Source organism: Ptychodera flava, chromosome 20 (genome assembly GCF_041260155.1).
Source record: "Ptychodera flava strain L36383 chromosome 20, AS_Pfla_20210202, whole genome shotgun sequence".
Taxonomy (NCBI): domain Eukaryota; kingdom Metazoa; phylum Hemichordata; class Enteropneusta; family Ptychoderidae; genus Ptychodera; species Ptychodera flava.
Window position 1 is genome coordinate 22,058,235 of NC_091947.1, and position 61,826 is coordinate 22,120,060.

Consider the following 61,826-nt stretch of genomic DNA (forward strand, 5'->3'; position numbering starts at 1 on the left):
TATCCAACTAACGCACAATGTGTATCTGTTTTGATTGTGATGTACGTCCACTGTTCGTTTGAATCTGGAATGCTATTTGTTCAAACTCTTTTTTTTTCTGTTGCTTGAGTATGAGACGTTTCAAGTGGTGATGCATTAGGTCAGAGTATAAAAGAGTTAATTTGGGCCCGGTGCATTAGCCGCCCCGGCATCGGCAGTCGGTGCATCGCCAGCGCCAGGGCCCGAAACGACTGTCACCGCGTCAAAAAGCCCGACACGTCGAGCATTTTTCCACCAACTTCATCCTTCGGGATGTTACTAAGACATCATACGTGCAATCAGAGGGCAATTTTTATCACAGAAATGGAGAAAGCTACCAGACAATTAAACCATGCAAATTGCTACTGACGGACTGTTTAAAGTCATCTCCAGCTTGTGATTATACAGGTTCTATCACAAAGTGTGGTATTAAAAACTGCAAAACCTGTAGTATGCTCATCACTACAGAACAGTTCAGTAGTAGTTTGACAGGTAAGACCTATTCTACCAAATGTCTGGAACCTCTGAATTGCACAACAAAAAACGTAATCTATGGAATTGAGTGTTCATTGTGCGGGCTCATTTATGTTGGTGAAACAGGAAACAGCTTACGATCTAGAATGAACGGACATCGCAGTGGAGTGAATCGATCTTTGGATGTGCAACTTTATAAGCATTTTAACCAGGACGATCACTCCACTTTGTCTATGCGTGTCCGTATTCTTGAAAAAATATACCATCCAACCAACAGCCCCACACTTAGTTCACCATTCCGTAGACAGAGAGAATACCACTGGATTAGACAGTTAGGTACCGCAATGCCTTATGGTTGTAATGACAACATCAAAGATATAGGCAATCTCTCAAGTCCTGGTTGTTCAGAAGTGAATGTGATGGGCCTATTTGAGTCTTCTGTCCGTAGAAGACGTAGTCATGGACATAGGCATTACCATCGGCCTAAATTGGATACATCAGCTACATCCAATTGCCATGACAAATTTCATGAACTGCTTCTTTTATTGCAGAAGCCTTTAGGTCTCCATCACATTCGTACTTCATTATTTGCTCTTTCCATCAAGGACTTGAGAAGGTTGCATGTCTATGCATTGGGATTGTCTTTGACAGATCCGAACAAACAACCGTACAGACTGGTTATATTATTGCTGACATTGCACTATACAGACTGTACAAGCCTGTTCGTGCTGAACCTATGACTGATGATCATCGTCATTTCATACATCTTCCATTTACCAACAAAGGAATTGATGCCATTAATATCAGCAATATACTACACAACAAAAAGGTTACATCAACTATACCTGTATACTTTAAGAACCAGTCTGTACCTATTCTGTCATATCAATACACCAGACAATCTCAATAAAATATTCAATTACAATAAGGCATTGCGGCACTTAAAAATTGATGAATTCCTTCAAACACCAGCATCCTGTGACTGCTCTACATCTCCCTTCAAATATACTCCAGTTGGCCATGTCATCACTGGTGATCTGAACTTGGTTGAACATCACCACCTTCGTAAGATATTATCTTGTGGACCCAAGTTCAGAGAACCTCGCAGGATCAACTGGAACCATAATTTTAAGATCATTATGGACTCAGTTGAAGATTATGCCAGGAAATGGGCTAAAAGGGAGGATGTAGAGTTGGACACACTGTCAGAATGGGTCAAATCTGTGAGGAAAATAGTGCGTGGCCGTATTGGTCGACTAAGATCACATGTTTGCAGAAGACCCTATTCTGTATTTAAAGATCCTGATGCTGTTAAGTGTTTGAATGATATCCATGACAAATATGTTGTCGTCCCTGCTGATAAAGCTGCCAATAACATTGTATTTGTCTGTAAGAAGTATTATTTTGAATGTCTTATAGACGAACTTGGTGTAACTAAGACCTCAACCAACTCCACTTACAGACAATCAATGTTCAACAAATCTGAAATTTTGGCAAACCATAAGTCATTCATGGATAATTTTAATATTACAACAAAGGATGACCATAATAAGTTGCCTAGCTTATACTGGATACCAAAGCTCCACAAAACACCTTACAAAGCTAGGTTTATCGCAGGATCTTCAAAATGTTCAACAACAGAGTTATCGAAGATACTGACTTCTGTTCTTTGTACTGTTAAACGGGGACTTCAATCATACTGTGATGTTGTCTTTTCTCGGAGTGGTATAAATCAAATGTGGATATTAAAAAATTCGAAGGAACTCTTGGAAAATTTGAAATCAAGATCTGTTTCAAAAATAACATCTATTAAAACTTTCGATTTTTCCACATTGTATACCACAATGCCACATGATAAATTGAAAGAACGCTTGAAAAACATCATCAACCAAGCATTTTTCTACAAAAACGGTTCACGCCGTTACAAATATGTGGTATTAGGGTATAATTCTACATATTTTGTTAAAAATACAACTAATGCTAAAGTGTTTTATACCGAGAAAGACATTATCAGTATGCTTGATTTCCTCATTGACAACATATTTGTTGAATTTGGAGGACACATTTTCCAACAGTGTATAGGAATTCCCATGGGCACTAACTGTGCTCCCTTACTTGCCGACTTATTTCTGTTCTCATACGAGGCAGAATTTATCCAGAACCTTATCAAGCAGAAAAAGGTCTCTGTAGCTCGTACTTTCAACCTAACATTTAGATACATAGACGATGTTATTTCATTGAATAACTCTGAATTCAGTAAATATCTCGCTATGATTTATCCTCCAGAATTGGAGATTAAAGAACTACAGAAACGGCCTCTTCTGCTTCATATCTGGACATTTTACTTGAATTTGACTCCAATGGTCACCTTTCTACAAGGCTATATGACAAGAGAGATGATTTCAACTTTAGTATAATTAATTTTCCACACCTCATCAGTAATATTCCACTCTCACCTGCTTATGGGGTATACATTTCCAGCTTATACGATATGCAAGAGCATGCAGTTCATATGGTGATTTTGTAGAGAGACATGGCCATCTCTCTTTCAAACTGTTAAATCAAGGTTACACCAGAGCAAGACTTGTCTCTACATTCAAACGCTTTTTTGGCAGGTATCGCAAGCTGGTAGATAAATACAATATCTCTCTTCGACAAATGATCACTGATGGCATCGGTGACATTGGGCCTTAGTTAGTGACCACTACCTATCTGACTTACAGATTGATATATGGCGGGTGCCACATGTGGGGCAGGATGCGCTTACTATTTTCGAAACACCTGACATCACTTCTTGGTCTTTTGGCCAGAGGTCCATATATCTTTCTTTCATGAATTTGACTTTGTTTGTACCGTCTATTTACTGTCTGTTCTGTGCTGTTTTGTGTCTATGTTTACAACTATTGTCTTACAAATTTTGACCTAGTGTTATTGGATTATGGATTGGTATGATTGTGATTATTTTTCCATTACCAAAGTTTAAAACTAGTGCATTCATAATTCGGTCAGTTTGCTTTGTCATTTATTGGCGAACAAGTCAACTAGTTCAATGCAAAGGTGACGATGCGATGCTATACTTCAACTTAACGGGATTGGGAACGGCTTACACTCGGGCCCGCGGACACCAGTTGTATAGGTACGTTTGACGTTGACCTACATGATCCGCAGGAATTACTGCTGAAATCACTATGCATTCAAAACGTAAAAACAAAGACTCTGCCGCCAGCACGTCTGATTCTCTGGATTTACTTACTGGTTTACTAGACTTGGTTCAAGTGTGTGATTTGTGAACGTGTGAGTCGGGTGAACGCTTGGAATGCGATAATTTGTGTTTTGTTTGTATGTGAAACGTGTGAGTAGGATTATGTGAACGCGTTGAGTGGGGTGAACACTATTAGGCGAGCGGCAAATCCACAAAAAGGGCCTTACTTTAGAAGTTTAATGTACCCACCTTACATACGGCCACATCATACGTCATTTTAAAGCTTATTATCTCTACTTTAAGGAAATTGACGATGTGGAGCTGCCAAGTAGGGCCATAACCTCCTAATTTGCATAATTAACAAGGGTACCCAATTTGCATAAATGTGATATAATATTTGACACTTATTGATAACTTCTCTAACGATACGTTTAAACTATCGAGTGATATATCAAATGAAAGGCCTTGCCATGTAGAATACAAAAAACATTATATCAAAGGAAACTTTCACAAACAGAGTCAGAATACAAGGGAAAAGGAGAAAAACTTGAGGTTTTTCTGAAAGGTCAAATATGGGTCATCTTATGTGATGTCATAAATGAAGACCCTTTAAGTACACAATTATGGTTCAAAAGAAACCACCTAGGGAGGTCTAATAGGCATCTAGTGCAAGAAGCGATATACAAAGTTGTATGCAAATGAGAACAAGTGTAGGGAAGTGTAGCGAAGCTAAATTAACACTACAATTGAAAGCTTAATGTGTTAGAAGTGTTGGTTTATATTGTATAAAGCATTCTGTAAAATGTGAACATTCAGTTTCGTTGACGTATTGTCGAAATAAAGCTGAGAATGGCGTACTTGATTGCTTGTCATGGAAGGATATACATGTGTAAAGCGGACCTATGTTTCGCTGACCGTACACGGTCGGCGCGGTGACCGGTACTGTGGATGCAGAATGAAACCCTTGGCCTCGGCGAAAGTTAACTCAACGCGACGCCGTATAGGCTACATCGTACTCAAGCCAAGTCTCACCGTTGTAGGGTAACAGCTCTGATGATAAATTATTTGCTCGAGTTGTTAAGTCCATCCTCCCACGTAAGTACTTCTGTACTGCCAATTAAAATATGTTAGTAGCTGTGCGTGCGTGCCACGAGTCGACTGTGTGTTCAACACACCACCGTCCCTCGTGGGTGGAGGGACGGTGAACACACTTACAGCCCTGCCACGCAGAGGTACGCTCGATCATATTATACTCGAATTGACTGAATTTGATATATTCATTGCACTGATTTCGGTGTATAGTCGATCATATGTGGTGTGACAGTTGTGTCAACATATGGTCATACGCTAGAACCGCCGAGGATCGAAAGAGTGAACGTTGCACGAAACCGCAGGTTATTCACGGCATGGGTATATTACTATTATTAGCTGTGCGTGGCAGGACTGTGTTTTACCGGGGTTATACGGCCTCCCGCCGTATAACGCCGGTAAAACATTGCCCTGCTGCCACGCAGAGCTGGGGTTTTTACCCCTTTCGTCAGCTGAGGTAACCTGATGGATGATTCACTGTATAAGTATCGCCATGCGTACAGGTCTCAGGCGTGGCGGAGGCCGTAACGCAGGGAATACAGACCTGTACGCAGGGCTACGTAGTGTACTTGCTTAGTCACACACGTTCTTTTTTCGTGTTCGTGTCTTAGATTTTTTTCATATGTGGAACACGTACACGCGCATACGTACGGGAGCTGAATTGCATTACATACGCTGGCGATTCAGTGTACTGTACAGAGATGTTTGATTACGATATGGCATCAGCGGCCAGGAGGTATCATACGGATAGAGGTCACACTGTGAGATCATGGAGGTAGAAGGAGAGATTACCTCCATGGTGAGATCAAGCTTGTTCTCACGGGATCGGAAGCAGCTGTGCCGAGCCCGTATGCTTTATGTTCGGACAGTGCATGCACTGACGAAATTTTTGTCAAGTAAAATGGTTTACATGCTGTACAGTATCATGGATCGTAAGCATGAGTGTGTGTTCACAGTTTCCTTACCTACACTCATGGAGCTAGGAACAAATACCATTTCTAGCTCCATGCTAAACTGGTGTATAAAAACTCCGGTGTGTGCATAGTTAATATTTAACTTTGCAAATTATTGCATATTTAACTTTCATGGAGTCACAGATTTGATAATCATTTTCATTCTGAAGGTCTGAAAGTCCGCTCTACAATTATTGTTTACATGTAGCGTTCAGGGAAATCAATCGAACGGGACCTTGTAAACTTCCGGTTCAGGGGAAAGGCTGGCAGGTAAATGAACAGAGGCCACATATAATCCATGTAGTGCATTTGGTGAAATTCCAAAATTTAATTTCTTGTACATAAATGCCCTTATCACAGATATTTTAACAATATTAATTAATGATTAATGTCAGGGTTTTCAGAAGAAATTTGCCCAGGCGGAGAAATGTAAATTATAGGTGGAGATGAAGCCGAGGTTGGGGTGGGGACGTCGTGTCGCGGCGGCGGCAGCATAACATTGGCAAGGTATTTTGAACAGCAATTTATCCAGTTTTGTTGAATGTCAGTGTAAAAAAGTCTGTATTTTAAAAACAAAAACTGTTTGTGGTTTTTTGTGTTAAGTAGAAACAATGTACCATCTTACTCATGTCATTTGTTTTGTTTGTCCTTTCTTCACTGTGTCACTGTCTGATGACATTTTCCATGAGAACACAAACAGTTACAGAGATGGTCAGTGACCTAAGTTATCATCCTATGTGTTGATATTACAGTGTACTAGAATCAACAGGGAAGCAACAGTAACTTTTGTTATATTCAATAAAGAGTACTACAACTACTGGCAGATATTCCATGAATTTGGCGAAAAACTTTTTTGTGATTAATGCCAAACTGAATGTAGTATCGAATTTACATTTCAATTAAAAGAATATGTTGTTCATGTTAAAACATGTCACACTAAAATTATACAGGAGTCATTAGAAAATCCCAGGTAAGTAGTTCCTTTTCTCTTTCAGTTTAAAGGGACAAAGTCAGTTTTGACTTTTTTTGATATCAAGAATACAGGGAATACTTGCATAATAATTACACTCAGTATGCACAATGATGTCAATTCAGAAACTCAAAGTGATGAAAAGTGTGAGATACAACCCCTTTATTTACCAATTCAATGAAACAAAAAAGTTAGCTGCTCTAGCAGTAAAACAACTTGACGTACAGCCTCAGGATTGGCATTGGAGTTTGTTTTTTATTTTTCACCTGCAGTTCACAAAAGGCCTCTAAAAAGTTTGTGAATACACATTTCAGTTAGATGCAACAAAATGACAATAGAAAAGTGTTTGCAGTATCAGTAACAACTATAATGGGCTTCCTACCTCTATGACTGACCTTTTAAGTGCAGTACACTGAAACTTGTGAAAGAAAAATATTCTCTTTTTTCCATAAGCATATGCTGTGTCAAAGAAAATACACAAGTCCTGAAAAAAATATTGTGTTGCTTCCTTTTCCCCCAGCAGTCACGCACTAGTACATGTATCAATAGCAAAAAAGAAAAACATTGCATCGCCACCAAAACAAATGAGGGGAAGTCTCCAGCTGGCTGTGATGTATCTAATCATGGAGGTAGTCTCTACTACCTCCATGATCTAATGAACTACGTGAATAATATTTACATAAATTATAAATTTGCCTACCGTCTGCAAATGCTACAAAATTGGATATTTTTTACCGAGAAAATTAACAGAGTTCACGCGGGGCAAAACACGTTATTTATTACTAGATTCAAAACTTAGTCGATAAAATTGAGACACTTTTTCCAGCATTGAAAGGTTTCATGATCGGGCCATTTACCTACAAATGTACATGAAAGCATGGATCGCGTGCTAAATTTAGAGAAGGCGGCAGATACGGTAGAGCGTGCCCATTCCACTTTCCTTTGAGTTGAAATCACAAGAAATATACGTGAAAAGCCAGCCCTGAGACGTACAATATTTCTCAAAATTTTGTACACCGCCAAATTACCGTTTTCGGGGGTAAAATATCGAATTGCAACCACAACCGCGAGTTCATAACTGACCACTCTCAGGATTTTAGCATTTTAACGTAGATGGTTGATCACGTAATTCTACTTTCTAGAACAGTGCTATAAACAAATCCCTTGCTCTGGCGTCATAGTCGCGTACGCGTACTTAGCGCACGTAATACAACATGTTGGCGATGCATGACTTTGATTTCGCTCTCTGAAGAACACCTCACCAAAATACTAAAGAAATTATATTGATACATTCATCGGACGGCTGCACTCGGCTCATTACATTTACCACATCAAAACGTGATCGCTGACAGCTACACGCTTTATGGCCGGTCGCTATTGTTTTGACTCGTAGCAGAATATTAATGAGGTCAGGGAAATATACCCAATGATATTGCCGCTTACAGAGGACAGGCGTACTTTCACCCAATGATATAAGATATTAGAACAGTACACTGACCTAGTCTGACCTCGCATAAAAAGACCTTGTATGTATACATAGCCAAAGTTGTACACTATGCGTACGGAGCCTGGCCTACTATACGTGTGCACGTTCGTCCGTTTTTGGCTCGTTTGTCGCGCCAAGCCCAAACGTCGTGTACTTTTGTCACTCAGTCGATGGTCATAATTTGTGAAGTATTAACCAAAGTTTGTGCCATTTTATAATATTTTCCCCCAAATTACAGCCGGCGAAAGTGCTGTCACAGACGTACAATTTCGCCGGCTGCCGGCTTCTAATGAAAACACTGAATGTAATTACTAGGGATTTAACAACTGTAATGTAGACACCCTCCCTTGTAAAAGAAATATAAGTCATATTAAAGAGAGGTTTTTCAGAAGCATAATACTTTTTACCCCATAGAAATTGGTTGGATTTTGACGATTTTACGCCATTTTGAACATTTTAAGAGATACCTTATTTATTAGCCACATATGCAGGTGTGTTATATGTCTTACTATTGGCAATATGATGGCACCGCCCACCATACCTGTATGATTACATATAGGATATCATTATAAGGACTATCTCCTATATTTGTGAGCCGATAACTATAAAAATTGGCAGACATGTATAATTCAATGAGCTCTTTCACTTTTTCACAATCATGTGTTTCTATGTCAACCGGTTACCATGGCAACATTTGAAATCTACCAAAAAATGCAACATTTTGAGTGTTTTTTGTCAAAATAAAGTAAGTCAAGGTATACTGATTCTGTAAGACTGACAACCACCTATACCTCAATAATTGAATTGATCATTGGAGTTAAATGTATGTAAATTTGTTTATAATGGCATATTTCCATGGCAACCATTTACAATAGAAAAATAAACAAAGTGAAATTTTACTTTTTCATGGATGTTTTCATTAAGTTTCCCCTTCCCGTTGAATCTTTGATGAATGTCATACCACATACATCATTGATTTATAGCATGCAATTGTGTTTCCATGGTAACCAGTGAAACGTTATTGTTGTTGTTTACCTTTCAAAAAAAATAAATTAAAGACATTAACATATTTTCCCAATGTTTTCATTTCAGCTTTTTTTTATATTTGAATTTAGATTTTTTTTATCTTTTTCTTAATTTCATTTTTTTTTTACATTTTATTTATTTATTTCCATCACCCAACAGGATGAGGTACCAACCACACAGGGCACAACATCATGGATTTAATCTCTGACATATACCATTATGAATCAATCGCATATTATTAAATCTCCCTTTTTTAAGTCTGTCAATAAATTAAATTCCCATGTTTCGTCTGGGTCTAGGTCATATTGAACCTCATATTTTATTTTCAGGGGATCATCAAATAGCTTAGTTATCTTTAAAACTTCTCCATCAAACCACTCTGATGTTGAGTCATCGCCGGATTTACAGTTGTGTTTTATTTTTAGGTTTACTAATTTTTCTGGGTTTTTTTCATAGAATTTCAATTTAGTCTTTTCCTTTGAAACCACTCTTTTCTGTCTTGCTTCCAACAGTCTTGTTCTCAGTTTCACCTTTTCTATTTCCATGGCAGCTTTTCTCTCTTCTGTTGGTTTACATGATGGTATATCCTCATTTTCATTAGTATTAGAAGTAGGATTTAATGATATTATTTCTTTTAGGTTATTGACAAGTTTTTCTGTGGGTAATTTTTTTGACAGATGGCTTTGATAAAATAATTCTTTAGGCCCCTTTGATTGTAATACATGCCTGTGGAAATTCAGTTGAACAGTGACTACTTCTTTTCTTTTACTCTCTTCCAACTTCTCAACTTCTTTGTCAACTTCAGCTGCTGTGGTCCATACTCTGCCAACCAACCTTGCAAGGTCATTTGCAATACTTACTTTTTTTGACTGTTTCTTCATTTCTGTATTTTCCTTTTTCTCTTGTTTTTTCAGTGTGGCTTCCATTTTCATCTTTTTTATTTCTTCTTGCCTTTCTCTGAACTTTTGAATTAGCTTTGGAGCTGTGCCTCTCGCTTCTTTCATTAATTTCTCCTTTTCTTCAGTATTCTTTGATTTCATCCACTCTACAGTTTTGTTATTCATCCACATCGTAAGGGTTTCATAGGTCAGTGTGGTGGCTGCTGGTTTTGAGTGGACAAGCATGTCAAGGACAGCAAAGTCCCTTTCTGATACTGTGTTGGTTGTTGGGACACTCTGTGTTTGTTCAATCAGCTGCTGGTTCGGCTGATAATATTTGCCTCCAGGAAGCTGGTCCTCTGCTTGTCTTTCCAGAATCAGCAAGAGACTGAGCGCCATCATTTCCAGAGCTTCCTGGGTAAGGGCATCACTGTCATGATCCCCACTGTCTTCAAACAATGCCACATACAAATCATCTTTGTGAACAAGCTCTTCATGTTCAGCAAACAACCCCTCCCCCTCCAACATAGAACTGGCATCCTTGGAACATCTGTCAAGTCCTAGTTTCAGCTGCAGGAGCTGGTTGTTGACATCAAGGACACTGTTTGCCTTCTCCAGAATTCTCCACAGGGGACCAGTGATGAGTTTGTCAATGATGCCAAGTGCTCTAACTCCTGCCAGATAGACTTGCTGTGACAGATCTTCTTGCACAGCAAGGAGCAGCTGGTTTGGATTTGGCCATTTACTTAAAAAATCACCCAGATGTCTCCTATGATAGTACAATGCTGCACTATCATAGTATAATATATTAAACCTGTTACCCCTGTAACTTACTAATCGTAGTTTATCCCCCAAACCACTTAAATACGATTGAAAATGAGAGGCAACCCCAGCCTCTTCACTTCCATGGGGGTGAACAGCTTTTACAGCAGTGCGGACTAACCTGGCCGCTCCAGACTCACCAGTTTGCAAGGCATGAGTTTTTACACTCTGTTCACCAATTGCCACCTTCTCAAAAGCTTTCAGTGTTTTATCACATTCAGTGGCAAAATTTACCAACAGATGCATTTTGCAGAAAAAATTGCCCATGGATGTTATGCTCACCTTGCTTGTGTCTGACAGCTCATCCCAATTGTCAATGACTTTTGGCAAACACTCAAGACGAAGGAGCTCCAGTTGTCTGTTGAAACAGGGATTGACAGCACCCTGATCCGACATAGTATTTTTAATACTTGCTGTCAACTGAGCAATCATGGTGTCTTTGTCTTGGCTATTTGGCCCACTGACAGTGCTGGCAAGGTCTTCAACTGTTTCCGTGTATGCCTTCATGACATCAGCAGTTGTACTGCCTGGCATCTCTGCAACACTCAGTGTTAGAGTTTTCCCGGAAATAGTTGAAACCTGGAAACTTTGATAGTGCCTGTGATATTTTGAAGTGCCGTCACCATGAAGACAGTTGCCTTGAACATTACGGGGGTCTATGCCCTCTAACATGACCTGTGCTGCTTGCTTATGTGCAAGAAATCCAGCTTCCACCAGGATACGGGATTTGAGGGCATTACTGGGCAATCTCCCAACATTTTTACCTGCTATGTTTTTTAGGACAGTTCTAATGACCTCGTTCATTTTGTTCATACTAACATTAAGAGCTAAAAGCTCCATTACAGTTTCCCTTATTTCATCAGTATACTTACCATCCTGAAAAGTATTTATTTCATCATCCTCTAACAATGCCACAAGTTTTTCAAGATCATTATTTTCTCTTTGTAATGTTTTGATTTTGCTTTCTAATTCTTGTATTTCATTATCACAAGTTTGATCTCTTGACAATTTCTGCTCTCTGGCCTTTGACACTTTACTTTTCAGGTAGTAGATACTTTTCAGTAGTTTTCGTCTCTCTTCTTTCATTTCACCATTTTGTACCTGCATCTCCTCAAGTCTATTTCCCATGTCATTCAGTTCATATGATTGCTGCTCCAAGGTTCTCTCCATCTTACTTTGTTCTTGCTCACTCTGACGGATCATTTCATCTTGAACTTTAATTTTTTCCCTTTGTTTATTTATCATTTCATCTCTTCTTTTTAGTCTTTTGTTGACGTTTCTTATTTTGTAATGACCACATTTTGCTTTTGCTTGGGAGAGTTCTTCCGATAGTCTATCTAGAGTTTTACTTTTCTGATCAAAATTTTGTTGAAGACTTTCCAGCTCTGTCACCAGAACCTCTTTATCTTCTACACTTTCTCCAGCCATATCCTCAAGTTTCCTAACTGATTCCTGCATCTCATTTATACATGTAAAGTATCTATTTTCTGCTCTGTCGAGTTCACTTAGTAATTTTTCATTTATTTCATTTACATCATCAATCGTTCTCTTTAAATACCTGTTTGTGTGTCTTTCTTCATGGAGTTTTTCTATTAGACATCTTTTTCGTGGTGAAGCCTTTTCACAAGATCTATCTTTATTTGTTGTAAAGACTGGTACTTTAAACACCTCTGACAAGTAACTCTCTTTCTTTTTCTTATCACCTTTTCTATTTAATTGTGCAACTCTTTTGTGTACATTTGTTACTTTATTATACACAGACTCGGGCTTGGAGTCACACCCTTTAAAGCACGGAAATTGCAAACACTTTTCGTATACATTTTTTACAGTCACCATTGACTGCTCATGCAATTCCTGATACAAGATTAATATGTCATTATTTGTAATTTCACTGGCCATTGTGGTGTTTGTATGAATGTATGTATGTGTGTATTTAACTTTTTAAATCTAATCAAATATTTCAATAAACTATCACTCTTTAATCTAATTAAGTGTAATTTTTGTAATAATTGTCTATTTCAAACTTTTAATGCTATTTAAGGTTACTCAATAACTATTTGAAATTCAATCTTATTACCTATCAATTTCTTATACTAACAGTACACTAGTAAGTTGTATCAACTATTTTAAATTCAATCTTGTCACCAATAAATTTCTTATTACTAAAACTTTACTAAGTTGTATCAACTATTTTAAATTCAAACTTATCACCAATAAATTTCTTATTACTAACACCCTTGTAAGTTGTATCAACTATTTTAAATTCAAACTTATCACCAAAAATTTCTTATTAATAACACCCTTGTAAGTTGTATCAACTATTTTAAATTCAATCTTGTCACCAATAAATTTCTTATTACTAACACCCTTGTAAGTTGTATCAACTATTTTAAATTTAATCTTATCACCAATAAATTTCTTATTACTAACACCCTTGTAAGTTGTATCAACTATTTTAAATTCAATCTTGTCACCAATAAATTTCTTATTACTAACACCCTTGTAAGTTGTATCAACTATTTTAAATTCAATCTTATCACCAATAAATTTCTTATTACTAACAATCTAAGTTGTATCAACTATTTAAATATCTCATCAACTAGAAAACTGATGTCCAGATCAACTGACACTATTCAATAACAATTATTTGTTATATAACTTGTGATGTCAACTATAGTATAATAAGGAAGAGAGTGTGTTGAATTTTAAAATTTTCGAGTGATTAATTTTTTTTCAGCACTGGTTGAAGAGAATAAAGACGTTTTATAAGAACTTTTTTTGTGTCAGTTGAGTTGAAATAAAGTTTGGTTTGAAATAAAAAAATATATATTTATATATGTGTGTACCAAAAATCTGATAATCAAAGGTAAGTATATATTGGTCAGTGTTTATAGATTTTTAACTATGAAGAGTTCATTGAATTATACCCCAAATTTTGCTAAGAAATTCCTCAAATACTCAACACATTCCATTGGCTGTTGTAAATTTTTAATGCAGAAATGCCTTAAAGTGTACTATTTCAATTTAAAACATTTATTCTGTCGAAAATAAATAGTCCGATCATAAAAATGACATTCAAAAATCAACTTTACAAGCAGAACAGTTGTGCGGTTGCACGGGTTCGCGGGGATTTCAATAGAAACGCGTACAATAGATTCTACAAGTACCCGGATGTGCAGGAAATACCAAGCTGCAGTCAATTCAAACTCGTATATGGGCTCGGCGATCTAATAAATCACTGATGTTTTGACAGGAAAAATTGAAGAAAAAGTGCAGTTATCAGAATAAAAGCAAAATAAATTCATTCAGTCGCAAAATTGCCTGTACTGCTGCTCGGAAGTCGACTCACCCCTCGGAAAATGTCAAAAATTTGCCGATCGGCATGTTTCGCCCACGCATACGATCGCACACATCTAAGGAAGCAAAAGCGATGACGTAGAACCCTCACATATACGTAGATTTTTGCATATTTACGCATGTTTGAACACGTCACATCAACAACTCCAAAGGTCAATGCGTGTTTACATGTTACAACAGTGCCGAGTGAACCGGAGGTCACCAGGTCTCATTAAAAAGCGGGCGTAAGTCGATCAAATATCAAAATCCAGGCAAGAAACTTACGAATCGTGTAAACAGCATGGTTTCCTCAAACTTACGAGCAATTTTAGGGGCTATAGTGCAAAAACTTAGCTGAAATCAGACAAAAATTTAAGTTGTACGAGCGAACACGGCAGCGTCTACGCTCACGGGTCACGTGACTGAATTAATGTTATAGAAATAATGGGTGATGCTCTGACCATTATTATTCATTTATGGCCAAGGGCGAAAGGAAAGTCAAGAATTTACAAGGCTTAGCGAGCAAGCTTATTTTGGCTTTCAGTCTTGCCAAAGCCTATAGATAAACGTTAATGGTCGGGGCAGAGCCTGTTATTTCCATGATATTACCAACAAACCCTAGAAAATCATCAAGATTTACAAAAATTTCCCATGTGAAAGACAACGGAGCCCCAGAACTTGTGCAATATTGCCTGAATACATGGGTTTATGTGCCAGAGAACAGGTGACAATTTGCCAGACACCAGGATGGCAAATCGTTTCCTGCTGCGAGGGCACATAAACCCATGTATTCAGGCAACAATATTTTTATTACATGCCTCTGGTTATAAATGCTGTATGACATTTAGTTATATGCTGGACATTTTCAAACAGTTTTACCATTATCGACCAGCATCAAACTGATTTTAACGAAAGTCAAAATAGAAGTGTGCACATGTATATTTTACATCTATCATTCATGGTCTACTTAGATGTCGAAAACATTGTAGGGCTTCACTGGCCTTGGTAACCATGGAAACCAGTCAGTACATCGTTAACCGACCCCCTAACTCCCCGGATGTTCCTTTTCAAATCAATTCATTGATTTGCACTCACATCAAGGCATGTAATAAGCAATGCACAGTCATGGCCACCCTAAAAATTTGGCAAATCTGGAGATTTTTAAAAAAATGTATAACTTGGGCCACAAGTGCTTCATTTTGTTTTTGTGATTGATTATGATCTTTGTACAATTGACAATTTACATTTTTGATGAAAAGTCACAATGTTAGCAGCATTATTCATATTCATGGACATCAAAACAAACCATTACTGTGTATTTGTGGTCAGTCACATGGTTCTGCTCCACCAATTAAATGAGATGTCTATAGCATGGTAATACATAATGAATGAGTGTATGATTTTACTGATCTTTTGACCCATATATCTATGATTAGAAAGTTGAGTATCCATTGTACAGACGGTGAGAAATAGGACTATCTGCAAGATTCTAATTCATTGTATTCGTTGACATTTGCCTACAGCTGTTAGTATACCTCGCGTAACCTGGTCGTAAAGCCTCAGAGGTACATGTATGTGAAACTTAGAAGGAACAAGAATCAAAAGATTGATAACTGCTCTTTGACAAAATCCTTCATCAGGTAAGATTTGATTTTCAATTTCCTGCACATGTCTCGTTCGTTATCAGTTAAACTTTTCACATGCTCGGTTTTATTTGGCGGAATTGTAATACTTTCTTCAACATCAACTCCCTCAATGCTCTCTACGTAACTTTAATACATGTAAGTATTTCAGAATATGCGTCTGTAGTGTGATCTCCTTGGCAAAAAATTCAACAGGACAAAATAGAGCAAGTGCAAATGAAATTCATGAAGTTCCTCTGTTTCAAACATAGCATCCTTACAGCTGAAATAATTATGGAGAATTCTGCAAGCGTTTTAACCTTTAGCCTCTTTATCATTGGAGATTATTTATATTTTTATACAAATATGTGAATAATATGTATGATTGTCCCAATCATGTTTCATATTAATTTTGATGTTTCTCAGTAAACTACATGTACAAGAACTCGCAGTACAAAACTCGATGTTTTTAGGTACTTGGCTCTTCAAAGATGTATGGCTACTTTAAATGAATTGTGCACCAACCCTGCCATTGACAACACTTTATCTTGTCAAAGTTTCAGATGCTTGGTCAGAATGCCATGCTTAAATTTGTACATTTTTAATGGTTTCATATAGTTTGTTGTTTGTTGTTTATTGTTTATTGTACTTCATGCATTCATATTATTATGTTTATTTTTTGGAGCCTGTTAATGTGACTTGTTCCTGTTGGTCTTTCTTTGAAATAAATATATAAAGATATTGCTACTTGCTTGAATACACGTCTTGACCTACATTATGTACCTGTTTCCTTTAAAAAGGTCCACAATCACCGGTGATTACAATGGGTATAGGGCAAAGTTATACCAGTGATTAAAGGTTTAATTAAAATTACAGAAGTCATAAACAATCAAGTTGTCTTATCTTGCATATAAAAAGCCATGTTTTAGAATGAACTGATGAAAACTAATGTCAGCAATTTGCAGGAGATAATATTTACATTGCATGATTCAAGTTAATGTTTCTTTTCACCCAAACAGATTCAAGATCCCTTGCTGAGGCAGTGCATACTGGGCAATGACAACCAGGTGAAAAGCAACATAGTGACAATACCATCCTCCATTGCAAAGTATATACACAGTGTGTGGCTATGCAGAGAGCCAACACTGAACAGAGATGATGGTGTTGTCATCAATGCAGAGCAAAAACCTGTGGAATTGAGGGAATCTTTCATCAATATATTTATTTTCCTAAGACAATGGGTCCTTGCTGTGGCACAGGTTTGTACTTACACTGTTCAGTGTTTCCACTGGGTAAATTTTCCCTTAAACCAGACTGGCTAATTGAGACCAAAATTGATTAGCCAGAACTATAGCCATCAAAATTACATGTAATTGCATTTATGATTTTTATCCAACTGACAGTTGTATATATATACTCAGGTGGGTCCTATCAGTTGCTACAGTGACATTAAACTGGTCCAATAATCATTTCTATTCAAGGTAATATATTACCAGGTCCATTGGACATTTGTGATTTAAAAATTTAAGTAGGACTCATCCTGACCGTCTGATAATTAGTGGCAATGAAAATAAACAACTATTTTTTATGGAACAAACTGCTTTCTTAATAACATTCACAACAAATTTTATTTCCTGTGTGCCACACACTTATGTGACTTAATTTTGCACTTTTGTAGATGTATCAAGATGTATTACAAGTATTGCATCATTGACAGGGTAACTTCAAGATGTTTCCTTTGAAAGATCCATAGCTTCTGCCTCAATCATCAAGTGCTTTCAGTTCTCCAATCACAGAGTCTGATTATTAAACCAACTGTTCACTTAAAGAAGGTGTACTCCAAGCAGTAAATGCTTAATAGTTTCAAAATCAAACTGGGTGTATACATGTATTTTAAAATGTCCTGTCTGGCCACTTTATATGTCTTACAGAAAAAAAAAGCTGACTCTTCTCTTATTAAACACTAGTCATGGAAATTCAACAAACTATTCCTGGTACACTTTCTTTTTTGTAACTACTACTACCCTGCAACTCTGCGGACAACGTGTGCAATTATCTTTTTTGCTTAATTGTACTCGAACACGACTTAGCATGTCGCAGTGTGCTGCTTGTTGTTCAGCGTAGTAAACATTCAACAGGACAACATCCTAGGCATATCTTCATGCAAATATTATGACCAATGCCTATCCACAATACAGTGTTACTCAGTACGTGTACACATCATGGCAGGAGGTGACCCCTGCCTATATCCATAAATACATGTACACAGTTTGGAAGATAACCCGGGCCTATCCTCAATCCAAATGCATTCACATGGTATGGAAGATGGCACAGACATATATCCACAATACACATAATATATGCAATGGAGGATGGCCTAAGCCAATACACATACATGCACACAGTATGTACATGTATGATGAATCAGCTGGCCTATATAGAATACAAAATGGGAGATGACTAAGACCTATCATTAATACAAACAGTCTGTACCTGTATCGTATTCAGGATAGGCCCAGGTCATTTTCAAAAATGTGTACCTGTATTGTATTCAGGATAGGCCTGGGTCATCTTCCATAGCAGGTACCTGTATGTGTATTCTGGATAGTCCAGAGTCACCTGCGATGCTGAGTAATTGTTTTGTGGATAGGCCTGGGTCATTGTATTTGCATAGGTTATAACATTTGCATGAAGTTTGGCTCAGGACGTCATCCAATTGACAGTTTACCACACTGTGCTCATTAATAGCTGCCTCTGAGTTTGCTGCAGTAGTGTCCTACGGTGACGTTTTTGAAACACTGGTTTCATTTTATTCACCACCCTTGCTGTCATTGGCTGCTGTTGTCTACTTAGTTTTTGAAAATACACTGCAATCAGTGTTTCCTGACTCTGTTAAAGCATTGTTTACAAAGCACTTGTCATAAAATAACAAGGTCATTGCATGCAGCCATCTGAAAGCATGGCATATAACTTCATAAGTTACTGATTATAATAGTTTTCTGAGACTGCACACTAAAGCAAGGATGTTGAAAAATCTCTCTGCCTTTTAAAGGTGGAGCCTCCCTTTAAAAGGACGCAAAGCTATAGCAGCGTTCATTGTGTTAGTGGACACCAAACAGTCAACACAAGGTTACACGCTCCAGAAAATGCCACTTTTTAGTTTTCCCCGGCCACAAGAAGGCAGACAGACTGCCAAGCGGTCAGCGTGAAGTTGCTGCCGATCGGACTCTGTGGTTATATTAAAAGTCTAACGCGACTAGAAGACAATTTTTTAGGAAATTCGAGCGTTTGTTGTGACTTGGCGATTTAAACTGACCGTCAATCAAACGCTTGTATAAACTCTGTTTGCAGGATTAGCAAAAGGTGATAAAAGGTTGAGATCAGTTTGTGTAATTAATGTTATAGAAATCAAACATCGCACTGGCCAAGTGTTTGACTGGGAGGAGAACTCCACTAATGCGAGAACCTGGGATTAAAAAGTGCGGCTTTAACTGCACTCTCGATCAGCCCCCTGAAAAATAGCACAGACCAGTTTGGCGAAGGATAGTTGAAAAATATTTCCCAATCTGCAGACATTTCATTTGCCATTTCACGCTCTTGCGAATGGCAGCGGAAACACTGCTGTTGTCATACACATTTGTAGTCCTTTTTTTAAAATACCCTCTTGAGTAGATCAAATGTATTACACCTCTACCATACTATTTAATCAGTAACTTTGTTGTGATAATCATGGCTTACACATTTTTGGTAAAGTTATTTTCTCTTATTTAGCTGAATTTGCTAAAAAAATTTCTTGCCACTTGGCACTCTATGAATTGCCTAGTGAAATGCAGATGATATGATAAATGCACATGACTAGACATTCAATACATGTAGCTTCATTCGTAGGATCCATAAAACTGTTATGATGAAGTATATTCCAATGAGAGAATACATCTGGTATGCACACGTGATTTAGAATGTTTACATGTGTCTAATGCTTATCATCATTAGGGTTAAGGACATACAGAGTGTTTGCAATTCATTGTAGTACATCCCATCACCAAATGTATTTTAATCATTCGGTTATCATTGTTATTTAAAGAGTTATAAGTAATCACGAGTCTATGTGTTTACAATTCAGGATCAGCAGTGAATGCTGCGCAATATCAAGGATGAGAAATACCATTGACCTTGACAAAGAGCATTAAAGACAAAGTGGAGGGCTTTGGATTGGACTTGGATCATGACATTATTACGAAAGATGAATGGAAATGATCAAACAACAGGTAAATTTCCATTTTAGTCCTTGCACCACAGTATATATACACAAGTGGCTGTTGCAAAGATGTGCTGGAACTGGTATCTTGTAACTTGCACAAAGTGTTTTATGTTAGTTGTCTTTATAGCTATACACATGTCTAGCATGTTTACAATTACAAGAATACTATTTAGAATCACAGGTTCACAAAAATATTAGTGATACATTTCTGTATTTTAATTGACATTGCCAGCTGCAACTATGTAGGTACATCAGCTTTACACTAATTCATCCTGAATTATACACAACATGCATGTGACAGCAATCCTCATTCTTAAACTGTGCAGGACATTGGTTGTAGCCAATCTACATTGTATTACATATGACATGAGCAAGAAGGAAAAAGTATGGTTTAGATGTCTAGGTTAGAGAAACATGCATATAGCGGAGAGAAAAATAAATTTATTTGTTCTTTTTACACAAGAATTCTTGGATATGTAACACACAAATAAACTAACTTTTTGTGAAGAGAAATTATTATCTTCCATGATTTGTCCATGATTATCTTCCATGAGTTTTTTATTATTATTACTATGTTAGGGAACAGGTGTGTATATCCATGCAGAAGAGGAAGCAGGATAAATCCAAAACCGACTATAAGGCAGCATTTTACCATTCAAAGAAAGGAACCAACCACCAGCGACAGTTGTCTCAAGATGAAGACAGTGGGATTGCACCTCCATTTGGTAGAGGATTTCCTATTAGTCAGTATGGTGGAGAGACGTGCACCCTTACACTGCTCAGCACACAGATTTGTGTATGTTAGGATCAGAGGCTCCTAAACCATAGCACCTACCACAGATAAAGAGTGGGCAACTTAACAGACAAAACCCTCAATACTAAGCATCATCAGATACAGCTAGTACAGAACTGTTGAAGGTATATAATTATATACCTGGATATATAATTATATAATTATACATCCAGCTCATAGAGAGGAAAAATTCAACTTTCAGAGCACTGAGAAAAGACAATTATTATTTCATGCCTCCCCTCAGTATCATGGTGATCTCTGTAGTATATAGTAACGGACCTGTAGCTAGTTGTCACTTGTGATTATTGTTTATAAACATTCCATTATAACTTCTTTTTCTGCTCCAGAGGGTGTACATGTCAATCAGGACCCAGATTTACATATACTTGTCAATAACATTGCAATGTGCACATGTATGATACACTTTGTTTCCCAATGAGCTTCCAGAAGAAGAACAAAAAACTGGAGTTGATATCAAAAGAAATTGTGAAAAATTCATCAAAAAATTACAGCAACTGGAGCCCAAATTTCATGGGGAGCTGTCATTATTTACGGAGTACAGGTCGGAGAGGAGATGTTGGAGGAATTTCGTCGGAAACTCTAAATTTTGAGTACCCCCCAAACCATGATGAATTTGAGTAACCCCCCCTCCCTTACATGGAAATTTTGACTGACCCCCACACTCAATTTTGAAAAGTTAAATTTCAATACATGTATTTCTACAATTTACATAAATACAGCAATAGGAAAGACCATTCAAATCCTTGTGTACCCTGCTAGATAATCATTGGTTATCTCATGACGGTTGAAAAGGTGAAACAACAAATGAAATTCAAAGTCACAACAAAACATAGATGTCAAAGGTCACACTATAACCAGTATACAACCACATACAGTTTTGTTGTATGTATGGGTATCATAACAGGGTCCTCACTAGGATATCCGACAGGTAGACTTTGAAAGTACAGATTGAAGAACATGCAGGGCTGATGGGGAAAGTGTCCGCTTGGCTTGCTCCCCTCCCTTGCATGGAAAAGTTTGAGAAATTGTAGTGTGCATTGGTGCAGTTTGGTGTAATCTAAGAGGTATTTTCAATGTGTAATTTTACTGAGTAAAAATTTGTAGAAATTGATGTGTGAAGTAGGCAATCTGAGAGGTGTTTCAATACATTTGCACCAAAAATTGAGTAACCCCCCCTTCTTTCTCTCAACATTTTGAATAACCCCCCTTATAGCTTTCAATATTTTGGGTGACCCCTTCACATTCATCTGACCCCCAGGCTGTAACTAATGATGGCTCCCTAGGAGATATATCTTCAAGCTTGTGCGATATGGATTTCAGGCAATGTCAACTTGTGGACAAAAGGATACAGAGAATGTTGCAGATTATTGCAAATGGGACTAACTTATGAATACAGCACACCAAGTCACATTCCATTATCAAGAAAAAAAGCTCAAAACTACATCTGAAGTTGGCTTTGGAGATAAAACTATTGCTTGCAATCATCGACCCTCATTACTCGCAACGCGCTATGCCAGAGCAAAGTGTACATATTCAGAACATCAGTTTGATCGTTCATGAGATTCAATGTTAAGTACCAAGTATTGTTGTTGGGGACCGCTTGGCAAATAAACTTAATATATTTCAATATTACTAAGATTACACAAAGAAACCACAGCAGTTGCCTGTCCCATTTTCTCGAAGGTGTATGTTGCAATAAGTGAAAATATTTCAACAAAATTCACCTTTAGCAGTCAGACAAGCTTATGAAAAATAGAGATTTATATATGTAATCATCACTTGTTTATTAGCTCCCATAGCCATATGTATATATGGCAATGGAAGCTATTCTTATAGGCTAGGGAAATGTCTGTATGTCTGTATGTCTGTATGTCTGTATGTCTGTCCGTCAACATCAAAAACTCCAAAACCGCTGTACATTTCATCTTGATATTTGGTGTGTACATGGATGATGGGCTGTAGATGAGATTTTGTTCAAATGAAGTTGTCATTGCCAAAAATATGCAAATTAAGTGAAAAAATGTAAAAACAGTCAAAATTGAAAAAAACTCAATAACCACTGAGCAGATTACATGAAAAATTAGCATGTAAGTACTTTGGGCTGACATGAAATGATTGTGCACATCTTGGGTCAGTATCTTGGACTTGCTATTTTTCATGAATTTTTTTGTAATTTTCTCCCATTTTTGGTCAAAAAATCTCCTGCTCTGAAACCACAAGTCCGATTGATTTGAAACTTGGTATGGAAGTGCATAGGAGTGACTTTTCCCAAATTTGGGCAAATCGTGGTGAAATTTGCATATTTATTGTTTACACGTCCACAGACTCCCATGTATAAGGCAGATCTCCATAGACTCCCTTGTATAAGGCCACAAAAAATAAAAATTTAGTTTCTCATCGTATTCATATTGCAAAAAGGATGCAGTGACACAATTTTTAGTCCCCACGGATGAAGTCCAGTGAGCTTATAGATTGGGTCATGTCCGTCTGTTCGTCCATCCGTGAGTCCATCCGTTCACGCATATATCTCGGATATTTTGACAAAATGTCATGTGACCTTGATGACCTTTGATCTCAAATATACATATTTGTCCATAACTCAGTAACCACAAGTGCTACCACCCTTCATATATGGTATGATGGGACACCTTATGACGCCACATATTGTACCTCATTAATTATGCGCATATCTAATTTTGAGCGAGCCAATAGAGCTAGAGGTCTGATTTTTGGTATATAGGGATAACTTGGCAATACAATTTTTTTGACAAAATATCACGTGACCTCGGTGACCTTTGACCTCAAATATACATATTTGTCCATAACTCAGTAACCACAAGTGCTACAGCCTTCATGTATGGTATGATGGGACAGCTTATGACGCCACATATTGTACCTCATTAATTATGTGCATATCTAATTTTGAGCGAGCCAATAGAGCTAGAGAACTGATTTTTGGTATATAGGGATAACTTAGCAAAACAATTTTTTTGACAAAATGTCACGTGACCTCGGTGACCTTTGACCTCAAATATACATATTTGTCCATAACTCAGTAATCACAAGTGCTACAGCCTTCATGTATGGTATGATGGGACAGCTTATGACGCCACATATTGTACCTCATTAATTATGCGCATATCTAATTTTGAGCGAGCCAATAGAGCTAGAGGTCTGATTTTTGGTATATAGGGATAACTTGGCAATACAATTTTTTTGACAAAATGTCACGTGACATAAGTGACCTTTGACCTCAAATATACATATTTGTCCATAACTCAGTAACCACAAGTGCTACAGCCTTCATGTATGGTATGATGGGACAGCTTATGACGCCACATATTGTACCTCATTAATTATGCACATATCTTATTCTGAGCGAGCCAATAGAGCTGGATGTCTGATTTTTGGTATATAGGGATAACTATAGAAGAGAAATTTTTTGACCAAATGTCATGTGACCTCGATGACCTTTTACCTAAAATATATGTTTATGTCAATAAATAAGTAAGCACAAGTGCTATGTCCTTTGTATTTAGTAGGATGGGAGACCTTATAACAACACACGCTTTACCTCATTAATTATGTACACATCTAATTCTGGGCAAGCGAATAGAGCTAGAGATCTGATTTTTTGGCATATAGGGATTAATTAGCAATATAATTTTTTTTTCAAAATGTCATGTGACCTCGATGACCTTTGACCTTGATTATACATATATATGCATATTTCAGTAACCACAAGTCTATACCCTCCAATTTTGATAGGATATTAGACCTTAAGATGTCACATCTTGTACCTCATTTATAATGCGCATATGTATTTCTTGGCTGGCCAATACTGCTAGAGGTCTGATCTTTTTTCCCGATTTAGAACCATAACTTAGACATGCCTCATGTGTTTCAAATTGGGAACAACGACATAGACCTATATGCCCATAGATCTCAACATATACACTCCAGTGATACTTCTTAATGACCACATTTTCCTGCCCCATCAAGACTAATACTCCTATTACAAGTGGGGACTATGTCATTGTAAATGACTTGTTGAGTTAATGGTTGTATCACAGTATTCGATATATCTAATTCTGTATTTTTTCCATTTTATATTCTGAATAATTACATTAAACATATTTAACTGTCTCCAGTACATTTCATTTAAGTATTTTCACTTCATGCACTTTATCCCTTTCACACACGTTCAAATATCTGACCAGAGAACAAACACTAAATAGTCCAGGATGGGAGCTACAGTGTCATTGACGCTATTTTTTGTATTCTAATGGATATAACTTTAAAAGAACAGACAGGGAATCAAACTGTTTTCTATTTTAGCTCTGCAGTTAGTGTGAATGAGCCTATCTTGTGTACCTTGGTAGGTGTGTGTTGTTGTTGGTCATCCGTCAACTTTTAGCATTTTTGGGGGTGAATTTGCTTTTAAGCTTCACAATCAGCAAGGCAGAGCTAATCTAATGAGTGGATATGTATTGTTGTTTGTCAGCTTTTTAGCTCTGCTGTCAGCAATGCGGAGCTTATCAAATGGGCTGATTTTACGTCATTGCCCATCTCTCCCTCCGTCCATCATCTGTCCGTCCATCATCCATCACAATTGCGCTCTTCTCTGAAATCACATAAATTGTCTGGTTGCTTTGAAATTTGATACTCGTGCAGAATTTGCATATTTATATATTTTAGGTATTTTTTTGCTGTTTTTGGTCACAAAATCTATTTCTCTGAAGTTGCTTATCTGATTGCTTTGAAATATTATATGCATTTCACTTGGGGTGACCTCAGTTAGGTTAATTGTTCAAATTTTAGTGAAATATGCAAATTTGTATTTTGAGGCAATTCTTGTCATTTTTTTAGTCCCCATGGACACCGTCCGGGGGACTTATAGGTTTGGCCATGTCCGTGCATCCGTCTGTCCATGCATGCGTGTGTCCATTCACGCAGATATCTCAGAGATGCCTGGAGCGATTTCACTCACACTTGGTACAAGGATTACTTCATAAATCATACATATGCTAATTGATTTGTTTTGTGATATGATCCAATATGGCTGCCATGCGGCCATTTTGTTACGATTTTTTATGTGCAGAGCCAAAACTCAGGCACATCTCAACCGATTTTATTCAAAGTTGGTACAAGGACATTGACCTATATCATACATATGCACGTCAATTTGTTTCACGAAATGATCCAATATGCCGGCATGACAGCCATTTTGTTATAATTTTTTCATGTACGGAGCCAAAAATCGGGCACTTTCAACATCAATTTTATTCAAAGTTGGTACAAGGACATTGACCTATATCACACATATGCACATCAATTTGTATTACAATATGATCCAATATTGCCGCATGGCGACCATTTTGTTACAATTTTTTCATGTCCTTAGCCATGACTCAAACATGTATTATTTGGGGCCGTTTTTGCCATTTTTTGTGAAAAACTTTGTTTCTCAAAAACTGCTCATCTGATAGCTTTAATATTTGGCAGACATGTTCTTACGGATGATCTTATTGTGACATTGTGTATTTTTACAGCAGTCCTTAAATGAACTATCAAAGATTTCCACCCTCTTCATCATAAGTGTCAGAAATAGGTAGTCTCTACATAACACAGCTGAGCTTTATCAGCTGCCATTTCGCTTGCTTACAAATAAAAACTTTTAATGATACCAATATGTCACAAACCATTAAAAGATAGTTTCCATGTTGTTTTGAAATCAATGTATTCATGACATTGATTATCAATTGGAAAACGCCCCCTAGTACTTTTCCCTTCAGTGACTTTGCTTTGCTTCACTCACTCGGTGACCCCCTATTTTAACCATCATGGATTAGGGTGTCCCACCTTTCCAAAATTCTTGGAAAAACACTCACTGAAACCGACAAGTACATTATTCATCAACACATTTGTCTCACGCATAGTTATTCTCTGCACACCACAGCAGGACTCTGCCAGCCGCTAGGTCACTTTTTGGAGTAACTCTTCTTCCCCTAAACATTTCAACCTATACTTTGAATAGGTCAAGTGGACCCCAGTACAGTTGGTTAAAAACAACATGTTTGAGTGTTGAAAACTTTTTGAACCTGTTTTATGCAGCTATACGTATGATGCATCATTTTCCTCAGAATATTTCAGATTATGTACAATGATCAGTCTTAGGCTTTATGTGCTCATTGGTATGCCTGTAAAAATATGCAGCCAAGTATTTAAGCTGTGTATTGTGAAATTCTCTTGTTACACAGTAAAGACTTTTATCACAATACTGCATGCTGATTTACATGGGATCATAATCAGATCTCATCCCCAGTCGGTAGTATTGACATTGTATCAGCTGTACACTGATGTATACTTGAAGCTTCCTTACAGATGTAAGATGTAATTGATTCCTCCAGTAGTTCAAATGACATTGCAATTGTCACCTTTGTAATTAAGTAAAATATATGTTATTGTTTTCCAAGGCCTGCATATGTAAGAACACTTGGTTGATTGTGTATCACTCTTTTACAATGTAATACAGATATTTTAATGGTAAATAAAAGTTCCTTAACATGCTTTTATACAACATTACATGTATTTCTGTCTCTGTCATATTGTGGGATGATCTATGTGTGTCTCTTGTGTTTTGTACAATGTATTGGAATATATTCAAATAGATGTAAGCCATCGTGAATATCACATTAATACTCCGTGCCAAATGGCAAGGTCATCAACTTGAATCCCACCAATTTCAATGTGTCAGAGATATTATTCATATATTATCATAGAAAGCATTATTTTTTTCAAGAAAATTGTAAGTATACATCTATGTGTATACTTGAAGCTTCATACATATAAAACGATTGGAACTAATTTGGGATAATTTGTTTAACTTATTTTTCAAATTTCTCAAAAGTATTAGATGCCATATAGCTGAATGTTGTAATTACTCACAAACAAGTGTGTAATGTAAAAAGAAAAACAGATTAGCTTACATTTCAGGTTAAAACGACCTTACTTCACCATCCAATATCCTAAATTAGTTCCAATCGTGTTATAGGTTTAAGTGATGAAATAAAATAGGAACACGGGAAGTTCACGTGATGGGTTTTGCAACATGTAAAAGTGACGTTTGAACATTAACTGTTAGATTTGTATTCATGATTGGATGTACCATTTTATCCATAAATCATACCTATAAGGTCAAAGCCACGCCTTAAAAATGTTTAAAGGCATATTATAAGACAATTCAACGAACATTGGAAAGAGGAACACAGCGGACCCAAGACATTTTGATTATGGCAGAAGCGCATCTTGGGCGATTGCAACTGCCAAGCTTATCTACCGAAAAATAAAGTCTATAGTACCAGCGAACTCTGAACGTCTCGTGTAGTCAGTACTTTGAAGATTCCCAGTACTTCTCAGCATGTCAAGGCGTGTAAACGAGATACACAATAAAGGCATATAGGCCTAGAATCAAAATAGTCGCAGACCCGGCGTGAGGAGACATAAATTGAATGCAAATTAATCTAGTACCGTCCGGTATCGATATTAGAATCCCGCAATTGCCGAAATTTATCGAGTAAACATCGCGGATTTCGCAGACCGGGCTGTCGAGATATTTTAAGAGTGTAGTACTGTCTTATCGATATTAGAGTCCCGAAATCACTAACATTTAGCTTGTTGATACCGGCTATTTTAGCCTTACTCATGAGCGTGTCTCTATATGATCCACATTGTGCAGTGTCGTCGTGTATCGTTACTAGTGTCCGAAACACCTTAAAAACAATCTTGCTCGAACTGTGCAGAGCATGACTTGGCACCTTTGATAGTTTTTAACAATTTAAGCTAACATGTTCACACCTGTGGGCTAATGTCGCAGAGATGTGTCTGTCGGGCCCGACATTTTTACTAAGGGGTTGACCATTTGATATCCTGGGGGTCTGGAAGATTTTCGAGAAAAAAAAATCCCAGCAGATACAAGGGGAAAAAAATTCTGCCTTTGATGAGTTCTGTAAAAAAAACTGGCAAGCTAATGTGGAAGAAAAAAAATCTATCACAGTATCAGCAAGAACCTTTTGGGATGTAACTTTTTCATTTCCGTGCACCCTTCTTGTCTTTCCAAAAGCCTCTTAAAATTACTTTTCAGTTACATTTTGCTTTTTGAATTGTTCACTGATTTTAGATAAGTGAAGACACTCTGTCGATACATGCATATCATCTCTTGTATGTTGACCAATAATAATACGCTGGTATGATTGCATGCGACATGGACAGATCACACTGACAAGACAAATGACAGAATTTCAGAAGATGTTAAAACAAAACTGTCATCGTCAAGTATTATAATCCATGGCACATTTCCTCCAACCAATAAACCAATTTGCATGTTCAAAAAAGAAAATCAAAATGTAACTATATTTTCAATTTTCTAATGGTTTTATCATCTTGATTATAAACTCTTAGGCCTATTTCTAAATTTAAAATCTTTGGGCTGAGATTGAATATAGGAAACGGGTATGTATACTACATATGTATAGGTGTCAGGGCTCGAAATTAGCGGTAGTCTCGCGTCCACAGACTACCAACTTTTCCCTGGGGCTACCAAAATCCATGAAATGCACGGCTCAAAATTAACGTTTTCCCCTGGTATTACACTTGGGTTACCATTTTCTGAAGTTGGTAACCAAGTGACAATGGCTGGTAGCCCATGCATATTTTAGTTCAGGGATATTGTTTTTCACTATTAAACCAGACAAGAAAAAGCGATTTTGCAAGATTCTGCCCATGAAGTGAATTTCTAGTAATTTATCATTGGCTGCATAATACTTCCGTTTTCTGTTTAGCATTTTTGGACATGCAAACAGGGATATCAAGGATAGCTGTACTGATCACTATGTAACACCCCCCCCCCCAAAAAAAAAAAAAAAAAAAAAAAAAAAAAACATGACGCGCAGGTTCTGAAATGACGCACGCGGTGACCAGCTGACAGAAACGATCTTTATTATTTTGGCCTAATGGACAACAGTGATACTCAAAGCTTGGTAATCTATTGACAACTTGTTTCATTCTCAGAGTTGTATGAAAATTTTGATAGTCATCATGACAACGACTACGACTTTCTCAGCACGTCGAGACTAGATATACTGTAGCAGTGCTAAAATAGACCATGGGCTTTCTGTTGGGAGGAGACATATTGTCTGTGATTGATACATTATGATCCAATTGCAATGAAAATGCGTTTTCATTGACCATCACTTCCAGTGCCTGTCACTCAAGTACGTCAGTTCAGATATTGGCCATTGCACGCCAAATACTGACTGAATTTTATGTCCCGGCTTTTGGTAGTCCGTATGGGCTACCATTTCATGGATTTTGGTTGCCCCAGGGAAAAGTTGGTAGTCTGTAGACGCGGGACTACCGCTAATTTCGAGCCCTGAAATGGTAGCCCATGGTGGACTACCAGGCGAAAACGTTTATTTCGAGCCGTGGGTGTGTATACAGAGGATGGAACTTTGCGCCCATTCAAATTCTCTCTGACAAACTCAATTTCCCACAATGCACATTTCCGTTTTTTCAATTTCCAATATACCAAATGTCCAATTTTCCCATTTCATTTGGGGCGTGGCCCAGTATCTTTTCATTACTATGGCAGAAATAACTCTTTCGAATTTGCACTGTGACCAAATATACTGGGGGAGGGCTTGGATATGATAATTCGCACAAGATACTTTCGGGGATACTTTTAAAATTAGCGGGAATGAGGGACTGGTCAGTTTCTTTGGCCTAGGTGACCGGTGGATTCATGGGGTCTCCCTGTTTTTTTACTTTGGTGAAGGGGTCACCTACATGTATTTTAAAATGCCCAATATTATTGGGGGTCAGTGTTTTTTAAATATGACGCGGGCTCATACTTGCCTAAAATGCATCAAATGCATCGTGCTAGCCATGAATTTCATCATTCAATTTCATACCCTGTTTTTGACTTTGGTGATAGGGGGTCACCATGTTTTGAAATGCCCAATGGGGGGGAGGGTGTCAGTGTGTTTTTGAATTTCGACAAGGCTCATAATTACATAAAATGCATTGTGTCAGCCACAAATTTCATTATTCAGTTGCATCGTTCGGCGCGCCCTTCGGTCGCGTAACTTTAATGATAATAAGACATATTTTTCAGATCCCCGTCCTAGTGCAAAACGTAATATATCAGACATACATACATCTGAGATCTGTATGTTTAAAATTTTTCGGCGCGCCCTTCGGGCGCATTTCTTTAAAATATAAAATAATACTTTTCAGCATCCCCTTCAGCTGCGTGACTTTCATATATCAGATATTATGTATATCAGAGATATCTGGATGTTTAATATTTTTCAGCGCCCCTTTCGGTCGCAGTAAATTAACATATCAGAGATATATGTCAGAAATATCTTGATGTCTGTAAAGTGAAAGTCTGTTTTGCGCAGTGTACTGATCATTATGAAATCTGCTGGTCATATGAAAAGCATGACAAGTTCCTGATACTTTTCTGTTTTCTCTGTGAGAATTCAGTATTAGAAGGCAACATGCACTAATATTTCACAATCACATTTTTCTTACAACAGTTCTGGACATCTGGTTATGCATAAAAAGAGTGGAGTACATTCACAGCTCATTCAATATACTGTATTCAAACTTTAGAATGGACACTTTTAAGTTCGTATCTTACAACTGACATGACTACAATTCCATTAAAATACAGTATGACTGAGTGTTTAAAATATACCAAAAATATTATATATATATATATATATATATATATATATATATATATATATATATACATATATATAATTTTTTTGGTATATTTTAAACATTCATAATATATATATATATATATATATATATATATATATATATATATATATATATATATATATATATATATATATATATAGATAGATAGATAGATACACAACTGAGTTGATCAGGATAATCTAAAAAATTACAGGCACTACAAATTTGTTTCGTATAGGTTTCAGAGCCGCCTACATTCATCGGGTGGTTGTGATCGACTGAAACGTTTTGGCTGCTGATTGCATATGTTGTTAGGTGGGGAACAATATCTTTTGTTTTTGTTGGCACTGTTTGTTGCAAAAGGGTGCATAATTAGTGACTGCACAGGAGAAATTTTCTCCTGTGTCTGCAGGTCGATACTAATTCGTTTCTATTGTTGAGGGAGCACATTTTTGGATATCTGAGGAGTATGAATTTCTCGTGGAGGCACAGATTGCATTTTTGTAGCCTAACAACATATGCAATCAGCAGCCCAAACGTTTAAGGCGATCACAACCACCCGATGAGTGTAGGCGGCTCTGAAGCCTATACGAAACAAATTTGTAGTGGAAATGTAATTTTTTAGATTACCCTGATCAACTGAGTTATGTATTTAGCTCTACTCTAGTATTGAGCACTCCAGCTGATCTTGAACTAAAGAAGTATATATATATATATATATATATATATATATATATATATATATATATATATATATATATATATATATATATATATATATATATATATATATATATATATATATATATATATATATATATATATATATAGAGGTTGCCATAAGCCATTATGTGATATCCGGGAGGGCACATTGTATACATTTTGTATATATATATATATATATATATATAATATATATATATATATATATATATATATATATATATATATAATATATATATATATATATATATATATATATATATACATACACTGGATTATTCAATTAATTCCAATTTTTGTTTTACCTTTGTCGCGCGCAGGGGGTCACCCTGTTTTCGAAAGTTTGAATGGGGGTCATCTTGTTTTCGAAAGCTGGAATAGGGGGACCGGTCCCTTTTTCTGTACAAGTCCGTTGATGTAAGACAAACAGATTGATTTTGCAACATCGCTGCATTACAACATTTCTGTGAAGGAAGAATGCCCCCCCCCCCAAAAAAAATGCCAGAATTCACAAGGGAAAAAAATCCAGTGGAACATGTAGAAAAAAACAATAATGTCCCCAATCTTTCAGACCCCCAAGGATAACAAATGGTCCACCCCTAAATGCTTCGAGTAACAGGGGAGGGTCACTGATTTTCATGCACGGATAAGGGGATGTTCACTAATTTTGTGTGCAAGAAATTTTGAAGGGCCACTATTTTTGATGTAGCGGTGTTTCGAAAAACACCGGCCCACATCCACGCCCCGTAGTTTCTGTCCCTTATTTGTCGCTGACGGCCAGTATAATTAAAATTGACCGGCACTTCTACTTATCAGATTTGGTCGTAGGTTTTAAAGACTATTTCACCTTTGGTGAACATTGCTAGCATTAACAGACATATGATTAACAAGCATGGCCATGGAAACCACACATCCTTCAAGCGACATCATGTCCGATATTTTCCCGATGTATAAAACGTGCTTTTCCGAGCATGAATAATACCTCCAGCCTATGGGTAAACGACCATTGCCGAATAATGCCAGAGCAACCGAGTTGTATTTTGAGTATGGCTGCTTGATCGATCTCGACTGTTGATAGGAATGCCGTTGTTGAAAACGTTGTTGTCGCGCAGCATTGTGATCGAGTCTGAAGCAAAGAATTAGGCCAAAAAAAAAAGAAATGTTTCTGGTCAGGTCTTTCTTTAAAAAATGGTGCGGCGACGCGCATTTTATTTTATTTTATTTTTTTCCCTCAAGGGAGGGAGGAGGGCCAGTTTTATATTTTTTTCAATATAGTCACATATATACTGTTCATGCAGTCACTGATCATGCGCCCCAAAGAATTTTCTCTTTATGTTCAGCCATTTTGGTTTGGTGTCAGCCACGGCCGCCGGCCACAAACAGGAAAAAAAGGGTGACGCGCTGTTGTTCAAGTGACGCGCGCGCTGACCAGAAACATTTCTCTCTTTTTTTTGGCCTTACGTTATCTTATTATTTGAAACACGACGGCGCCGATGTTGCAAATTTTCAACACGATCTAACACGTGCCGTACTACACCGTTTGACGTTTAGACGTATCGGATGATGCATTGGGTTTTAAGTGTACTTGTGTCTTCAATGTGGCATTTTGTCAGTTGCAAACTGTCAGATATTCAACTTCCTTGCAGAAAATGTATCATCAAGGTCAAAAATCAAGAGTACATGAAGTAGTCCGGCCCAACATAATCCGAAAATTTCTTCAAATTCTGGACATCCAGGCTTGCCCAGCAAACCCTGACACGTTTGTGCGGAAATTTTAGAACTGGCAGCCTACTATGACGAACATTGTTTTTATTGAAGAATATGAATGAATTTCAAACTGACGTATTTTTATTCTGCAAGAACTTATCTTTTGTCTGTACACGGAACTTCGAGGTTTTTTGAACACGTGCTGCACAATCAGGCTATTTGTTCGTTTAGAAATCTAGTAATGAACTGCCTCAGAATCAGTCACAACATTTTTCATTTGGGGTCAAAAGACTTACTTGTTTTCGGGTGTTGTCATGACAAAGAAAGATCCTGTCACTGTCGATCTCTTTACCAGAAACTATTATGTGAAACTTTTTATTAGTCCCCGCGGACGAAGTCCGGCGGGGACTTATAGATTGGATCCCGTCCGTCCGTGCGTCCGTCGTGCGTCCGCGCGTCCGTGCGTCCGTCCGCAGCCGTTTCTCAGACACTGACGAACCAATTTTGTTCAAACTTGGCACAAAGGTATAGGACTATAACCTACAGATGTACATCGATTTATTTTGCGATACGATTCAATATGGCCGCAAGGTGGCCATATTTTTGCGATTTTTCATGTCTTTGAACCATAACTCAAACATCCTTGAACCGATTCTGTTCAAACTTGGCAAAAAGGCATAACACTATGGCCTACATATGCGTGTAGAATTATATTGCGATACGATCCAATATGGGCGTGAGGCGGCCATTTTGTTGGCGATTTTTCGTGTCTTTGAACCATTAACTCAATCATCCTTGAACCGATTCTGTTCAAACTTGGCACAAAGGCATAACACTATGGCCTACATATGCATATCGAATTATATTGCGATACGTAATATATGGGCGTGAGGCGGCCATTTTGTTTGCGATTTTTTCATGTCTTTGAACCATGACTCAAACATCCTTGAACCGATTTTGTTCAAACATGGCAAAAAGGCAAAACACTATGGCATACATATGCATGTATCAATTAACCTTGTGATATGAGCCAATATGGCTGCAGAACTGCCATTTTGTTGGAATTTTGCATGTCTTTGAAGCTTAATTCAAAGGTCATTACACCGATTTTGTCCAAACTTGGCACAAAGATCATGCACTATGGCATACATATACATGTCAATGTACTTCGTGACATATTCCAATATGGTTGCCAGATTGTCATTTTCCCCCAATATCGCTGCCAGATGGTCATTTTTGGATTTCTTCATGTCTTTGAGGCTTAATCATATGCAAATATTTCTTATCCAATGTTGTTGAGACTTGGTACAAAGATAAAGTACTATGGCATACATATGCATGTCTACTAACTTTGTGCTATGATCCATATGGTCAATAGACAGCCATTTGGTTTCAATTTTGGTGTGATTTTTTATGTCTTTGAAACATAAAAATAGGTCACTGTCCTTCGATGGACTGATTTTGTTTAAACATGATATGGCTGCATTCTTGTGCACATTAATTTGTTTCATTATATGATCCGAAATGGCTGATTACAACAACGTACCCGATCCAATACCATTTCTAAAATTCCACCAAACCATGTGTATAGTATGTGCCATCATGACACTAGAGGCAGTGAGGGCATCGTTATGTGTGATGTAATCAAAAGTTCCTTCAGTGGTCATTACCTGCAGAGATGGGTCAATTTTATTGAACGTTCCTCAGATTACTTTATTATGCAAGTCACAGGCCTGATGCACCCGTTGCATCAATGTCATTCCACAGCTACCTAGACCACAGCTACCTAGACACCAAAGATTATAACAAAATGGACAAGCGGGGACTGTGTCATCAACGATGACTTGTTGATCTTAGCATGGACGCACTGTAGTCTGTAGTACGTCCATGATCTTAGATACGAGTAACCCATGTGTTTTCGTGCCCTGGCTCGTCATTGTCTCTGTCATCGGGATGATGCATTGCTTTTTTATGTGATAGCCCTGCGTACGGATGCTGTGTGTTCCCGGTGTTATACGGTCTGTAACCGAAGCCGTCCGCCGGGAACACACAGCATCGTATACGCAAAGCAATGTTTTTGATAGAGTGGCCTGTATGTCTCGTTGTTGTTGTATCATTTTACATCGCGTTGGTAACTGTTTGTTCCGTATCCCAGCGTATCGTTGTTCCGCAATTAGAGAATAAACATCGTCGGAGTATGGGGATTAGGAAAAGTCTTCGCCAAATAAACTGAGTTTATCGAAATCGACAAGGACTCTGCTTCATCAATATCCAATAGTACGCATTCAAATGAGAGGCGGAGACAAGTGACAAAACAGTGGGTTTCAAGACTATGGCTTTAAGGAAGGCTTCGGAACAGTTATCCAAAAATACTAGTGTAAACTTTTTTTGTAATGTTCGTTCTTTCATTTTGGTCCTTGTTTCTTTAGTTATTTACTTTCTTCTCATGAGTTATAGTTCTCAGCGCACCAAGATAGTTTACATTTTTGTCTGTAAGGTATTCTTTTTAGCTTAGTTTTTATTTTTCTGGCGCTTTCAAAGTTCGAACAGTTGGTTGTGTCCTGTCGGCATTGGTTGTTTTTTTTAGTGACCGCGGTTGGTTGATTCCCTTTCAGTAATTGTGTTCAGCGATCTCGTCGTTTTGAAAGTTTTCTCACAGCGATTACATACGAACGCAAGTTTGAAATGACAATATAATAAAAAAAATTGAAATTTCAGAAACAGCATACTCAGAAATTTCATTCTTTCATAATTCCAACCCACTTGTATAAGTGTTACATTTACGTAGCCCATTCCATGTATGTAGTAGGCTCGAACATTTGCTATGTGTTGCATTGTCGTAGGTATGCGATTTGAAACATAATAATTGTTTTAAAATGAATGAGCCTTATAAAATCAAAAGAAGACAGAAAACCTGTTCTTGTTTATCCTATTACTCGAAAATATAATCATATTTTAACAAACCTAACACTCTAATTTCAAACTTACGGATCCCACCCGCGTCAAGATTAGTGTAGTTTCCGTCTCCAAGGTGTCCTTTATCGGGGAATTACTTGATGTCAATCGGTATTTTCGGAGTAGACATCCTCAAATTCATAAAGTTGAGCTGACTTCCGCGAGAACTTGTTCGTCGGAAAAATATCATTTATCGGGAATTGCTCGATGAGAATCTTTGTATTTTCTATACGGAAAGCTGAGGTGACTTCAGGAACTCGCTCGTCGGCAAATTAGCTGGCTTGGCAATAGTAGCTTTCGTGCTTCAGGGAAATATCTCGCTTGGTGACGAGAGATGACGGACAATCCCAAATCAGTCTTCACACCGGGTTTGGTATCTCCACCAACGGTCAATCAACACAATGTCGTAACATTGAAAGATGGTGGAACTAGCGACGATTGATGATGTAGAACTTGTTATTGAATACGGAACCATGCCAAGGCCTCACGGCCCAGCTACTGATACACTAGTCAATGAGTCTGCCTGTGAGTGTCTGGCTGAGTGATTGAGTCCTTCTCCCTTGCCTGAGTTATTCCTAGTTAGTCATGTTAGTGTGTGTGTCCATTTAGACAGTATCTTGGGCATGTCGGATACCAACTCCATGACAATAAGATTACTTGATTTCTACCGACGTTCATCCGACGTTGGTACAAATGATCACTTGCCCGTGCATAGCATTCTACAATTCTATTCCATGCTATTAATAAATTAAAATGTTAATAACAGCTGAATATTACATACAAGTTGTTGAAATTCAACGGAACATAGGGGTAGTACACAGAATACCTCCATGAGAGAGATAGGTTACTGGCTGAATTTTTAAATGTGTAAACCAGTAAGACAATGTTGTTGAAACACTGCTGGTATTTAATGACGCCAGTATTATAAAGTCCAATTCGAGAAGAATTGCGCGGGATTTATCGTCTTCAAAAAAGATAACGTATCGTGAGGGTGAATAATTAATTCTTTTGCGCCAATTTGGAAGACTATGACAAAGGTTTCAGGCGGAAAATGCTCGAGTAATTTCTTACAGATTTATAAAAACACTCTGTAACCTTTTGTTTGGTTACTTGAATTATCATGAAGAAAAACCCACACACGCTCACCCCTTCTCCAATTTTCGGAAAAATAAATCTCTAGAATAGGTTACTTCCCCAATTTCAAAAATAAAAAACTTCTAGTCTCGGTTAAACGTCGTAACACGCTACACCATAGCTGTCTCTCTGGCGAGTAAAAAGTGACCATCTGACAGCCCATTACACCTCGCTACACTTCGTTACGTTCGCTACACCCCCTTCTCCAATTTTCACAAAATTTTACTCCTAGACTTGGTTACACTTCGCTACACGTTCTTAACTACGCTACAAGATTGGTGTCTCTCTGGCGAGTAAAAAGTGACCAACTTACAGCCCATTACACCTCGCTACACTTCGTTACGTTCGCTACACCCCCTTCTCCAATTTTCACAAAATTTTACTTCGAGACTTGGTTACACTTCGCTACACGTGCTTAACTACGCTACGGGATTGGTGTCTCTCTGGCGAGTAACGACGCGACTGCTCTTTTACAACTTTACTGATGTGTTCCATACTGAATATCTACATGCATAACCTCAACATATCTTGAAAATTATCATGTTTTAGCTTTCATCCATCGCCAACGTACCCTAGTATAGTTTTTATATTATTCGTAGGGGTCACTGGTCCTTCAAACAAAGTTCAGGTGACCCTCTCTCTTTCGCTACTCTAAACTTTCTTTCTCTTATGAAAGGAATAATTATTCACGATATGTAAATCGATGGGAAGATCGAACTGTTCTATACCAGACACTCTATGTGAAAATAGTCCCATCTTAAACAGGCTGCGCATTGATATATTTCACTGTAATTAGACTTCTTTTCCTAGCCTTCGCTACACTCGCATCACCTAAATACGTAGCGAGGGGGTAGTCTATAAAAAGTTTGCACCTCGGATCTTGCAGTGTATACTAATAGGTACAATCTTATGATACAAGGTAATTTCTTGGTGCTTTCCAATTTAATGGCATTAAGCTTGACTATCAGTTTTAAATTAAATTTTATTACCAGTTATGGCAAAGGGAAATTGTCAACAGTAGTTGCAGTAAGCATATCCATTTTAAATCATCACATTAATATTTCTGCGGATTCCTCCAGTTAAATGATGTAATAGTGAACATCACCAGACATTTCTTGATGATATCAAAATATCAAATGAAAATTTTCCTGGGCTACAATGTTATCATTATCATTAAAACTATTAATACTCTTTAAAACATTGGGAAATGAATTGAACAATATAATTGTGTTTTGTTTCAAAGGATTTTGACCTGACCCTTTTTGTCTAAAAAAAATACTTATGCTGAAGATGCTATTGAGCCTGCTTGATCAAAACTATGACAAAACACCACAATACTTGTATCTCCATTGTCACCATGCTACCGAATGCTTTCTTCTGCATGGAAAATTTGTATTTGTGTGGCTAACAAAACCACCTAAGGAGCTTGTAGTGTAAGTTGCCATACTGTGAACACTGACTCAATGCTGCAGAAGTATTCTGTATCTGTGGTAATATACACTTCACATTGCTACCTGATTTTTAGAATTGCCACCTAATTATTTCTTGTGGCAAAAGTTTACCACTAGAAATGAAAAAGTATTTCAATCCCTTCAATGTCATAAAAACACAGATAACTAATGTCAAAAAAACTAAACAAATATTTCTTTAATGTTTAAACTATCATAAACAACATACAAAACATCTTGATTTGTAAAATTAGGAACTCCTGAATGCCAAGAAAGCTGTTGCTACACTTGAGATCATAAACTGTTTAAAAGTTGCTCAAAGTGGCTACAAGATTTTTGATTTGGCTAATGAGTTGGCTAATCATTTTGGTGATTTTAATGGGGAACCCTGCAGTTTATGTACATACCATGTGGTAGCAGTAAATTAAATGATACTGAAAGTTTCACATGGGCACAATTTGACACAACACCGGTGGCCTATTACATACTTACCCTTAGTGCACCTACCTGACTTGCCTATTTAACACAAGGTACCAGGTCATGATGACACACAATGACAATGTACCGGTGTTGTTGTATTAAAATTCACTACATGTCCCCCCAAAATTTAATTTGTCCCCATTAAGACCTACTATGGGTCACTGTGTCCCCATGCTAGCAAAGGCTGGCTGAAACACTGTGCATGTATACATTACATAAGATATTACTTTTGATACACAGAATAAGGACACAAATTTATCAGTAAGTTACAGCTACATTTTCTTTACAATGACATGAATAAAACCATACGCATTTACTCCTTAAATCATCTGAAATTCAGGGCAAGTGAATTTTTCTTCCGGACAAGTGAAATTGAAAATTCACTTGCCCTATGGCAAGTGAATTTTTAAAAAAATTTTCGAGCCCTGAACATACTTTTAAACTATCGAGTGATATGTCAAATGAAAGGTACTTGCATGTAGAATACAACTTTGGTATCCAAAGACATGTTTAAATTGATTTCACTGAAATATTTTAATATTTATATTGAAAATTATATTTTCCTCTCTTGAATATCAAAATTTTAAACATTTTAACACATACAGCCACAACATACAGCTACATCATACATCATTTGAAAGCATATTATCTCTTCTTTATGAAAATGGACAAGGTTGAATTGTCAAGTACGGCCATAGCCCCTAATTTGCATAATTTACAAGGGTATCCAATTTGCATCCATGCAATATAAATTACATATTCATTGTTCACTACACTAAACATACTTTTAAACTATCGAGTGATATATCAAATGGAAGGTGTTTTTGCATGTAGAATATGAAATAGATATCGAATGAGATATTTAAATTGGTTTCACAGCAATATTTTCACATTTATATTGAAAATAATACTTACCCCTTTTGAATAACAATAATATAAATATTTCATCACATACAGCCACATCATACAGCCACATCATATGTCATTTTAAAGCTTATCATCTCTTATTCAAGAAAACTGACAATGTTGAACTATCAAGTAAGGCCGTATCCCTAAATTTGCATAATTTACACCGGTAAGCAATTTGCATAACTGTAATATAAAATTAGAAAATTCATTGACTATTCAAAACATGCTTCTAAACTATCGAGTGATATTTCAAATGAAAAGTATTTGCATGTAAAAAACAAAATTGACATCCAAAGAGATATGCAAAGTGGTTTTACGGAAATATTTTATATTTGTAGTGAAAAAGGTTATTTTCCCCTTTTGAACAACGGTATTTAAAAAAATTTAACAGCAGTATCAATGCAACCACATGCATTTTGATGTGCGAAGAGTGCATAGAACACGGAGAACAAACAACTAAAATGAGGTCTGGAAATGAATATTTTGTTGGTTTAATGTATGTACATATGAATAGCTCTTTTTGTCTGCATTATTATCCGATACCGATGTATAGTTTTTATAGGTCAGAGAGTGTACCCATTCACAGCATATGAAAACCTTTTAATGTTACTCAAGTATGCCAACATGTTCTTGTAATGTTGTAACCAAGGCAACATCACACACACACACACACACACACACACACACACACACACACACACACACACACACACACACACACACACATATATATATATATATATATATATATATATATATATATATATATATATATATATATATATATTATATATATATATATATATATATATATATATATATATATATATATATATATATATATATATATATATATATATATATATACCAGGTGGCACCTGATCAGTACTGCTTGGGGAACCGAGGCAGTTGACTGTATTGTTTTCAAATCCCCGAAACAGTCGCCTTGGTAAATAACTGATGAACACCTAGGAGATTTTGATGATGTTTTTTCTTTGCTGTATATTAATTGTTATAAACTAATCCTCCTGATGTCATATCTTCATCATTCATATGACACAATCATAGAGAACCCATCATTATCTATTGCTTGCACTTGCATGACGTTACTTTACACCATTGCTGTACTTGTTTCCATCCTAGTGAATTTAAACTGTTTAACTACTTCTGACTATATTTTTAACATATATGGTTAATGATTTGAACGCCGACATTTTTTCCTCAAGATGTGTTGGGAAAATATCACCAATTACTATTAAGTCCAAACATAAAGAAAGATCCCCAACGACACTATTATAGTTGTTGAAAAGTAACTCTGTAGCCGAAACAATATGTGAGAGTAAGCTGTAGTCAAAGTTATGGCATAATTCATGATCCAAGTCATTCATGCCGATACAGTGTCATGCATTTCCAGTTCATCTAGTAATTCTACAAATTCATCATCCTCTTCTTAAACAGTTTTGTCATGAGTGAAAGGGTTGCCACAGTTATAGCTGCCTTGTGCATGGAAGATTAATTTGACAGCAGACACAACTGGTGACAGTGTAATAAGAGAAAGCAAACTCCACACATCGTTCATATCTTATTCTTGTTTGAATTTTGTGTATGTTATGTTTGGCGGTTTTGTGTAAAGTGTTGATTTGCAGCGAGACGTACCCCTTATCTACGTATCCTGCCCTGAACCCGCACTGGAGTGGAAAGACTACTGTAACACTGCAATCCTTTGATGCTACCTTTAGAGAATAGAGTTGTCTTCGTCAGTCACTTAAAATTCATTTTCGGTTGGTGAAACGTGTGCACTATTTGACCACGTTGTTTCACTGAAGTTAAGTTTGTTCAAGTAAGGAAGCTATAGAATGTCTACCATTTCGGTCTGGTTGTGTTTTTTGATGCTCAAGTGAATCGGAGATCGAGCTGTTGTACTTTTTGTTTGGCATAGGTGTAACGCTTATATTTCTGTTTCATATGTATGTGATTAGGCTACGTTCACAAATAATGGTGGTGAGGGGCGGAGGAATTCGGGTTGGAATCGAAATTTTGAGGGATAGTCGGGGAAAACTTGAAAGTTTGGTGATCTGCCTATAGGGGACCTGAAAATGTTTTGGTTCCCTTTTACTTTTTGCGATTCCAAGGTTTCGAAGGCAATTCAATGAAAATCAAATAACAATTAAATGTCATCCGATTGTTCTAAAGTTCGTAATAATCAAACAAGATCTAGAATTACTTTTACTCTTTATTTATACTTGATTACTTTCATCTCAAAAAAATCTTGCATTTTGTATCGTATTGTTGTGGCATAATTGTTCTAATGTATTGTAATGTTTCGCCTTTCACAAAAACTTGAATATTGCCGTTTGATTGCATAAACTGGAATCTGGTATCTGTTGGTTGTACGTGTGTGTTATTAAGTCGAGAATGTTAATTGGATGCATCGATGACCTTCACAGATAAAGAGGTCTAAAGATGTTATTTTTTGAGAAGAGCTTTCAACATTTCAGAGTAGGACGCAATTTTTATGTTTGATATGAATTTATTAAGCTCGTGCTGGATTCCAATGAAAGTCATACATTATTTCTGAATCTCAGTCAGAGCGATATTTGTTCTGTGTGTAGCTAAATTATTCTTATTTTGTATATATTTTATTCTTATTTTGCATAGTGCGGGCATTATTCGTATTTACTACACAATTTTATGCATATTAAAAATAAATCAAGATATCGCGATTTGAATAAAAATATTCAATAAGAATATTTAAGATACGTGTTTTGAATTCATATTTCTATTCTACATGCCAATACCTTTCATTTGATATATCACTCGATAGTTGAAAAGTAAGTTAAGACTACATAACAATGGATTTTTATATTTTTATATCGGACTCATGCAAATTAGGTACCCTTGTGCATTATGCAAATTAAAAATTACGGCTGTATTTTGCAGCTGCATATCGTCAATTTTCATGAAGCAGAGGCAATAGGCTTTCAACTGACGTATAATGTGGCTGTATGATGTAGTTGTATGTGTAAAAATTATTTAAACATCGTTATTCAAAAGGGGAAAATATTTTTTTCGATATAATTATGAAAAGAATTCAACAAAATCATTTTTAATATCTCTTTGGGTATCTATTTTATATGTACATGCAAATACCTTTCATTTGATATATCACTTGATAGTTTAAATTATGCATAAAGTAGTTAATAAATTCCTAATTTTATATCAAATCCTGTAGTTTGCGTACCCATGTGAATTATGCAAATTAGGAGCTATGACCGAACTTGACAGCTCAACATTGTCAATTTTCTTAAAGTGCAGGTAATAAGCTTTCAAATGACGTATGATGTGGCTGTATGATGTGGCTGTATGCATTAAAATTTTTAAAATATTGTTATTCAAAAATGGAAAATATTTTTTCAATATAAATATGAAAATACTTTAATGGAATCAATGTAAATATGTCTTTGGATATCAAAGTTGTATTCTACATGCAAATACCTTCAATTTGATATATCACTCGATGGTTTAAAAGTATGTTTAGAGAAGTTAAAAGTAAATTTATAATTTTACATCGCATTTATGCAAATTGGGCCCACATGTAAATTATGTAAATTAGGGGCTATGGCCCTCTAAACAGCTCAACATTGTCTATTTTCATAAAGAAGAGATAATAAGCTTTCAAATGACGTATGATGTGGCTGTTTGATGTGGCTGCATGTGTTAAAATTTTTAAAATATTGTTATTCAAAAGGGGAAAATAATTATTTCACAATAAATATGGAAATATTTCAGTGAAATCAATTTAAATATATCTTTGAATAACCATGTTGTATTCCACAGGCAAATACCTTTCATTTGATATATCACTCGATAGTTTAAAAGTATGTTTAGAGTAGTTAACAGTGAATTTTTAATTTATATCGCATTTATGCAAATTGAATACCCGTGTGAATTATGCAAATTAGGGAGGTATGGCCCTTCTTGGCAGCTCCACATCGTCAATATTCTTGAAGTACAGATAATAAGCTTTCAAATGACGTATGATGTGGCCGTATGTAAGGAGGGTACATTAAGTGTGAAAAATAGGTGAGTCTGCCGCTCGCCTATATGCAGGGGACTTTCACCCGGCACAAACTAACTCACTACTGCTATAGCTGCACAGACTAAATAAAAACACGTTCGATCGCTACGAAAATCTGACCTGGGCTGCCAAATTTTACACGAGGAACTGTTGCAAATCATTTTATTTTTAGAAAATACACCGATTTGAACAAGTCTCTGGTTTACCTTCGTCCTGTGACACCCTAATGGCTTAAACGGAGATCATTTACGAGTGGGAAGGCAATCTTGCCCGAGTTACAGGATTTGATTGTCGTGCATGGAAATCTTACTGCGTGGTTGGGATAAAGTTACTGGCGATTTTCTCGTCACTCAGAGAGGTGGCGAAAAGTTTCGTTTCAGCTAGCTGTGGATCCATAGCTGTGGTGTTTTCGGACGGGATATCTGACTTTTACGTGCTGGTTTTGACTTTTACGTTTTTAACCCCACCAGCACAGCGGGGTTCATAACATAAAAGTCAAAACCAGCGTGTAAAAGTCAGAAATCCTGTCTGAAAACACACAGCTATGGACCCACAGCTACGTTTCAGCGATCATGGATTACGAAATGTATTGCAACGCTTTGTATCGTGTGAAGCATTAGATATCTCTCAAAGAAACAAGACGAATTACATGGCGATGACGAATATGGCGATAGTGCAGAAGATGTCTCAACCAGTGCCGTCGCGAGAGGTGTGAGAAGCCGATGGTCAGTTGGGGAATGGACGTTTAAAAAACTAACACCAGTAGCCTTCGAAAAATTCACCGATGAGAATATATTGTGATGAATATGTGATTTTTTTTCTGAACAACACCCAAACACAATCCGGTTCTTTGACTTCCAGTTCTTGCATATTTCACAAAGTCCTAGTCAATGTTTTCGAGCCATGCTTCTAGTTATTTGGCCATGCTTCTAGTTATTATTTATACTTTGTATACCTTGTATACTTATACTTATACTGATACACATCAGTGATTTCAGCAGTATTTTTTGAGCAAAATTTTGGTGGTACTTGTAGTTGAGTCACTACATTTGCTAACTCTGGTTACGTTTCCTAAATATCAAACCAATAAATTTTAACATGCCACGTTGTTTCTTCGACAGCGACCACAACAAGTACAGTGAGCAGTGACAGTTCGCGAGCTCGGGCGCAGGGCCCGGGTCACACCATCAATGATCGTTCAGTGTAGCCCACAGCCGTCGACGTCCGCGATGTGTACGGGCTGTTTTATCTGCTTATTTTCCTGAAAGAGTGTTTGCATTTTGGCTAATCACTCTGAAAGGCGCTTTCGTACTTTAAACATTTCCATCGTCAGTATTGCCTATTTCAGTCTATTTTTAAATGCATGTTTATTGTTTGTTTGTTTTTATGGGGGGATTCTTATAAAAATTTACTTCCGTCGCGAGCATCACCACTGAATATGACAACATACAACACAAGTGTACATGCATGGTTACAGAAATATGATTATTTCGCAAATGAAAAAAGACAACATAACTGCAAACTATAAGTCATGCGAAGAATTTATCTACATAAGTGACCAAATTTTACCAGGTTACCCGCAACTCAATTTGGTCTCTCACGTTTGTAAATTTTCAGTGATTTTCGTAATGTTCAAGGGTCATGACTGTGAAGGCTAACGTGAACATTTTACATCGCATAGTCACACAGTGGTGGACATGTGAATATGCTTCCTTGTTTAGACATGATAAGGATCGGATATTGCCAAACTGTCGGTTATATTTCCAGCTGTCAATGTGAATGACAGATACGTTGTTCGGTCGACCCACTGTACTGGTCGCTTGCGCTGCGCGCTGTAGTGTGGACGCCATGTTGAATCAGAGTTGAACTGTGCGGTACTTCTCTTGCACATGCGTACAAAGTCGATTACGTTGCATTCCGTGTGCCAACATCATTGAATTTCTCTCCGTCAAGAAATTCACTTCGTCAACATTCTTTATCACGAGGAATTGATACGCGTTACGTACTGAGGTCAACTTGTAGGTGATTCTTCATGATTCACTATGCTTATTCATGTGAATAGTTCGCGGTATGCAACAACAATAGTGAAAATATTCTCAAAAGTTACAGCTACTATCCCTTTAATGCATTTTCAATTGTTGAAGCTCAATCACAGAATATGTGTTAAATTTGAAAAAAATACCAGAGGGTATTCCATCAGTGTGAAACGAAATATAAACTAGGAAATCTTTTGTTGTTTATGTGACTGAGGATAATTGATATACATAGTTTCTCTCCTATCACCTTGATTTTCCATCGATAAAATATTATCATAAGAACATGACTAAAAGATCATAGCAAACAAATCACGTAAAAGCTTTTTGTAGATTATTCCATGATAAGTTTGGCGTCAATGTTGTTGAAGCCTATTGTTGGCATTTCGTATGTGGTGAAATGTCTACTAGTGTGATCGACATTGTTACAAATCCAACAACCGGCACGGTAAGATCTCGTTGAACGCCTTCATGACAAGCTTATGTTCTGTATCTCCACACAATGTTTGCCAAAAAACACAGAAGAGCAGTTATATATTTTTGAGGGCCTTTTTTCTGAAAGTCTTGAGACATGATAGACAGAATTAAACACAATGACTATAACGGAACTTTCTTTTTTTGGCAGTCTCTATGAAACACTGCAACGGTTTCTTTCATCTGCCGTATTTAATCCAACAGGGTTTTTTTCCTTGCTTTAGCGGAGAAGTAACAATACTCGATTGTAGACATACGCATTCCACTCAATGTAACTCAAGATATACGTGTGTTTCGACACAATGTCGTCGACGAGAATAAAAACAGACGATTGAGGTCACCGTCTGCATTCTTTCGAAAGAATACCGTATTCGACAGGTTGAGACTCGAAAGAAAATATTATAGTGCTAAGTGGCATAGCGACGGCAACTGATTATCAATATCCAAACATGAGAAGCTGCCGGTACCCGGATTCGCACTAGATTAAATCCCTCATAGACCCATTTCAGTCCATAAATTCAACACAACTTAATATGAAGGATTTCGATGATTTAAAGAGATTTTTAAAAGTTGTTTCAATCCTGGTCCAAACAATGCTGTTGAAGGGAAGAAGGCAGGTTGTTTGAAGGCTGACAACAACTCATTGAAAACGTACTTTACATACAATTCTACACTATTCGGATCCCTCCTGTGGTGTCCAAAGTCCAATCTCAGTGCCTCGCCGAGATTTGATTTGTGACGGTGCGACTTCACGTAAAAATCCCTAAAATGATTACGCCTTGACAGCATATGTCCTCTATTGTGCAGGACAATAAATTCGACTTGAATTCTTGTAAGTTAAAAATCATACCTTCTTTTCGAATTTCAATGTCACTTTCACTTTTGAGTATGTCTGACCGCCTTTACTGCCTTAATCAATCCATTTCAAGTGTCTATGCCACGCCCCAAACAACTACTGACTAAATGAATCTCTATGTCTTGGAGTTGAGTTCTACCCCTATCTCACGTCGATAGTTACACGCGGTAGATAGTTATCAGCGAGTAAAAGTTGCGGGTGGTCTAGTCGCCCAAAGCCCAATCGATCGACTTTTTTCGCCTTTTCAAAGTTCACACGAAGGTTTATCTAAGATTTTCACACCTCTGAAAGCTCTTCTTGAAAATAACTGTGAATTGTGGGGGCTTCTGTTTACATAATATCCATACCGCTGCACTACCTCATTCAGTACCATAGGAACAGACAAAGAAATTTTCTTTGTCTGTGGTTAAATACTGTTCGTTTGGTTCCTGCGAGAACGGAGGCGATTCGAGAGGAATTTTGATCCGTTCACACAGTCATTGGTCATATTTGCGTCTCGAGGTCATATAAATAAGGCGGGAAGAGCACAGTAACAGGTTTGTCGAGCGATTATTATACCCCAGTCCCTCATTTGACGTCTGCCCACTGACGAGAAAGTTCAAGAGTATTTAAGTTTTTCAGGTTCCGATGAACGCCTACTTCAACTTACAACCACCAGAGAGGAAAAACAAAGTTTTTTACCTCCATGCAACTCCGTTGTAGGTAAATTGACGCATTGTACTTAGGAAATTACGTCGTTTGCCACTAACTCATAGACAATATGCCAGGGAGAGCAAAATCTGTTAACTTTCGTCTATGAACAACAACTCTGTTCGTCGAGTAATACACATTGTCGCCTCATAAACATCGATATCTAACCAATGCCTGCTGTTTCATTTGCAGTCAGCCAGATGCAACAACTCATTATACATTTGAAAATTTACAATTTTGTCAAATGAAGGGGAAAATATGGGAAGATCGGTGGGTGATTCTACATTAGCGATGTTTAAAGGGAGGGGTCGTCGGAACTCTGCTCTTGAAAAGATTATCTGGGACCCCTACGACCGATGTGGACACTGTATCTAGAATACGTTGGCTATTAATTGTTGAATTTCAACGATGAATATTGTTAAATTTAAATGTTGCAGCTATGTTGACGTGATGCATCTAGATATCAGGAATGAATTACAATATTTGTAAACAAGAAAGTCGCACACGTGCACTTCCGATGACCCCCTCCCTTTAATGTTTGTGACACTGCATGATTTAAACTAACTTATGTGAAATTGATAAGCATCGATATCTTGTCAGCTGCAACTCATTTCGATCCTTGAACCAAATTGATGTACTAGTAAGTGTTGACCCGATGGGTTTTAGCGTATCGGGCCCGATATCATTTTATTTTTGCCGATATCTTATCAACCAGCATGATAACCTATCTGATATCCGATGACATTGAACAGCCATTTATACTTCAGATTTTTTCATGTCCGCATTTGTAATTTTAAATTCTATTAGAAAATTCTGAAACCACAACAAATGTAACAAAATTGACATTCGCCTTCATTTAATATTTTGCTTTTACTATGTTCTCATTCATTGTTCTGTGGGTATCGATGTAAATCACCCTATAGTTCAATGAATTGAATATTACAATCCAAATAAAGCAATGGCTTAACTTTGTGACAGGACATCGCTAAAAAAGGCATTTTCCAAGGAAAGTCTCATTATTTTTTAAAGACAATCTCTAAAAACTACATGTATGTCGACACAAACATAAAATCTAATTTCTGTGGCCTATTCTAACCAAAGGAAAGTTAAGCGAGTTAAATAATTACAACAGATAGTAAGTAACGAACAGATACCTATAAATGTCATACGAATAACCTGCAGATATGCTTTATTTAGGCAATTTCATAAATAAAACCTTAAAATTTTCACCCAAAATAAGTTATTGGATACACTCTGCATATCATTGAGTGTAAACAATTTTAATTTTGTAATCTCAGTTAATTATGAATATGTCCATTGTATTAAGGTCGCTGTCTATAAAGCTATATGGAGTTCCATAAAATCGCGTAACATAACCCTGTGGCACGCTATCAGCGAAGTAAACGCCATATCATGTACTCTGGGGTTTATTATTATCAATGGAGTTAGCACGAGTTCGTCTTGAGCGTGGAGGAACCGTGCTTTGTTGTAACGACATGGGAAAGTTCACGTGACATGGTCTTTTTTACAATGTATTGTTCGTGGTACATATGAAATCTGAAAGCATCTCCAGTTACTATCACTTTTGTTGTTCACTTTAAATGTATATTCAAACTTTACCAAAAAACTGACACGATCGACTGACCATAAAGACTTCTGACCGGTTATCATGACCGGGTATAACGTTTGCATAAGCAGGATGCAGCCCTGGGGCCACAATTTTTCACACTTAAGTGCAAAAATATGCATAGATTTCCGGAAGAGTAGTAGAATGTCCATACTTTTTAGCAAATTTGAGCAATCAGCACCGCTCATAAGAAATCCCGTCAATTCACGGGGAAAGTAATATAAAAAGCCGACAAAATCCACAACAACACCGCCTTCACTCAACTCAATGGCAACTCTGGAGAACACGCCTCACTTTCAACAAACTGTACGGGCCGCGTATCAGGACTAGAACTTGGTCTAAGATTTCTTGTAAAAGACGAAGCGCGTACAATAGCTTGCAGGCAGTCTCGCCGAAAGAATCGATGAAACCGGCTCAGCATAGAATGGTTTTTACTTGTAATACCTTGACCTGCCCATGTTGGAAACCCCATTCAGGCTATCCTATGCATTGTCTAGACTGCAGTGATGAATTGGCATCGTTCGTACTAATATAAGCTTTGACTTACCCCGACGAGGTATACCATCCAATCATGCTGGCGCGTTGTGGCGATTCACGAAGTGACTGAATTGTTCACTTTAAATGCATATTCAAACTTTATCAAAAAACTGACACGATCTACTGACCATAAAGACTTCTGACCGGTTATCATGAGCAATGTCTGACAATGGGAAATCTGTAGTGAAAAATATTTATGGAGCATAACGTTTGCATAAGCAGGATGCAGCCCTGGGGCCACAATTTTTCACACTTAAAGCCCCCACTCAATTATCAGATTTATCTAATATAAATATTAGTTACTTGATGAAATATTCGATGGAAAACAAAAGAATGACAAACTGTTAATGGGCTATTGACACATTCGCTAATGCGAGAACCTGGGATTGAGAAGGGTGCCTTTAAGTGCAAAAATAAGAATAGATTTCCGGAAGAGTAGTAGAATTTCCATACTTTTTAGCAAATTTGAGCAATCAGCACCGCTCATAAGAAATCCCGTCAATTCACGGGGAAAAGTAATATAAAAAGCCGAAAAAATCCACAACAACACCGCCTTCACTCAACTCAATGGCAACTCTGGGGAACACGCCTCACTTTCAACAAACTGTATGGGCCGAGTATCGGGACTAGAAATTGGTCTAAGATTTCTTGTGAAAGACGAAGCGCGTACAATAGCTTGCAGGCTGTCTCGCCGAAAGAATCGATGAAACCGGCTAAGCATAGAATGGTTTTTACTTGTGATACCTTGACCTGCTCATGTTGGAAACCCCATTTAGGCTATCCTATGCATTGTCTAGACTGAAGTGATGAATGGGCATCGTTCGTACTAATGTAACCTTTGACTTACCCCGACGAGGTATACCATCCAATCATGCTGGCGCGTTGTGGCGATTCACCAAGTGAAATTTTTCACTTTAAATGCATATTTATAATTTACCAAAAAACTGACACGATCGACTTACCATAAAGACTTCTGACCGGTTATCATGACCAATATCTGACAATGGGAAATCTGTAGTAGAAAAATATTTATGGGGCATAACGTTTGCATAAGCAGGATGCAGCCCTGGGGCCACAACTTTTCACACTTAAGTGCAAAAATATGCATACAGATTCCCGGAAGAGTAGTAGAATGTCTATACTTTTTAGCAAATTTGAGCAATCAGCACCGCTCCTATGAAATCCTGTCATTTCACGGGGAAAGGTAATATCCAAAGCCGACAAAATCCACAACAACACCGCCTTCACTCAACTCAATGGCAACTCTGGGGAACACGACTCACTTTCAACAAACACTACGGGCCGAGTATCAGGACTAGAACTTCGTCTAAGATTTCTTGTGAAAGACGAAACGCCTATAGCTTGCAGGCAGTCTCGCCGAAAGAATCGATGAAACCGGGTCAACATAGAATGGTTTTTACTTGTGATACCTTGACCTGCCCATGTTGGAAACCCCATTTAGGCTGCAGCATGCATTGTCTAGACTGAAGTGATGAATTTGCATCGTTCGTACTAATATAAGCTTTCACTTACCCCGACGAGGTATACCATCCAATCATGCTGGCGCGTTGTGGCGATTCACCAAGTGAAATTGTTCACTTTAAATGCATATTCAAACTATACCAAAAACTTTCATAATCGACTGACCATGAAGACTTCTGACCTGTTTTTATGGGCAATGTCTGAGAATGGGAAATCTGAAGTATAATACTATTAATGGCGGCATAACGAAACTGCAAAGATGAATGGGCATCTTCGTACTAATGTAACCTTAAACCAATCCCGTCGAGGTCACCCATCCAACCATGCTGGCCCATTGAGGCGATTCGCCAAGTGACAAAAAGTAGGGATCATCTGACATTCGTTTTAAAGGGACAAAGTCGGTCATTTTCATGAATGTTGGAAACTATTTCTATTTTTTGACATGTTGAAAGATACTTAATGAATGAATAGGTGACCATGCACATATTCGAGCCTGGTTTTAGACAAATTAAATGAAACCATCGCAAGAAAGAATTAATGGTCATGACCATTTATTCTTTCTCGTGATGGTTTCGTGCATCGTGTCAAAACTGGGGGCGAATATGTGCGAGGTCACCCATTCATTCAGTATGTTTCAACTCGTCAAATAATATAGAAAATGTCTCGTATCATAAAAAAATCATGAAAAATGACCGACTTTGTCCCTCTTAATCAACCGAGGTCCACGTCCGAAGGCTTTGTGTTTTTCTAAAAATTTGAAATTCTCGAAAGGAAAAATTACGTTGAATTGAAGCTAATATGAAAGTTTTAGAGATGAACGGATAACAGGTTAATATAAACGTGATAGGACTAAAAATTGTTATGATAAGGACTAATATTTCTCATCATGTGCATGTAAAGGTTATATTATTTCTTTATAAGCTTATGGGCTGCAAATCCTAAGGGTAAGGTTTTTCACATAAGATTTTCTTATCAACTTGATAAATTGTAACAACTTGCCCCTCCCCACGATATGCGGGCCATTCTTGAACCGAGGGAGAAGCATTTTCAAAGTTTTCCCACTCTAATTCTAAACTCTTGCTATCCAATTTAGCCCCAAGTTGCATAACATACGCTGTTGATACCGACGACGTAACTTTTTGTAAATAATCAATCTTCCTTCATTATTGTATTATTAAGACTGATTGTCATTCTATCAACGAGCAAGTCTTTATCCTGATTATGTAAATCCCTTATTTTACTTCATTCACTTCGCCAGGAGTTACTTCTTTATTTCTGGACCTCATTTTTCACTTTTAGTATAATGTATCGCTCTACCTTTACCATTACCCGACAATTTTAATGAGAAGGGTTCTATCAGATTCAAGTTGAACTGACAGTTGTTCTGTTCAGGAGTGAAAACAATCTACTTTCAGTTTCAGTCAGAGAAGATGCCTCAATAACAAAATCATGTGGGTAAAAACGAGACCTTTTAGCCCTTGTAACCATCATAATTCATGTCATACTAAAAAGTCACGCGACCTGCCCGACAGCATTTCTGTAGAGCAGAAGCTACCGAACATGCGCCAGCTTAAACTTATAACACTACAGGGGAATTTGATATATGACCCACTGTAATTTTATTTTTGCTAGAAAATAAGAAAATGAAAACAAGACAAATAGGCTGTGGCTACATGCCAATTGTCTTGGTGTGATTGTTTGATCTCGAGTTCCATTTTTCCACCTGATGTTCGACTTCTTATTTTGTTTGCTCATACATTGCCCGCTCAATGGAACAATAGCCGAGGGTTCTCCATAGACCAAAGAAAATCTCTCTATTCTTTCATATTTCTGAGAATATATTGCGGACAATAAAGCGTGTGTTATTTCGTTTAACAACGAACATTCACTTGAAGCAAAAAAGTGTAGTGCTGAGAAATACGTGTTCTTCAGAAATCAATGTCACCGGAAGGACAATCAAGATAACAACACTGAGGGCGTTGCACAGTCGCCGTTGAAGTCTCCCTGGTAACAGGCTGTAACCTTGCGTTCACCTCAGAAAACGAAAGTCAATAGCAATCTGACTTATATCAACCCACTACACTGATCGCCAATCGTCGGGCAAATAGTTACCTACCCTCGGGCTCGTAGTCCCATGTTTGAGTTATAATATATAATATGCTCAAAATTTGAATAGAGGAAGTGTGACATAATTTGATCGATTGAACTATTGGGAACTTATAGGAATTCCATAGCTGTTAATGTTGCAAACAATTAATTCAGCAACTTCTTCTCTAGCTTTCTCAAGGGGTTCTTTTAGTCTAGCTTTTTGTTTTATTTGATTAAAGTTATGCTCAAACAAACTATTTAGGCGTTGATGTGACCCTCAAAATTATTGTTGACCTTGTTTTTCTCGAAGATCTATGATTGAGCTTATATTGCATACATTTATCAGCACACGCCAAAAGCAAGGTCCCAAAATTGTTCGAGGGTGTACGGCAAAATAAAAATTACATTAAGAGCAAGTCACTCATATCGAATTCCCCAATCGTGTTAACTCGTTCAAGCAACCGCATGTTCGGTAGCTTGTGCTTCACAGAAATGCTGCAGGGCAGGTCGCGTGACTTCTTGTAGTATCAAATAAATTATGGTCGTTAGAGGGTTGAAAGGCCTCGTTTGTACCAACATGGTTTTTGTCATGGAGTCGCTCTACGGCTGAAACTCAAAGTAAGTAGTATTCAAAAGACTTGAAGAACTGGTGTCTGACTAAAGTGATTGTTGCATCATCAGATTTTATTGTGTCACAATTATGAATGTTTAACTTTACTAAATAGTATTACACTACAGATTTCCCATTCTCAGACCTGGTGCATGAAAGCTGGTCAGTGGTCTTCATGGTAAGTCAATCGCGTCCATTTTGTAAAGTTGGAATAGGCAAGAAACAGCTAAAGAAAAGCCAACTTGTTTGCAACTATAGACCCTTTTCAGACTTTATATGTACTATGAACAATACATTGTAAAAATAGACAGTGTATCACAAACAATTGATTGTAAAGAGAGATCAAATCATGTCATGTGAGCTTTCGCATGTTGTATCGGTGTTACAACACTCCAGGGTCGCTCCAGGTTCCAGGCGAACTCGGTGCTGCCTCCATTCATAGATAATAAACCCCAGAATACATGATATCTCGTTTACTGAGATGACAACATGATGACAGGGTTAAGTAACGTGATTTTATTGAACTCTATATAGTTCTATTGACATCCACCTGAAGACAATCTACAAAATCTTGGCTATGTGAGATGCTGAACTTCTTATCAAGTCGGGTAGTTTTCTTGAGCTAAGTTTGGCAATACTGAATCATATTTACCAACAATGGACTATGTTATAGATTTATAAATTAACACAATCCGGGTCTGATTAGGATGGTGGGGCGGTGCAGAACTTGCTAGAAAAAGCTAGACGTATGAGACTTCGAAAGGATCATTCTTTCGTTTTAGTAAAGCAGCTTTGGCCTATCGTTGGATTAATGAATTTCGTTATACAAAGCAGAATAACTCAGTAATTTGGGATGTAAAGTGTTAAAATATCAAATATTCTAGATTATTTCTGGAGAAACGCATTTAACAGATTTTTAACTCCATATCCAATTTAAAATTGCTGCTTCAAGTTTAAGTTTGTCTTGTGTCGATTAATGTGTGCATTAAATGTGTGTTGTGTTGATAAATGTATGCAATATCAGCTTAATCATAGGTCTTTGAGAAGAGCAAGGTCCCGAAATTGTTAGAAGGTCTACGGTTAAATAACGTTAATAACTTTAATCAAATCAGGAAATGAAAGCTATAAAAATGTTGGATCTGTCGCCAATTTTGCGACATAGATAGCCGGGGTATTCCGGGACCATGCGTTCAATCACTCAAAATTATGCCCCACTTCCTCAAAACAAAGTTTGAGCATATCATATATTATAACTCAAACATGGGATTATGAGCTCGACGGTAATTAGCCATTTGCCCAGAATATGTCTATTGTATTAAGGTGACTTTCAATAGAGGTATACGGAGCTGTATAAAATCACATAACATAACCCTGTCACCATGCCGTCACCATTGTAAAGTACTCTGGGCTTTATTATCTATGTATGGAGGTAGCACCAGTTCGTCTGGAGCCTGGGGCGACCGTGTTCTGCTGTAACACCGATACGACATGAGAACACTCCCGTCAAATGGTCTCGCTTTCAAATGTATTGTTCGTGGTGCATATGAAGTCTGAAAGGGTATCCAGTTACTATCACTTTTGTTGTTCGCTTTAGATGCATGCTCAAACTTTACAAAAGAATCGACACGATTGACTTACCATGGAGACCACTGACCAGCTTTTATGGACCAGGTCTGAGAATTGGAAAGCTGCAGTAAAATACCAACAAGTAATGTTATAGTTACACTTTCATAATTGCAAATTTCACAACTTAAAGATTATATTTTTACTTTATATAAACAAAGAAATACCTATTATATTTATTATTAGCTACTATTATTATACTGTATTACTTTATCTCTACTTAAGAAAATTTTAACTTTTTTGTATCACACTTTTATTGCCACAAATGTGATGTAAATCCTATATTTACAAGCAAGCAATAAAAACATTATTATTATTACTATTATTAATTGTGACACGATAACATCTGTGATGCAACAATGCTTTTAGGCAGACACATTTTCTTCACGTTTTTTATACCAGTTAGCAGTTTTAGACTGTTTATTTAACACGTTGCTAGGCTAAGCGTACCTATTTTACTGTCAGTTTACTTTGCAGACTTGATATATTCCATACAAAGGTACGGTTCCAATGAAAGGTTTATGCTTCGTTTGCTTTTGTTTGGCCTCGCCTAACTTTATCATGCTTAATCCCTCCTTTTACTTCACTTTGCTTCACTTTTACTGAAAGTTCTTTCTTCATTTTTAGATTTCATTTTTGACTTTAGTAAAAGTGTACCACTCTACCTTTCCAATCGTGCAACAATTTTACTGAGAAGGAGTCGATACATTCAAATTTAACTCAATTATGCGATTCAGGAGCCAGAGAAGCCGACCAATGACCAAACCATGTTGGTAGAAACGAATCCTTTCATCTTTGTACGACTATAAGTTATGTCACATTAAGAATTCACGCGACCTGCCCTGCACCATTTCTGTAAAGCAGAAGCGACCGAACATGCGCCAGCTTGAACGGGTAACATGATTGGGAAATTTGATATGAGTGACTTGCTCTACATTTAATTTTCACCACTGCCAGATTTATTAACTAAAATAGTTCGAAATACATATATGAAACAAGACAAATGGAGCAAGCAGAACGATGATGAGGGCTCTCCATGGACCAAAGACACAGTCTACTCTTTCATTTATCTCGAAAATGTATAGTATTTTAAATCGCACAAGTATTATCTCGTTTAAAAAACGAACATTCACTTGAATTAAGAAACTGTTCTTTAGAAGTGAATGTCGTCGAGAAGGGCAATCAAGGTAACAACACTGAAGGCGTTGTACAGTGGCCGTCGCAGTCACCTTGGTTACAGGCTATAACATTGCATTCACCTCAGAAAACGAAAGTGAATAGTAATCTGACTCATCAACAATCCACTGCGCTGATCATCAATTCCCTTATTTTGGCAAATGGTTACCTACCCTCGGGCACATAGTCCGATGTTCGGGCAATATGCCCAAAATTTGCATAGAGGAAGTGAGACATAATTTTGATTCACTGAACTGATACGAACTAAGAGGAATACCACAGCTAGTTATGTCGCAAAAATTGGCGAAAATTCCAACATTCCCCTGGCATGTATTTCCTGACTTCATAAAAGATATGTACATACACTCTTTAAAATATTTTTGGATATTTAGCCGTAGACCCTCAATAATATTGTTGAACTTTGATTTTCTCGAAAATGTATGATTCAGTTGCAATTGCACACCTTTATCAACAGGAGACAAAACTTATGCATACACTTATCAACAAAATATGAAGTTAAAATTAAGCGAAATTACTATTCTCGAATGTATTGAAGAAATATTATGTTATAAAACTTTACATCACAAATTACTGGTTTATTCTCATTTATTTTCCGATATTCATGAATTCAGCAATTGGCCAAATCTGCTTCACTAAAACGACTGGATGGCCCTCCCGAAATCCCATACATGTAGCCTTTTGAAGCAACGTGTAGCTTGCATTCACCTCAGAAAACGAAAGTGAATAGTAACCTGACTCAACGCAAAATCGCCACTATTCTCAATGTCCTGCATCGCTCAGTGCACAAGGCAGGATACATTTGGCTAGGACCTCTAGCGGATCAGGCAGAAGACTATCAGTGCAGTTCCGCCTGCGCCGGTGAAAACCTGGAGAATCGAGCGTGTGAGGGTGTTGCTTAATCACCTCTGAGGTAAGAGGGCGATTCAAAAATCTTCCTTTTCTAAACTTACGTCTGGCATCGCCGTCCTATATTCAATCATCGGAAAAGTCTTGAATAGAGAGACATCGGTTCTTCTTTTAATTCAGTGAGGATTATTGAAACGCGCTTTTCACCACACCACTCATTTGCACCAAAACATTGTCAATTGCTTTATATGTTTGCTGCCGTCAGATTTAAATAACATCTGACCGTTAGTTTAATATTAAGAGGTGAGAAACCTGTATATGTCACTCGCTTATATTCTTATAGGAGTTATTACGTACTTCAATTGATATATCGAGCACCTCAGGTATGTATCCCGTACCGCCAGCACTACAAAGCTAGAGCAACCAAATCGTGATGAAAGGATAAGCTTTGAAAACAAAATTCATCCTAATTTTGGATGCATTTTTAATTTTTTTTTTTTATTATTATAGCTTTATTTCGGACTTGAGCGTCCATATTATAGTCAAATAAGGCAATAGTATGGAAATTCAGTTACAAAATTTAATTATGGTTGAAAAGGTAGAAAAATTGATTATATCTACATACATAATCCAATGGGTTTCTTTTTAAACAGACATTTAAACATAGAGTAACTTATTCCGGTGTTTTACCATCTCTGAGTTGAAATACAATGATTTACATACATTTCGTACAATTGCATTGCTACTTTTCAAAAGTCTTTGTCTCAGGCTGTTAATCTGATTTCTCAGAAGAGCATCAAAGTTGCTTATTCTGTTAGATACAAACATTAGACTCGCGCTGCTCCGTTTCTCATAACCCAATAACAGTCGTGCAGCATTATTGTAAGCAACTTTCATTTTTCTCAAGACATTTGCATAATAGCTATTCCATATTGGTCCCCATACAACTGATAACAATACGCTTTAAATAGAATGCATTTAACCTGAAAAGTACACATGTGGAATTTTCTCATTAGCATATTCGCTACTACGTAAAAATATCTCGTCTGCCGCTCAATGTCATCATCATCTCTGAAATGGTCAGTTAACACGAACCCTGGATGTTTTTTCTTAACAACAAAGGTTAATTTTACCCCGTTCAGATACACACATGGAATGCGCCGAATCCTACTGTGATTCGCAAATAGGCACATACAGTTAGTCTTTTCACTGTTGAAAATGATGTCGTGAGTATCACTATAATGAGTACAGAGATCTATTAACTTTTGTGTACCTTTGACTGAAGGACTAATCAAGCAGATATCATCCGCGTACATTAAGTGATTAACAAAAATGCCACCAATATTACAACTGTTGAAGCTCAATCACAGGACATGTGCTAAATGTGATAGAGCAATACCAAGAGATAGTCCATCAAACTGAGTGTACAGCGAAATATAAAGCAAATCTATTTTTGTTTATATAAATAAAGGTAATTGCCATTCTTGCTCTTCCATCATTGTGATTTTCAAAGGACGAAATATTATAATACGAACATGACTGAAAGTTCGAAGCAAATAAACGACGTAAGAGCTGTTTATAGAATATTTCGCAACAAGTTTGTCGTCAATGTTGTCGAAGCCTATTGTTGGCATTCTGTATTCGGTGTACTATCTACAACTGTCATCAATATTATCCATAACAAATCTAACAACGGTAAGATATCGTTGAACGCCTGCATGACGAGCTTGTGTTTTGCATTGCCTCACCATGCTTGCAAAAAAACACAAGAACAGGTTAAATATTTGCGGAGGCTTTTTTTCTGAAAGTCTTGAGACATGATTGACAGAATTAAACACAATAACTATGACCTCCTTTAATCTTATTTGCCTTTGACAGTCTATGAATCACTACAGCAGTACCTTGCTTATCTCGTATTCAATCCAACAGTTTCTCTTTTCTTGCTTCATCGGAGAATTAACAATGCTCGATTGTCGTCATACGTGTTCCACTCAATGTGACTTGAGATCCGTATATGTGCGTTTCGGCACAATGTCGTCCTCGACAACAAAATCAGACAACTGAGGTCACCCTCTACAATTATTGGAATGCAGACAGTGACCTCAGTAGTCACTGTCTGCATTCATTGGAATGAATACCGAATTCGACAAGTCGAGACTCGAAAGAAAGGAATGTTATAATGCTAAGTGGCATAACGATGGCAACTGATTAACAGTGTTCAAATATGAGAAGCTGCCGGTAGTCGGATTTGCACTAGATTAAATCCCTCATAGACCCATTTCAGTCCATAAATTCAACAGAACTTAATTTGAAGGATTTCTATGATTTAAAGAGACTTTGTCGTTTCAATTCTGGTCCAAATAATGTTGTTCAAGGGATGAAGGCAGGTTGTTTGAAGGCTCATGACAACAACTCATAACCACTCATTGAAAACGTGTTTTGCATACATTTCTATACTATTTGGATCCCTCCTGTGGTGTTCAAATTCCCATTTGATTGTTGGTTGTGACGTTGCGTCTTCACGCCGAAATCCCCAAAACAATTTTTATATCGACATGGTGTATCCTCTTTTTACGAATTTCACTTTCACTTTCACTCTTCTAGTTAT

At 37.1% G+C, this 61,826-nt stretch overlaps 1 long non-coding RNA gene across 6 annotated transcripts; it reads left to right on the top strand.

Annotated features, from left to right (window-relative positions):
- The first annotated feature begins 290 nt into the window (after positions 1 to 290).
- LOC139120315 (uncharacterized) lies at positions 291 to 26,637 on the top strand. 6 transcript variants are annotated; one of them, XR_011549076.1, is made up of 6 exons: positions 4,937 to 5,088; positions 5,907 to 6,006; positions 15,778 to 15,894; positions 16,896 to 17,135; positions 20,000 to 20,144; positions 20,717 to 26,637. It is a non-coding gene; the product is annotated as an uncharacterized lncRNA (long non-coding RNA). The 6 variants fall into 6 exon arrangements; XR_011549073.1 differs by lacking the exons at positions 4,937 to 5,088; positions 5,907 to 6,006 and adding an exon at positions 291 to 4,789; XR_011549075.1 differs by lacking the exons at positions 4,937 to 5,088; positions 5,907 to 6,006 and adding an exon at positions 4,824 to 4,926.
- Positions 26,638 to 61,826: the final 35,189 nt, after the last annotated feature.